Source organism: Camellia sinensis, chromosome 7 (genome assembly GCF_055761805.1).
Source record: "Camellia sinensis isolate YWXY chromosome 7, ASM5576180v1, whole genome shotgun sequence".
Classification (NCBI taxonomy): Eukaryota; Viridiplantae; Streptophyta; class Magnoliopsida; order Ericales; family Theaceae; genus Camellia; species Camellia sinensis.
In genome coordinates, this window is record NC_138967.1 from 102,257,462 (window position 1) to 102,329,550 (window position 72,089).

The window sequence follows — 72,089 nt, forward strand, 5'->3', positions numbered from 1 at the left end:
CTATTACAAATAGCGACTTTGATTAAGAAGTCGTTGTTACGAATAGCGCTTATAGCGTTAGTTTTTTTCCCAATAAAAACGCTGTTCTAAACAGCACTTTTTACACAAAATTTTGTTGCCAAAAAAACGCTATTGCTAATAGTGATTTTAACAAAAAAAAAATTCCAGAAAAAACGCTATTTCTAATAGCGATTTCAGTTCAAATTTTGTTGCCAAAAAAACGCTATTGCTAATAGCGATTTTAACAGAAATTTCGTTTTTAACATAAACTTTGTTGGAATAAAACGCTATTTTCAAGATAAAACAAAAGAAAAAAACATAAAACATATTTTAAAAAATATATTTACACTGTATATTTTAGTACTTGGCTTTACTAAAGCAATTATCATGTTAAAATATGTTTTTTTTTTCTTTTGTTTTTGTTTTTGTTTTTGTTTAGAATGTGTAATTCATAAATTTTACATAATATGAAAAAAAACCTCTTTTCATATATTAATTTTACATACTATTTTTCATATATATAATTTCAAAATCATATTCATGTAGATATTACTAAGCCAATCATGTTCATTTATTTGGCTTTACTGAAGCCGTTGTCATGTTACATTTTTCATTTTTTCTTTTGTCTTTGTTTTGATTTAGAAAATGTAATTAAAAAATTTTTTTCGTCTTCACTAAAGTTGTTTTCATGTAAATATTTTTTTTGCTTATTGTTTTGTGTAATTAATTATTTTTTTTTTCGCTTTACTAAAGTCGTTTTCATGTAATTTTTTTTTTTCTTTTGTCTTTGTTTTGGGTTGGAAGGTGTTATTTAGAAAATTATTTTGGCTTTACGAAAGCCTTTTTCATTTAAACATAAATATATATTTATTCTTTTGTTTTGGGTTAGAAGGTGAGAATGTAATTCAGAAAATCAGTTTAGTAAACCAGTTTAGTAAAACCGTTTTGTACCCGTTTTCATTTATAAAATTTATTTTTTTGTATCGTCTTTGTTATGGGTTAGAATGTGATATGCATGCTATACAGTTCGAAGCACACCCACACACTGTGCAACTCGACGAGCAACGACGAAGGGTGAGACGCGAAGACCACCGCGGAGTAGGCCAAGAAGACAAAGGCCACAGCGAGAGCTCCTAAAATAAATTTTCTCAACATTTTTGTAATAATAATTAATACATAATATACGAAGTCAGTACTTTACAAAATACTCATACGGGTATGAAAACAACATAACTGAAGTTGCAAATGTAATAGTTTTCAGTTACGTAGGTAGTACAGACATAATTCTCCCACAAAAATACATTATGGACACCATGAACTGAACACACATTACATACATCCTGGACACTCTTAACTGAACACACAATACATAAACATAACAGTTAGATAGACAAACACCTAATTCATGACCTAATATTGCATATTAATAGCCGTAACATTTGACAGACACAATACATAAACATAAACTTAAACATAAACATAACATAACATAACAGTTATACTTACTCTAAAACAGACATTACATATTAATGCAAGTTGTTATATTGCCGAAGTGTAGACATTAACACCTAATTCGCGCTTAAATCGGCAGGTGGCTCAGAGTCTGAACAATCCGAAAGCTCAGCGTCAGAGACAAGTTCAGGATCCTCCATGATAGCCTTGATAGCCGCAACATTTGGTTCTGTTTTGTTCTTCTGGGCATCCTTCTTAAGTATGAGTAGCTGCATATCGCGGGCCAATCTACGACCCATTTGAGAAATCTCACGTTCTAGTGTTTGACATAGTCGATCAACATTATCAGGATCTTCCTTTTGGATCTCAACAGAACGTGCTTTTGGCACCTTCAGCCCTCTTTCCCGACATAATCTTGCGTTTTGCACTCGCTCTATAAATAGTGCGGGCCACTTAAGAAGTCTAGCCTTTGCATAACCATATCCTGTTTGATTTTCTGATGGATCCTCCACCAAACTACATGGATCTCGATAGTACTTGGGCATGACAAAATGTCGCTTCCCAAACCTATCATGATAAGCACAAGAGGCATCCAAGAAAGGAAATGGTGTTTCATCTTCAGCATCGCCACTTCCCCTTCCCCCTCCTCGTCGTGAACTTTCACCCCTTTGCAAGTTCCTACCACCTCTGCGACCCCCACTCCCTCCTATGAACCATGTAGCCATGCTAATTTTTTAAAACAAATGAATAATAATTTCGTAGGGCGAAATGAGTTGTAAGGTTGTGTCTTCACCTTTACTCGTTTATATAGTTGATTATGAACGGATAAATGAGAATCCCACATATATGCATGCTGACTGTAAGGTAAATGCATGCTGACTGTAAGGTAAATCAGTAGATTCACTGTTGCCATGTGACTTTCTGAATTGAGAATCCCACATATATCAATACGAGATGAGTTGTCACTGTAACAAAAAAGTCGAGCAAAAAATGGAGAAAACCAAAGCATGTGCACCAAGTCACATGACTTCACAATCCATCTGCATATACGAACAAAATAAGGGCATGCTGACTGTAAGGTAATTCAGTGAATTCACTGTTGCCATGTGACTTTCTAAGTTGAGAATCCCACATATATCAATAACAGATGAGTTGTCACTGTAATAAAAAAAATCGAGCAACAAATCGAGGAAACCAAAGCCTGTGCACCAATTCACATGACTTGACCATCCATCTGCATATAAGGACAAAATAAAGGCATGCTGTTTGTAAGGTAAATCAGTGAATTCACTGTTGCCATGTGACTTTCTGAGTTGAGAATCCCACATATATCAATAACAGATGAGTCGTCATTGTAATACAAAAAATCGAGCAAAAAATCGAGAAAACCAAAGCATGTGCACCAAGTCACATGACTTGACAATCCATCTGCATATAAGGACAAAATAAAGGCATGCTGACTGTAAGGTAAATCAGTGAATTCACTGTTGCCATGTGACTTTCTAAGTTGAGAATCCCACATATATCAATAACAGATGAGTTGTCACTGTAATAAAAAAAAATCGAGAAAACCAAAGCCTCTGCACCAAGTCACATGATTTCACAATCCATCTGCATATACAGACAAAATAAAGGCATGCTGACAGTAAGGTAAATCAGTGAATTCACTGTTGCCATGTGACTTTCTGAGTTGAGAATCCCACATATGTAAATAAGAGATGAGTTGTCACTGTAATAAACAAATCAATAAAACCGAAGACTGTGCACCAGGTCACATGACTTCACAATCTATCTGCATATACTGACAAGTCTCTCCACGATTTGACTACTCAATGTGTGAAAAAATGAAGCTTATGAAGCTTACGACCCGCTATTTGTATTTCATTGAAAAGTATGACTATTTGAATTGTTCTTGTCATTTGGGAAGCTATTCACCGACCTACCTGTTATGTTTTATGTGTTGTTGAAGGCAGTAGTTCGATTCACCGAGTTTAGTTTTTTGTCAACCCCTCATTCATTACCGGAGTCATAATTTTTACTGGACTTTCAAGAATTGGAAGGTGACTCTTTCTTCTTTCCTGATGGAGATTGAAATTCGTTGTAATTTCATCCCTATTTCAGCAGCCCCAATTAAGGGAACCTTTTCTCCGAGTTGCCTGATCTATTTTATGTGTTTTAAGTATTCACATAATTGAACATACATTAATCCATTCATTAATCCAGAACATTCATTAACAAATTGCAATTCAATAAAGAAAGTCATGAACTCATAAATGTGTACTTATAAATGTAGTTATTTCATAAACTTCAGGTTCATAACAAAAATACTTGAAATACATCCGTACGTTACACCAACAACAACATTGTCTTACACGCCAAGAACGAACATATGAAAGATAACGGTGTTTGATTTCTTATTCGTCATCTGACATGTAGTAGTCAGAGAGATATTTTTCATTGTTGAAGACATTATTTCGCTTAACCATTGTCAAATCTCTGTTGCTTGCTTCTGCCATTTCAGTGGCTAGCTGAAGCATGAAATGTCGACATCTCCGCATCAATATCCTGTTGTTCTCCTTCTTAATTCTGCTAACTGCTTTTTCATAGTCACTCACATTTCGTCTAGCCATGGTCAATGAACGACGATGAGGTACCGGTGCCCCAAAGTTACGTAGATCATTATACAATCCTTCTTGCTCCGTTACCCTGAACGCCCATTCTGCTCGGATACCAGCATAATAATCCTTCGGACTTGAGTACTTTTCGCTCTTGTAGTCATACATAAATGGAGGTAGCAGCCACACTTTCGGATTTCTTTGCCGGCGTGAACTTCCTGCACCTCTTGAAGACATTGTTAATAAAATTAAAAAAAAATAATAATAATAGTAATTGTATATCTATTACTATTGTTATGACTTCAACAAACATCATACTGGGGTATTTATAGACATCATAGTGGTGCTAGGGCACTATGGATATGGAATAAGTGATACACGTGATATTATTTGATGTTATTCATTTCATGTAATTTTGATTACCCGTGACTTTGTGTACCTGTGATGTAGTCACGGACGTGGTTGTAAGATAAAATAATAATTGTAGGCCATAGAATCACAATGCAATCCCTTCATATTCGAGCAGTGCGCTGTCAAATAAAACAAAATGCAGTGAGTTGTCACATCGGCACATGAAACTATTTTGTCATGCTTACTTTTGTAATACAATAAGTACTCACTTGGAATTGACGATTTCAGTACGTATAAGTGTTTTCGAGAAATTATAAATGAAATCGAAAAATGAAATTTTCTTTGTATTAAAGTAATATTGTTCATAAACTATCATTGTTTTTCTCACCAACATAATAAAATGGTCACCTGCTAGGTAAACACGATTGGAACTTTGGTGCCTATATTTTATCTTATTTTCAGTTAATGAACTTCACAGTCATCCAATTTTTATTGTCATTACACAACCGTCCATCATATTTTTTTACCAACATAATAGCATTTTCTGCTTCTTTTCACAGTCGTAATAATGTGACTTAGATGAATTCTGAAATGTGCGGAAAAAACAAAGCATGTTAGTTGCACTGCAGAAGTCACATGCATCACGTAATGTCAAGAAAAAAGTCACAACGTATACAAGCAGGGCAAAGTAAGAAAGTCACATGCATTACTGCATCACTGCATAAAGTGACATGCAGCATTGCATCACTGCACAAAGTCACATGCAGTGATGCAGTGATGCACAAAGTCACACGCATCACTGTATCACTGCACAAAGTCAGATGCATCCCTGCATCGCTGCACAAAGTCACATACCTCCTACGTACTGTGCCCATTGCAATTATGCACAAAGTCACAGGCACCATTGCATCTGTGGCACAATAGCCGATGCTACAGGCCGTTGATTCGTTCATGACTGCACAAAGTCGAGTCCTGACAGCCGTATGCACTGGATAAAGTCAGTGGCATGCATGTGATCGAACAGGAAATTGCATACATACAGCTACCATGTGTATATATGGTATAAATATCGTAGCATACCACAACAAAAGTTTTACAGCTATTTCTACCGATATCATCATGACATATACGGTGGTTGATCTATATTCAGCAATGGGTCGCTATTGGGTTGCAGATGGAGATGAATTTCAATACCCATTAAATCCAAATTTGCGTTACTCACGTGCCACCGTCAATACCATGAGAGCTGAGTGGGAATTTCGCAAAACTCGAGCAAACGTTCTCGTTGAGCTATGCCGTGAAGTTAATCTTAAATTTCCTCGCCGGTTAGCCATGCGTATGCCAACTGACACTCCACAGTTGTTGCAAAGGGCATTGCATCGTATCCGCGACGAGGTTAATCGCATGACCCAACGTTTGCAGAGGTCCGGACTAATGAAGACCGCAAATGAGCGTGCCGAAGATGGGTTAATGGATGATGCACACCAGTACTACGCATGGAGCATCGATGTTATGTATGAATCTGATATTGAGATGTCAGATGATGATGATAATGAATGAAATTGTTTGGATGAACGCCCAGGGCATTTCTGTAATGCATGCAATTTGTAATGCTTATCCATGACTTATCAATGAAGCGAGATATTTAAATTATTTTTAGCCTTGAACAAACATATTTTTTATAGCTTCTTTACACGTTTTGTTCAAACCAAACGCGTTTGTAATTTATGTTCTCCTAAATTACGGATAATGAGAGAGGGGTAGAGATGTGAAACAGATTTGTGTGATTCATCAATATAAATAAGAATAAAAATTTGTGAAATTATAATTGCGAATAAATAAGTATGACACTTACATCAGCTGTACAAGTTTGACACATACAAACAAAAAAAAGAAAAAAAAAACCTATATAGTCCATATCGTAACCGCTAATGCCCTAACCTGCCCCCAGTCCCACAACCCCGACCGTGGATCTCCCTCCTCGGTCTCCTACGGTAGACTCTCTGAATATCTGGCACTCTCTCCCCTGCATGCGGCCCTCCACTGACTGCCTGTGGAGCCTATGAGTGTGAGTGTGAGTGTGACCCCCCCTCTCCTGCATCTGATGCCCCTGATCCTGCCTGTGCCTGTAGATCAGATACTGCTGTGAGCAGTGAAACTCCCACTCCCTCGTCTGGTGCAACTGTATCACGATCTGTAGCTGGACCCCGACCTCTGCCTCTGCCCGCACCCCGACCTCGGCCGCGACATCCCCCACGACCATAACCTCTCCCTCGCGCTCTGGGGGGGGCTCAATATGGCCCTCATCATCAATGTGTGAGATGTCAGTGAGAACTGCATCATGTGTACTCCTGGGTGCGGTCGAAGTAGTCCCCATAAAAGTAGATGGTAACTGGGCGGGTGAGGTAGCAACATCATGCATGAACCGGGGCGCGGTCAAAGTACTCCCCAGAAAAGTAGGATGTAACTGCGTGGGTGGGGTAATAACATCATGCATGAAGCGGGGCGGTGACCAATCAGGGTCAGGGTCAGCATGCTGGGTAAGATGTACGTGTGGGGAATATGGAGAAATGTATGGGGTATCATGTGGTGGGGTGATTGAAGTCGAAGGACCTGCTGTGGCTGGCGCTGAACTGGAAGGCACTGACGTGGACGGGACTGATGTGTCTGGAGCAGCTACTGCAGTGTGTACACCGTAGTCCCCAAAATGCAGACGATCTACCCGATGGGCATGCTGGATCCCCTCGTACAATAACTCTCTGATCTCTACAAGGGCCTGCAGACCAAGCTGGCCATCACGTCTGAAAATGGCATCCTCAGCCAAGTGATATGACCTCCCAGCTCGAACCACCTATAAAAAAAATCAGATATATTAGGCTATAGTTGACTGAAAATAATCAATTATGATATTAACAATTATCGGAGATATAGTACGCTACTCACCAATGACTCGAGAGAAGGCCCAACTCCCTGATATCCGGCCTCGGACAGGTGGCTCGGATTACCGACAAGTAGGTGTGTATGTCGCCGATACCACAACATGTAAGGGTCGGGAGAGGGGAGGACCCCATCGCTTCAGTCAGCCTGTACAATAGTGTCGCGACGGGCATCCCACAACTGTATGTATCGCATATGATGCTGACTCCAGTCAGTGCTGGCTTGGCCACGTCTATCCGTCGCATGCAACCGCCACTCGGTGTCACACCGATCCGGCACGGCCTGGACCCGACCAAACTGTTGGAGGACACGATCAGGGAGATGCCACTCAACCACGTCAAAACAAATGAGTGGTACTCTCGCCATCCATATATCCTCACCTAGGCGGCAGTAGTCTGGGAGCGTGTGGAGGACATCAGCATAAGGTTGCCAGATAAACTACAATAACGACAAGTCTATTAAAAATCGCTCATAAACATATACAGTCCATATGACAATTAAAATTTAGGTATTTAAATTTGATACCTCGCCGTCTATCATCCGGTCAAGCTGGTCTCTATACACGACCACTACGTGGGTCGATACGACCTCGTGGCTCATGTCAACCCTCCACCGGCTACCTCGAGGTCCGGCCGGCATCTGCATGTCTCCCTGCTCGATGGGAACCTCACCAGGAGCAACTAGTTGCCGCCTAGACGGGGCAATGCGAATCAATCTCTCCCACGCCCAAATCTGCAATAGTTTGAACGCAATTACAATACTGATATATGCCATACAATATGAATTGACATGTAATAAAATTCTTACTAACCTGTAGCAAGACAAGGGGTCCTCCGATCTGAGTCACACCCACCTGAGTGGCTCGACATAACATCCTATACAAGCATGCGAAAGCCGCGGCGCCCCAGCTGTACTGGCCGATGACGTCAATGTCTCTCAACAGTGGCAAATACATCAGCTTGAGCAGGTTCTGTGACTTATCAGGGAGAAGTACCCCCCCAATAAGCCATAGAATATATGCTCGCGCATGCTGCTGTACTAACTCATCTGCAGCATCATCTGGAAAATCGCCCTAAAAATGCTCCGACAGCCACCTCACCCTCACTCTACCTGCCTGTAAGTCTGCAGGTGTAGGTGCTACTCCCAATAGCTCAGCACATAGCGCTATCCACTGCTCCGTCGTCAATGATGGGTCAAGTCCAGTAACTGCTCGCCCATCAATCCGTAGACCGTATAGGACAGATACGTCCTGCAATGTGACGGTGGCCTCACCGGTCGGGAAATGAAATGTATGAGTCTCTGTGCGCCATCTCTCGACGAGAGCAGTAATGAGTGGGTGGTCCAGTCTGATATGGCCTATACGATATACACCATAGAATCCCGCGCGTAGTAGACACTGCAAGACTCTATGGTCCAATGGACGATCCCACAGGCCGGAATCTCCCCGTCGGCATGCCACCACGATGCGTGACTGGTCCTGCATAACAGAATGAGTATTTTAAATTATAGCATTATCAAGGAAATGAAAAACAAAATGCAGTGTATTTTCATTGTACGCGTAAAGTCCAACAAACGTTATTACATACCGAGTCCTCCCATATACTGTCAGCCCGATGTGGATGACTCAAAAGGGGGACCTCATTAGGTAGATGTGCCATGAAGCCTGTACAGTTGAAAAACAAATACATTTTGAAAAACTGTATTGGTGAGCATGTAATTTGACTATATCAATTAAGCTCAAATTATTATGTACATGACGACTTGGAAAATAAATGTGGTCGATTATTTTAAAAGTATAAATTTGTGTACCATTAACATGGAAGCAATTAACTAAAATCAAAATTTTGCATATTATGTGCCATTAAATATGATAAGCAATTCAACATAACCTATCGTTATCTATGCTTCGGACTAATATAAAAATCTTTTACAAAGTCATTTTACGATCTCAGTTACATAAGCTTAATAATGACCAATAACATGTGGATAGTTTTTGTATGTCAATATTTACAAACAAAATGGAATGATCATTTTTTTTTCAAAACTTCATTATTGATTTTGGCATATTTGACATAACCTCATTATTGATTTTGACATATTTGACAAAATTCGTTACATTTATGGCATATTCGACAACTTCATTATTGATTTTGTAATTTTTGTTTTGCAATAAAGTAAAAAATTTGTAAATTACGTACATGTAATTCATAAATTCTAAATGTACAAAATGCTTGAATCAGTCGAAATATTAAAATCTTAAAATGAAAGAAGAACTATGTGATTTTAAATAAAATTCTGTAATAAACATTTTGAATGAAGTAGAGAATAAAAACTATGATAGTTGTAAATTTTGTCAAGCAAATAAAACAATTACAATATATAAAGAATTAAACAACAGAAATGATCTATTACAAATAAAAAATGTTCTATTAAATGTATGACCCCGTTTACAAATAATGAATTACAAAAGAAAAGAAAATGATCTATTACAAATAAAGAATTACAAAAAGATCTATTACAATATGTAAGTATTACATAGTCTTCATCGACCAAGTCGCGCCGGACATGTTCGCCTGTCATGACCTGTCTGCTGGCACTCACTGCAACGAGCGGTCAAACGCCTATCTGATATGTCCATCTCATTCGGAATACGAGACATAGATGCACGACCCCGTTTCACTTGTCGCAGACGCAGTACATTAGGCATTAAAGTCCACTGCGGATCAGCCCAATAATCTTGATGCGGTATTGGATTGAATTTAGTTTCCCAAACCCTCATGTATACAGGAAGCCTATATACTAGATCAACGTACTCGAATGGATTGTCACCGCATTCAGACATTACAGCGAGCATATGAGAACATGGATAGTGTCGTATCTCATATTTCCCACAACTGCACGTGGGTTGATTCATCCGCACAATTTGTGTATTGCGACCTCGTCCATGGCGAAAAGATGTTTGCACCTCAAACACGCGGCGTGGCCTATAAAAAAATTGTAATAGAAACTAATGAAGTTCATGTTTTTAGGTGTAGTTAAATTGACAACATAATAACAATAATTTAATTTATATTACAAACTAACCTGTCATATGATATCAACTTGAAAGTATTTGCCCTTGCGATGCCATCCTCAATAGTTTTTTGCATCTGTCTAGGGTATTGGAACTCATTTCGTACATCTAGTTCAGCTTGGGCTCCCATCTCGTCAAAATATTTTACAAGCCGCCGAAATGTAAATTCAACCATAGCTGAGATAGGTAAGTTCCTTGCACCTTTCAAGACGCTATTGAAGCACTCTGCATCATTGCTAGTCAATACCCCCCAGCGATGTCCACCGTCATACGAAAGGGCCCACTCCTCATGATTCATCTTGTAAACCCAAGTGATGGCTTCTTGGTCAATAGCCTGTATTTGTTGTAAGTAACCATTACACTTTCGTTGTTGATGAGCACTTCCTGCTTTCCATAGAAGTTGTTTCAGCTCCTTATTTCTGAACGTAGTGTTAAAGTTACTACAAACATGTCGAAGGCAGTGCCGATGATATCTAACAAATTGGAGCGAGGGATTCAACCAATGCCGCCTCACAGCAGCTAAAATACTCTCAGCTCGATCGGATATCAAAGTCACTCCCTGTCGGTCCATGACAATATGTTCCTTGATATTTGAAATGAAGAACGACCAAGACTCCAAACTCTCCTTGTCGACAACAGCAAATGCAAGCGGTAGTACTTTGCCATTGGCGGTGACAATCGTTGCTACAAGCAACACACCAGTGTATTTCCCGTATAAGAATGTACCATCTATGGTTATAACAGGCCTACAATGTCTGAATCCATCGATGACGGGTTTGAAAGACCAAAAAACAAAGTGGAAGACGGGCATAATGGTTGTATTTCCGGTATATCTATGCTTCCATTGCACGATGGTGCCAGGATTAGATGTTTGTAATGCATACATGAATTTAGGCAACATCATATATGATTCATCCCAATCTCCGAATACCATTCTAATTGCCTTTGCCCTTGCATGCCATGCCTTCTTGTAATGTATAGTATAGTTCATGGACTTTTTTATGTCTTCGATGACATTCTTAATGGGCATATCAGGTTCGTTCTGCATACAACAATACCTATGAGTCAGATTATTTTGGTGTGAACACTTTAAAGACACAATTTTGGTGTGAACACTTTAAATAAACAATGTGTATATAAATGTAAACATTTATTTTGTATACTCACCGCAACTTGTCCCAAAAGATGAGAAGCAATGTAACTGGAGCTAATATTTGTGTGGTCCCTGTTCGTTCGTGGGTATAAACAATGGTGAGGACCCCTATACTGCTTTATTTCAAAAAGCCCATGTCTCTTACTAAGAGATGCATGCAACCACCATCTACAGTCGTGTTTGCAAGCACACACCCAAACGTCTCGCTTGGAGGTTACGACTTTGTACTCTCGATTATTTGTTGCATGGTACAATTTCACAGCATGTACGAGTTGCTTCTTATCAACGAAAACCATCCCTTTGTCCAACTCTGGATTTTCAGCATTCCAGATTCGGTTACGGGGAACGACATCGCGGTTACTAATGTCAAAATCACCACCCATGTGAATGTTTTCAAAGAAAGGGATTTCAGGTCTAGGTGGAATGGGGGCATTCTGAATATCAACGGGAGCGTCGACATCATCTTCTTCATCATCATCATCATCATCTGATCCGCCCAATAAATTTTCTTCATCACACATTTCATTCTCATCATTGTCTAGGGCGACATCAGGACCGTACATGTCACTGTCAGCAAACTGCACAAAATTAACCGTTTCAGCCATATTACCAGCAACTTCAACTGGAGTCGTATGATGGCTATAGGTGGGCACATCTTGGGTGTTATTGTGAAATTCAGTCTCGTATCCACCATGTGAACTTGATTCTCCACCATGGCCATGAAATGTCTGTTGTGTGTAGCCAGCTGCATAACATTCATTTGATTCATACATAGGAGACTGAAATGCTGTCGTGTCAACCCCATGTGTCAGCAATGTAGTGAACGGATGCGAATCCATCTGTGTTATATTCGGAAGATTCTGTACAACCTCTTTCTGAATGTACACTTCCAAACAATTTGGTGGTTCGAAATTTCCACCGATACTTAAAACGGTGTTCAACGCCTCATCGTCATTTATCGGTAATATTTTGTATTTGCTGGTTGCTTGCCACTGGCGATAAGGATATCTACATTTGAAGATCAATCGGACTGTTTCCCTGTAACTTGCGACCTTGGACATAAACATCTCCTCCAAATTGCCAAGTGTGGTGCCAAGTTGCACCATATATATCCCTTTCGGCTCAGCATCATATGACACACCTTCATCGGGATCCCGAATTATGTTTCCCCCCCAGTAAAAGATAATTGGAACAGTTGCCATATACTTGCTTCAATGAAACAATAAATATTAAAATATCAACAATATACATATATCGAATTGTACTTGTAAAATAAACATTAAAATTTGCAGAAGCCACAAATAAAAGCAATCCTCTAATTTTTTATCAATTTATATTTTCCAGGGTTGAAGGAACTGTAGAGGTGAAACATTAATTCAATTTGTATTTTGTCAACTATATATTTGTGTCTCAACTTGATTATTACTGTTTATTTTCTCATTTTTTTCACTTATTTTTATTCGTATAACAGAACAGCTGAGATTTCATCTATACGTGGAGTTATAGATTGTGTCTCATTTACTTCCTATGTGAAGACTCTTATCTTTTCAACGTGAATGTTCTTTGTCGTCATTGCTCTATTGTCTTAATCTAAAAAACACATAACAAGAAGTATACTTGTTGTCTTAATTCTTTCGAATTAGTGGCGAAAAATAAAATAGGTTGAGAGATATTTAGTAGAGGGTGACGCGATTGATTTGGACAATATAAAATACAGGGTGCAAACATTGAGAGAGATTTTTTTAACCTGGTGATGTAATTGTTCAGATTTATGGAAAATATAAGTTAATTTGATTTGCTCCAACTTGTGCCATTACGGACCTTAATGACAAAGTTATTCCTATGTGAACTAGTAACCCTCGTCCATTTTGTAGAGGGCATAGAGGCTTTCTTATAAAATTAAAACAACAAACTGATTTTGGATCATTTTGGATTGTTCTGAAAAGTAAGAAAAAAATTAAATTTATTTACTCCTTTTTTTTCTTACACATACAAAAACAAAAAAATAATTACAGAGATAATTTATAATGGCCAAAAATTAGAGATAATTAAATTGAAGTTGGTGGTTAAATGTATGGACTACATTTTGGATAGTTATCCATGTGAATCTATCGGGCCATCCGTACCAATTATTTGGTATTACAAAACACATGCTTACCCATCAAAGTGCCAATTTTTTTTTTCCCTTCTTACGTACGAAATTGCTATGGACTATTAATTAAAATAATTTATTACTCTTTTCATGCATATATGTCTGCACACCTCTATGGACAGAATAATTATGATATTTGCTTTCACCAACCCCTAATTTTGTAAATCTATTTAAGTGGCCTTCGGTAATCTTTGGATTACTGGCCGGTCATACCTATAGTAGCAGGTTTGGGTCGTGATAGAGTGGTATCAGAGCACGAGTTATACCGTACACATGAGTCCATATAAGCTACAAGATGTCCTAGAAAGAATTAGGGGCATTACATCAGCATGTGTTAGTGTATGTGAAATTATACGACATGTCTGAAACAATTAGACATGAAATGAAATTGAGCATTGTCAAAACTATAAACGAGCTATTTGCCTATGTTTATTAATGCTCTATTTACCTATAGCAAATGGAGAGAACAAGAAGTGATGATGTGATTGAATCCTTTGATGCTAGAAACTGAAAAATTATTTGAAGTGTTTCCATGTTGGATCATTTTGGATCGTTCTGAAAAGTAAGAAAACCTGATTTTGGATCATTTTGGATCGTTCTGAAAAGTAAGAAAAAAATTAAATTTATTTACTCCTTTTTTTTCTTACACATACAAAAACAAAAAAATAATTACAGTGATAATTTATAATGGCAAAAAATTAGAGATAATTAAATTGAAGTTGGTGGTTAAATGTATGGACTACATTTTGGATAGTTATCCATGTGAATCTATCGGGCCATCCGTACCAATTATTTGGTATTACAAAACACATGCTTACCCATCAAAGTGCCAATTTTTTTTTTCCCCTTCTTACGTACGAAATTGCTATGGACTATTAATTAAAATAATTTATTACTCTTTTCATGCATATATTGTAACTACTCTAAATTTATTACTCTTTTCATGCATATATTATACAAACATGAATAAACATTATTAAAACATAATGTTTAGATTTTCCTTTTCAATGGTAGTGGACAATCACAAAACGAAAAAGGCGATAAGTCAGTTCGTTCAATACCCATTTCAAAAACTTTTTCAAATTTTCTTCAGTTTTCTCAGAAAATTTTAATTTGTACTAGAATACTATTATATGTATTACAAATTCAGCTCATTAAATATTTTAATCATATTTTGGCTGCCTGACCCCAAATATAGTGAAATAAACCAAACGAAATTAAACCAATTTTTTTTTTTAAAAATCAAATAGAGTCAAATTTAAATATTTTGAGAAACCAATAAAAATATTTCTTTTCAATAAAATAGAGTCAAAATTAAATATTTTGATAAACCAATAAAAATATTTCTTTTTAATAAAATAGAGTCAAAATTAAATATTTTGAGAAACCAATAAAAATATTTCTTTTTAATCAAATAGAGTCAAAATTAAATATTTCAGAGAACATGATCTTTTATTTGAGAGAACATGATCTTTTCATGGAGAGAAAATTAAATATTTTTTTAATACATGATACATTCAAAATTAAATATTTTTTTGTTTAATAATTATATTTTGTAGAAATTAGACATTAACAATTTCTGAACCATAATTTGATTCAACAAATGTAGACATTTTGATTCACAAGCATAATTTCAAAATTCCAATTTCTGATTTCAAATTTCAAAATATAGACATTTCATAATTCCAATTCAACAATTCTCAATTACATGAATTTCGTAATATGACATTAACAATTACGAATTATATGAATTACAATTTTTACTATTTTTATTCTTAATTAAACAAAATTACTTTTAAAACCATAATTTGAAACCTTAATTTCCTTTTAATTCCTGTTAACAAGCAAAAAAAAAAAAAAACTCACAAGCATCATTTCAAAATTCCATTTTCTGATTTCAAATTTCAAATTTCAAAATATACACATTTCATAATTTCAAATCAACAATTCTCAAATACATGAATTTCATAATATGACATTAACAATTATCAATTATATGAATTTCGGATTTTTTAATCGCAATTCTTAATTAAAAAAAATTACTTTTAAAACCCTAATTTCCTTTTAATTCATCTTCACAAGCAAAAAAAAAACAATTTCCAATTCAACAAATGTACGTTGGTTTATTCAATATTCAAAATATAGACATTTTGATTCACAAGCATAATTTCAAAATTCTAATTCCTGATTTCAAATTTAAAAATATAAACATTTCGTCATTTCAATTCTCAATTATATGAATTTCATAATATGACATTAACAATTATCAATTATATGAATTGATGATTTACGAATTTCATCATTCCAAATTTCAATTCTCAATTCTCAATTATATGAATTTCATAATATGACATTAACAATTATCAATTATATGAATTGATGATTTACGAATTTCATCATTCCAAATTTCAATTCTCAATTCTCATATTTATGATTTATTTAAAAAATTCAAAAAATTAAAAAAATTCCAAACCCGATTTATGATTCAAAAGCATAAAAATTCAAAAGCATTACAACCCTTAATAATGTGAACCCTAAAATGACATCCTAATTTGAACAATCCTAATAATGTGAACAATCTGATATCAAACCCTAATTTCATCACCACAACCACACTGACAAAGCATAAACATTCATAACCATATTCAATTTCATAACCACAATGATAAAAACCCTAACATTGACAGAAAAATACATTTAATAATTCCAAAAAATTCAAAAACTAACCCTGATTCCAAAAAATTCAAATACATTTAAAAACCCTAACATTGACAGAAAAACCCTAACCCTGATTTCAAAAAATTCCAAACCCTAATTTCATAACCACAATGATAAAAACCCTAACACATTTAATAATTCACATGTAAAACCCTAACATTGACAGAAAAATACAACACATTTACAAACACAAAAACTAAATACATAAAATTAGGGTTAATGTCATACCACGGAGAGAAAAAGAGAGCAGAGACAGAGAGTGAGAGCAGAGAGCGAGAGCGAGCTGAGATGGAGGAGGGTGAGAGATGGAGAGGCTGATAGATGGAGAGGCTGAGAGATGGAGAGTGAGCTGAGAACGAGATGCCGAAAAACCTAAGTCTGAAAAACGTATTCTGAAAAACGTATGCAAATGAGGGGGGGCTTCGTATATATGAGGACTGAAATCGCTATTAGAAATAGCGTTTTCATTTAACTGAAATCGCTATTAGAAATAGCGTTTTTTCTGGAAAATTTTTTTTGTTAAAATCGCTATTAGCAATACCGTTTTTTTGGCAACAAAATTTTGTGTAAAAAGCGCTGTTTAGAACAGCGTTTTTATTGGCAAAAAAACTAACGCTATAAGCGCTATTCGTAACAGCGACTTCTTAATCAAAGTCGCTATTTGTAATAGCGATTTTCCTGTTCATCTACTTTTGCGCTCCTAACAGTAAAAACGCGAATAGTAATGGCGATTTAGCTTAGTTTTGGAATTCCGTCAGAAGTTGGCCTAGTTTTGAAAATACAATGTAAAAAAGGCTTATATTGGGAAAAGCCTCCCAAACAACCCCTAAATAAGGTAAGAAAAAGTTAGGACATTTTTTTTTAAGCAAAAATTTGACAGCTTAGGCCTCAAAGCTTGACACTTTCTCTCACTACAATTCGAAAAAAGCATTTCCCCGCCTTGTTCGAAGCCCCCAAAAATATTTCTTCCCCTTCTCATCAGTTACACATGCATGTCTAGAGAGAGAGAGAGAGAGAGAGAGAGAGAGGACATGACTGTAATTTTCAGACATCCAGAAGACAACACTTCCTCCGTCAACGACCCTCTCTTGCCATGGCTCCGGTACCCAACCCTCTCTCTCTCTCTCTCTCTCTCTCTCTCTCTCGCTCTCTCATTCAAGATCAATTGTCTTTTTTCGTGTTAATCCAGGTCAATTAAGAAATCAATCGATGGTCTGAGTTCAGCAGATTGTAATGGCACAGATCTCGATGAGCTCATCTCCAACTGCATCAAGATCTTCAAGAACGACGCTCGGTACCAGAACGACGTCAGATTTCTCAAGATATGGTTTCTATACGTAATGCCTTTTTTCCTCTCTACATCGAGTGATTCGCGGGGTCGTTATACTAAATTTGAATTTTTGATGAGTTTTGTTGCTTTTATAGATGGATTCAAGTCCAGATTTTGAGAGCATTTTCAGAGTTATGGAGCAGAACAAGATATGTAGGTCTAATTCTTTGCTCTACGAGTCGTATGCGTTGTTTTTGGAAGCAAAGGGGAAGTTTGCTGATGCATTTATGGCTTATCAATTGGGCATTTCAAGGTTCTTCATCTCTCTCTCTCTCTCTCTCTCCCTAAATTTATGTATACATCTTTTCTGATATTATTTTGGTGCTAGGAATGCTGAGCCATTGGAGAGATTGAAGAAGGCACAGGCTTTATTTCGTGATCGAATGTCTGAAATAGTGAATGCTGGTTCTCATGAGAAGGTATTCTTGATTAGTTTTCACACATAATAGCTTCAGAATAGTAATCCGTTCATTATTCTGCTTCAGTTTGTTTGGCTAACATATTTGGAATTTCTATTAATTGAATTCTTAATCGGTAGGTGAAATAGTTGTTTGTGTCATCATGTAATACTGTTCATATGTTATCATTTTTGCTAGAAATTAGTTGTTAGAATCTTATGAGTAACAATTTCAATTCAATTTCACCCATATTTGATTCGAATCTATTGGTTGTGTAACACCCCAAAATTATAGATACCCAACTACATACTATATCCCTCATCAGACATGCAGAACCTTAAATCTCAATCATTATGATACAAGAAACATCTCCAAAACTATATTTCATTCAAAAACGTCATTTGAGTCATACAAAATAGCATCACATGCAATTATGTATTCATTGATTCTAGAACATGAATCTACAGCATGTGATCTCTAAGAAACAATATTTAAACAAATACATGTTTATACTTTAAGGGCTACAAGTTCCCAAGACATTGCTTGGTTACAACAAAAGGGGTCAAAAGCCCAATACAACAAAGCCCGATGCTGTACAACAGAAAAGAAAACCAAAACGAGCCTTAAGCTCCATGCTCCTCCCAAACTATCCACTTGGTAGAGGCACGCTGTCAATACCTGAAAATTGTTTGCACGTAGGATGAACATAAAGCCCAAGAGAGATAACTCCATGAAATGTATGATAATTAACATCATATGGTGAGATGCATATGAAATGCTATGCTAAAAAACTGGCCTTGTTTGGTTTGTGTTTCTCAAAAAATTTTGGAAAAAATTTTCTACAAATAAGTTTTCAAAAGTAATTAAACCAAACAAATTTTCCCAAATTTTTTTTCCAAAACTTGTTTGGTTTACAAATTTTTCAAACAAATCTCTCTCTCATACACATCAAATCAATCACTTTTTCCAAAACTCTCTCTCAAAATAATTTTTCAAAACATCTTTTGAAAAAAAACCAAACCAAACAAATTTTCGTACTTTTTTATCTCAAAACATGTTTCTCAAATACAAACCAAACAAGGCCGGTATGTTTGGTTTGAGTTTGGGAGATGAGTTTTAGAGATAAAAAGTACGAAAAGTTGTTTGGTTTGGTTTTTTCAAAAGATGTTTTGGAAAATTATTTTGAGAGAGTTTTGGAAAAAGTGATTGATTTGATGTGTATGAGAGAGAGATTTGTTTGGAAAACTTGTAAACCAAATAAGTTTTGGGAAATTTTTTTGAGAAAATTTGTTTGGTTTGATTACTTTTGAAAACTTATTTATAGAGAATTTTTCCCAAAATTTTTTGGGAAATACAAACCAAGCAAGGCCATGAGTTTTCCTTTTTGAAACAATGCCATGCAAGAATTCCAAAACCACATTTCGAACACTTCTCTAGAATAGAAAACAGGATAGTAAACACAATGTTGTAAATCCACAGGGCTAGTGTTTGCAAGTAGGCTCTCAAAGCACTACCAAATACTACTTTACCGCCTCCTAATCGGAAGGAATTGGTGCCTGACCGCATAGGTAAACCACACCCCCTGCACGGATTCACAATTTTATTTACCCTTTCCTCAAAAGAAATCATTTCTATGATACAATAAAAGAAGTTCACAAATCCATGATATGAGCAATGAGATGCATGATTTGTAAATAGATCCATTGCCTAAATCACATGCAATTTCTGTCACACAACAATTCTATCCTTCACCGATAGCCAAAACAATTATCTCTAATTCCAAAATTAAAGCATAACAACGATGATATAATCCAATAAGATGTCAAAATCCGAAATCTCCATGATTTCCAAAATCTCAATAGTCAATATTCGACACTCCTCAAGAGTCTCATGAATCTCAATATTTCAAAAAGAGTAATCAATAATCATCATTTCCAAAGGTTTCATAAATATTTCCAATCCAAACCTCTTTTCAAAAACCTCAAGATCAAACTAGGTTTTTATAGAAAAATTGGGATTTCTCTCTCAAAGTTCCATTTTCTTCCAAAAATCAAGTCACAAGTTAACCAAAGGAACATTTATTTATCAACAAGCAAAACCCGAGAGAAGCCCCTTTTTATGCACTTATATATATATATATATCTCAAGCAAACCTTAGATTTCTCCAATCTTTGTTTATCAAAATAACTTATAACAAAGCTAAAGAGCATACCCCTACACCTCAAAGCAAGAAGGATGAAGCAAGAAAACCCCAAAAGTCGATGGTGGTGAAACGATGATTTACTAACGAAGTCCTTGACAAGCTGTACACTTAATCTCAAAGGAGAAAGGTGAGAAGATGCCTCTAAGTGAATAGATCTGATTTGGAGAAAGAAAAGTGGGTTTCAAAGAAGAATAAAAGAATGAATTGGTTTAATCTCAATTGAGGTCAGCCCATGAATATATATATATGTACAATATTAGGAAACTGTACAAGATAGGAAATAACATTGAAAATGAATTAAAATCAAGGCCTAAACAATGACTATAACAAAAAAGGGTCCTATTCTAGAATATTCTGTGTATTATATTTCAACACTCCCCCTCAAACTGGCTTGAAGATATTTGATAAACGTAGCATGGCAATGGATGATTGAAGCAAAGATGGTCCCACGGACTTGGTAAACATGATTGCTAATTGCTGTGAAGAAGAGACAAAGGAAGGACTCACAAGACCAGTCCAAACCTTTTCTCTAATAAAATGTATGTCAACCTCAATATGTTTGGTATGCTCATGAGGCACAGAATCAGAGGATAACATAGTGGGTGTTTGGGAAGTTGTTATTTTAGTAGGTTTTTTTAGTTTTTGATTATTTTAGGAGGTTAAAATTTTTGTTTGGGAAGATAGTTGGATTTTTTTGTAGTTGGATGTGATGTTTGTGAGAGAAAAAGTGAAATGATTATGGATTTGATGCGACATTTTGTCTGGATTTGTTTTTTTTTTTTGGTTTTTTAACTAATTTTGTCTTTTAGTGTTTTTTTAGCAAAAAAAAAAAAAAAAAAAAAAAACTTCCCAAGCACCTCCATAATGGCAGACTTGTTATTACAAAATAAAGAGGAAGGAGCAGTCTTAGTAAAACCTAACTCTATTAAAATAGAGTGAAGCCAAAGAAGCGCACATGTTCCTTGGGCCATAACTCGATACTCAGCTTCTGCAGACGACCTAGACACAACTGCTTGCTTCTTACTTTTCCATGATATAAGATGATCACCATAGAAAGTACAGAAGCCAGATGTGGAACGTTGATCAGTTCTAGATCCCTGCATTGAAATAAGAGAGTCCAGATTGAGACCAGCTGTGAAAAATAGTCCCAAGCCATGAGAAGTCTTCAAATACTTCAAAATATGACGAACTGTGTCAAGATGCTCTGTACGAGGTGCATGCTTAAATTGACTCATAGCACTAACCGCAAATGTCAAGTCAAGTCTAGTGTTGGTCAAATAAATGAGACGACTTATAAGACGTTGACACATGCCAGGGTCATCCAACAACTCACCAGACTTTGATGTGAGCTTGACATTAGGATCCATAGGAGTAGAAACATATTTACACCCTAACATACCAGTATCCTTAAGCAAGTCAAGAGTAAACTTTCTTTGAGACAAAGAAATTCCTTGTTTTGAGTGTGCAACCTCAATCCCCAAAAAATACTTGAGACTTCCTAGGTCCTTGATATCAAAAGTCTGACCCAAGTTCTTTACTTGACCAATGTCGGCAAAGTCATCACCTATGAGAATAATGTCATCTATATAAACCAACAAGATGATACACTGTCTGGCAGAATTACGCTTGATGAAACAAGTATGATCTAAATGGCACTGAACAAAACCCATGGAGATGATAACAGAATTGAAGCAACCAAACCATGCTCGTGGAGACTCTTTCAAACCATATAGTAATTTGCGTAATCGACACACTTTTCTCGAATACTCCCCTTCAGCCCAAAAACTGGGTGGAGGATCCATATAAATCGTCTCAAGTAGATCCCCATGAAGGAACGCATTCTTGACGTCAAGCTGATAAAGAGGCCAAAAATGTGATGCTGCAAGAGAGATGAGGAGACGCACAAAAGTCAGCTTGGCAACAGGGCAAAGGTGGTGGCAAAACCCTTGCCAAGAATCTATGTGAAACCTTTGGCCACCAAGCGGGCCTTGTAACGGTCAACTGAGCCATCTGCAAGATACTTGATAGTGAATACCCACTTGCAACCAACAGTGCTTTTCACAGGAGGAAAAGTATAAGATCCCAAGTATGGTTCTGTTCTAAAGTTGCCATCTCAGTCTGCATAACCACTATCTATTTGGAATTTTGAAGGGCCTCTGACACAGAACGAGGAATAGACTCCAAGTCAAGTTTGCCAAGGAAAGATAAGAGCTCTGTTATCAGAATCTTACAATTCGCGATTCGATTCGCGATTCGATTCGCAATTTTTGAAAATCGATACGAATCTAAGAGTGAATCTATTTTGGAAGTAAATCTCTAGTGAATTGCACGATTCACAATCGATTCACGATTCGATTCACTTTTTACGATCCATGCAATTTTTAAAATAATTGTGTCCGACATATTTTTGACTCTATTTTTCCTCCATCTTTTTAGTAAAAATGACATAATACAACTTCTAATAGCGTTTAATACTAAAATAATCAACATATATACATGATTTGTTGTTATTTTAGTAATCATGAAGTTTTTAATAAGATCCAATTAGATTTACTCAGACCCAACATATTTTTAACTTTTCTTCTCATTTTTTTTCCCTTTAAAAAATCGTAATACATCTTCTAAAGATGTTTAAGATTAAAATTACACTATGAATTATCTATTGCTATTTTATTAAATTAAATATTACATGTATAACGTCAGTTATATTTTTTAAAATATTTGAGGTTTTAAAAAAAAAGATTCTAAATGATTATTTCTTATTATTTGTTCACTGTTACTTAGAAAAGTATGTATGCTTATTGTCCAAATATCAATATCGTTGTTAATTATTGTTACTTTAGAAATTGATAGTTTGTCTATTTGGTTATGATTTTTATTAAGAATGGTTGATAAGAAATATCTAAAAAAAAAAAAAAAGATAAGATGGTGATCTTCCATAAGAACGTTTGTTAACTTCTTACTTATTAAATTACGTAATTATCATTCAAAATAATATTTTTATTTATTTAAGTCTAAATATTTTATATTCATAAGATATATTTAACATCTAAATGTGTAAATATATGTTTTTAAATAATTTAGAAGAAGTGACTGAATCTTTATGATTCACGATTCGATTCGATTCACGATTCAGTACAAGACCATTTCGATTTACGATACGAATCTCGATTTGACAACTATGAATAAGAGTCGAAAACTCTGTCATAGGAAAGATACTGGGAAATGGGATGATTAACACTACTCAAACGAGCCGGAGGGTGTCGAGCCCGAGGTAGGTTATGACAAGGAGGTGGAGGAGGTAGAGACGAGTTATCTAACCCAGAGATTGAAGAGGCGGTAGGGGATAGCTGAGAGCGTGGGCGACGAGAGTCTACCTACAGTGGGGGAGGGGAAGGTTGAGGAGAAAGAAGGGAAACAACCTCAGCCTCAATCTTAACCTCTTCCAAAATTAGCACCGGACAAACACTAGAAGAAACGGGTATAGGAGCGTGCAAAGGAGGGTTAGTACCAAAGTATGGAACATCTTCACAAAATGTAACATTCAAAGTATGATGAAAATGATGAGACATGGGATCATAGCATCTATATCCCTTGGACATGGAAGAGTACCCTAAGAAAATACACCGAATGGACGTATCATCTAATTTAGTGCGAGTGGGACTCCGATTTTGAACAAAACAGGTATACCCAAAGGCACGAGGTAATGTAGGAAACATAATTGTAGTAGGCATAAGAATATAGAACGGAGTAAGACCATGCAATACATGATTGGGTGTCCTATTAATGAGGTAAACAACAATGAGGATAGCCTTATGCCAATAAGATTTGGGAACATGCATTCCTTGAAGGAAACAATGGACAATAGACATAATGTGATGGTTTTTGTGTTCAGCAACACCATTTTGTTTAGGGGTCCGAGGACAAGTAAGTTGTTGAAGAATACCAGTTTGATTAAGATGGGAACGAAATTCATTAGAAATATATTCCCAACCATTATTAGAACGGATATTCCTAACAATTGTCTGAAATTGAGTTTAATCATTTGTAAAAGTTGAACAAAAATTGTGAATACTTCGGCCTTACGACGAAGAAGATAGACCCAAGTGCACCGAGTGTAATCATCAATAAAGGTTACATAATATCTATAACCAGAAAATGCAGTAACCGGGGAAGGACCCCACACATCAGAATGTATAAAGTCAAAGGCAGTAGGAGCACGAGTCATGTGAGGGATGTGGCTAGTACGAGCATATTTAGACAACTCTCAAACCACACAATGAAATTTAAAATCCTTGCAAGCTTTATTAGAAGGGGGAAAAAGCTGACATAAATACTGAAAATTAACATGACCTATACAAACATGCCAAAGTTCTAAAGTTTGAATATTAAAAACACAAGACCAAGAAGCAGGCAAAACAGAGACCTGGAAACTAGCTAAAGAAGAAGTAGAAGGCTCGTCCGGTGGGTCCCCAAACTAGTAAAGCCCATCACGCTCATAGCCCTTGCTAAAAATCCTCTACGAACTCAGGTCCTATAAAAGACAAGAGGAGAGTAAGAAGATGACAACACAATTAAACTGTTTGGCAAGACACTAACATATAAGAGATTATATGCAAAATTGAGGACAGGTAAAACATATGATAAAATAAGGGTAGGAGATAAAGACACAACACCCTTATGATGAACATAAGCTGAAGAACCATTAGCGAAGCAAACATATTGGGCTATGGTAGTAGGGACAGGAGAAGAAAGAAAGGAAAACTCACTTGTCACATGATCATTAGCCCTAGAATCCAGAACCCATGAGGGACTAGCACACCGAACATGGAAAGCAGTAGATGTATCTGTAGGAAGGGTGGCAGCAATGGAAGGTGATGGGCCATGAGAACTAGCAAGGGATCCAAGCTGAGCCTGAAGCTGACCAATTTGAGTCTATAACTCCTACAAGTTAGAGATAGCAGAAGGTGCAGGGGCAGAAGCAGCTTCCACTAAAGCAGTTGTGCAAGGGGTATCAGGACCACGAGGACGACTAGAACGTTGTGTCAACTTAGGATGAAGTTTGAAGGGACGAGCCTTGACATGCCTAGAAGCACTACAATGATGGCAAGTAGTGGAACCCGAAGAACCTTGAGAACCAGATTTGGCAGCAAGGGCCATCTGATTAGATAAAACTAGAGAGACTGAAGGAGAGCTTGGTTGAACCAAATGCCGGCAACGCTCATCATTATCAATGGTAGCGAATGCCTCATAAAGGGACGGCATAGGAGAGGTGTTTAAAATCTGAGTTTGAAGAGATTCAAACTCAGAGTTTAAACCTATCAAAAATTGTTAAGTGTGATGGTGAGCAAGACGTTTGGACACAAGAGAAGCAGTAGCGACGGGTAAATCAATAAAGGGTTCATATTGAGCCAATTCTTCCCAACGAGCCTGAAGGTATCCAAAGAACTCGGACACAGAAAGGCCCAAGGTAGACTGGGAGGCACGAGCAATATCCTGATAAAGCTCAAAGATGCGAGCATCATTATAAGCATGGACATACATTTGGGACAAGGCATGTCAGATGCTAGGGACTGTGTCGCAATAAAAATATGTGATAGATGCGATCCTCCATAGAATTAAACATCCAACCCAAAATAGTGCAATTATCAATATCCCACTAGGTCCGTTTAGGGTCGGTCTCATCGGTTGGGTAGAAGAAGGCAAGAGCCAATGAGCTTTGTCCTTGCCCCCTAAATAGAGTTTAAGGGAATAGTTCCAAGTAGCAAAATTTTTCCCATTTAGCACCACACTCGTAATGTGATGAACAGGAGTGGTGAGAAAGAGAAAAATCAGAACTCATGGGAATCAGTTTAGTGGTCTTTGCAGTAGGAGCAGCAAGAGGTGTCTCATCAGTCATGATGATAGGTTTGAAAGACACACAAAGTCACAGCAACACAGTCCAAAAAACGAAAGCAAGACGTCGGAAAAAACTCAACGGCCTATCCAATTAAATGCGACCAAATAAAGCCAGTAGCCCACTCCACAAACAAGAGAAAAAAAAATGCTCAACACATTCACTTGGAGCACCCAAACAAGGAAAAAGGGTATGAAAAACGCTAGGGACATAATCAAACCAGTCTTATTCACATAAGAGACTGGTTGGCACTCATATAGCCCTCGGCAGGGGTTTCTAGGGACTGCCAAGGGTCAAGGGTTAAGGAAGAGGGGTTGTTGGCTGGTGGGTAGGGGCTGGGAAGGAGTTTCGGCTGGTGGACAGGGGTTGGGAAGGATTTTTGACTGGCTAGGAGAGGAGGAGAAAGGCTATTGGCTGGTGGATGGTGGCTGGAAAGGGGTTTCGGTGGTGGTTGGTTAAGAGAGAGAGGAAAAGAGGGTGGCTACGGTTTTTTAGGCTTTGATACCAAGAAGAATAAAATAATGAATTGGCTTAATCTCAATTGAGGTCTGCCCATGAATATATAGATCAATACGTACAATATTAGGAAACTATACAAGATAGGAAATAACATAGAAAAGGAAATAAAATCAAGGCCTAAACAATGGCCATAACAAAAAAGGGTCCTATTCTAGAATATTCTGTGTATTTTATTTCAACATAGAGAGAGAGAGAGAGAGAGAGAGAGAGAGAGAAGAGAAGAAAAGTGAGGAAAGAGAGCGTGGGTTAGGGCCTATTCATGGTCTAGGTAAAAAATAGAACATTAACTTAGAGCTAACCAAAAAGAATGAGTCAAAAGTCCCAAAAGTAGGGCCCTAACCCCCTGCTGAATTTTTGAAAAAAAAATACTATCAAGCGTCGACACCAAGCGAAAAGGTGTCGACACTGAGAAACAGTGTTGAAACAATAACACAACCAGTAGACAGGGTGTCGACACCCAGAAGCCCTGGTGTAGACACCAAAAACCAGTGGCAAAGCAAAAAAGAAGCAGCAAGACTGGCAATGTCGACACCAGAAGCCCTGGTGTTGACACTAAGAAGCAGTACCAAAGCAAAAGAAAAGAAGAAGAGCAGGTGTTGACCCTCACTAGGGCAGTGTAGAAAAGAAAGTTAGGGCTCCCAAGGTACTTTCTAACAAAACCAAGCGCGAAAGAATTATCTAAACAAGTCTAACTTGAATTTTACTCTGTCAAACAATGATACAACAACCCAAAGATCCAAATGACAAAAGAAAAGGAAATTAAATACACTTTCCAATGGCTTAAAAACACAGGCGTTATAGGTTGAATCTCACTAATGAATTTTCATGATTCTATTAGAATCATGGGTGACGCCACACTTATCTTAGAGGGTTGAACTGAATCCACTGATTTCTGAATAGTTTTAGAATATATGACATATTTAGGTGACATAAATGATTTATTGCTTAAGAATTCTCTGATTTTGTGTGCATCTTGCCAACCTTTTATTTTTTATTTTTGAAAATGGTATTGCTTACGACTCAATATGATTATGATCAATGACTTAGAAAATGCCAGGCTTCATGAAAAATGCTTTATGACAATTGTCATGAAAGAATCTCCATCCATGTATTACACATTGTAACTTATTGCATATGTAATCTAAGGGTAAAAAATCTTTCATGATCATCTTCGTGAAATATTTTTCATGATACCTAGCATTGCTCATGACTCATTCAATTTTTTAGATCCAATTATTCAAAGTGAGGCTTCATATGGTGTACACATTTTTGTGTGTGTGCAAATGCTAAAATTTATTATCCAAATCTAATAATTGTATTATTATTGTTGAAAATGATATTCACTCTCGATTTTTAGCATCTCACTCTTCATTTTTTTTGGTCTTTTAGTCTCTCATAATGGAGTGTGAGAAGTTCAAAGTGGAGCATGAGTATATTTTATCTTATTTCTTAATATAATTTCTAGAAACACAATAACAAAATCAATTGTTTTTTTGAATGACATCAATAACCAAATTTCTAGAGCTGTCACTGATTAGAATCATACTTGCATCTTACGATTCACAATGCGGAGATTATTTATGTGATTTGTTAGTCTTTTACATTCAACATCCATTATTATTATTATTATTATTATTAATTAATTAATTAATTTTTTTTGAGTTTTTCCTTCCGACGACTTTTAATGTCTTTAAGCTAAAGTACATTAGTACTTGCATATTTGACTTTTCTACACAATAGGAGATCTATAATACTCTCATTCAAGAGACTAGAAACTCAATTTTACTTTATCCACATAGCCCCCAAAAATTGCCTTTTTCACAAATCCCAATATGCAAAGAGATTTTTTTGATATCATTTGTTTTAAAAGTCTTTTCTTCGGCCTATCTATTTGCATTGATGCAAGCTTATACTATACATGGTCCATAAAAAAGGATATGTTCACTTCCGTTGAAGACGTGTAGGTAAAACTCTATAAGTTTGTTTCACTAAGTTGTTTGTACAATTTCCAATTATATTATTTTCTTTTAACCATGAACCACCACCTTTTGTTGCACTTAGACATGCCGTAGGTTTGCCTAATGCATATCATTATGATCTAAGTTTGGCTACAAAATAATTTTCTTTCTCCCATTTCCCCCATTTCCCCCATTTCCCCTATCTAGTGCCGTACCTTTGTCAAATCATAGGTCCTCAAATCTCAATACTTCAATTGATATACTTTTGGTTTACCTTCATGTTACTTTCAATTTGAACCATATTACTTCTTGGTTGTTCATTTCTTGGTATTTGTTTAATCTCATAACTTGTAATTATGTATATACTTCTCGTTCTGTTTGCTCCTGTCTTGCAGCAAGAAACATCATAACTTTAGCTACCAATACTGTATAGAAATGTTGTTCCGTGATTGCTTGTCATTTTGTTATCAGAAAGCATTCATTGATATGAAATGATGCTATTCGTTTTAAGGTAACATGGAAATGATGGGCCAATATGTTTCCTTGGTACCCTTGTATAGTTGTATTTATTTCAATTTTCAATTAGTATTGGTTTGTACTCTCTTGGGAGAGAGTCATTTTATTTTTATTTTTTCTCTGCACCTCATGCATTTGTTTGGTTATTGATTATTATTATTTTTTGTATCTATAATAGTAAGATGATTGATCCTTGTGCAATTGTTTACCATAGATGGGTGATGATGATTCTTTTCAGCATAGTGAAAGTTGTATCAATCCATGGTCGATCTCCGTTGTTAAAGATCTATTACAGAAGATGCATTCTCAAATTTTGAAATACCATGTGAGAGGACATTTTATTATTGTTGTTAGGGATTTAGGTTTAATATTGGCAACATGATTTTATGTTAATCATTGAATAGTTTATTATTATTTATTTATTTATTCTTACAAGAATTTGCAACACTTGTTTTAGGGATACCATCAAAGTACTAAAGCTTATCCTGGAAAAGTGGCCTTATCTTCTTTGCAAAAATCTGCCAGAAATAAGGTTATTGAGATAGGTATTTTTATTATGTTGATACTATGGTTTACTTTTCATTTTAAAGTTCCACCATTTGTTTGGATTTGATTATATTGTTGATTTCTATGTTTGCTATAATAAGCAATTAAATGAATGAATATAGTTAAACGTGTTCGAAGTTTGTATATGTTATGGAAATCAGATGATATGCCATGAATTCAGTACACTTGCTAATTCTTCATCTTTCTTTGCATCCATGCATTCTTTATGCTTTTTTATCTTTTGCTTTGCTTGGTTGGCAAAAACGTAAAAAAGAACGAGTAATACAATTTTACTAGTTGGTAAAAATGTGTAAAGAAAAAGTACTACAAATTTGAAATCTTGGAATTTCATTATTTGAGATCTCAAAGCCAAAACGTCCATTTAATGTAATTGACAAATTGTAATATGTCTTCTTGGCTAAGTTAATAATTTTACACAACTAACAAAAGTACTTCCTGGGAGGGGTAGATCTAGTGCAGACCTAACCTTCGGCATAATATGCACAAATTGGTTGTCTTTATGTTCAAACCCACAACCTCAAGGTTAATGTTACACTACTATGATTTAAAAAAAAAAAAAAATGGAAAGAAAAGAATTTTGTGAACTAATGCAATATTCGGATGTTTTTTCCATTCTAAACATTATTTTGATTCTAATTTTGATTTAATGGAGGATTGTATCGCTTAATGTCTCATGGAAATGATGGTGAATTTGTATAGTATTCATTATCAAGCTGTACATAACTTTACATATTTCAATTTATTTTATTTTTTAAATTTGTTTATTGTAGCAGCTTGTAGGAAAAATAAAAAGTTGTAAATGACTGGCAAGCGTCGACATAGGCTGCTAGCTTTGAATAAATAAGATGAAGTACAGGCCAATGGTGGCTACATTTTTTGGGACCATAAACTCCGTATAGATAGGTATGTCCGTGGATAGAGATAAAGATAGGGATCCATCTAGTCACGTCTTTCAGTATTGGGACTGAAGTCGAGTACTTTCGAGTTATTTTCCAAAGCCCCCCTTCGTACTTAAACATCTATTCTAATATATAAAGGGAAAGCTGCTGGTGGTGTTGACACTTTTTGTCTCATAGTTTGGATTTTCCAAAAATACCCTTATATTTGGAGCTTTTGTAAAAATTATGCAAAAAGGAGGACAAGCCTCGAATCAATGACCTTAGGTTTAATAATGAATGCTCTTACCACTTGATCAATACACAATATATGTACATTTTCCTTTGTCATTATTTTTATAATATTATTTGTTTTTGAGTTACACACGCATAGCATGTGCGGATTGCTAGTAACTATTATGAATAGCTTTAGCATCTCTTGGTAAAGGGAAGGTAGTATTATGCAAGATACTTAAATGAAATTTTGTACCACGATTAGAAATAGAGTTTGGAATCATTGTATTATTCTGAGAAGCACGGACACTTCTAAGAAGGTAATGTATTGTGTTCGACGCAACACTCATCGTACACTTCCCAATATATAGCACATTACAAGTTTATATAAAATAACTTGAAATCAAATGATATACATATATATGTATAAATTTATACCTATTCTCTTTAAAAATTATTATATTTGGCTTAAATATTTCTATATATGACATACAATAAATTTATAAAATTATATTTTTGCCTGTGTCCCTCACGTGTTGTGTCCTACGTATTTTGAAATTTTTTGTGTCAGCGTGTCGGTGTCATGTCATGTCACATGTCTGTGCTTCTTAGGTATTATTTATTATTTCCTACTATTGCTTTGTTGATTGCAATGAAATCTTGCATAATTGGATTTCGAATTAGTATCCTCTATTTTAATTTTCTTTCTTTCTTCTTCTCCTTTTGGATTAAAGTGGTGGTACTCCTCTAGCCGTTTCTTTGATCCACCCACTGCTTCTTCTTTAGTCTTTTGTTGATGAAGAACTCTTTGTTAGGCTCCTTCGTGTTCTTCTTTAAGGGGGAATACCAAGTTCATTATGGTCTGCCCTAAGTTACCGGAAAGGGGAGCGGAAGAGGGAGTGAGAGCTCAAAAGCATCCTTTGTTAAAATACCTCAGGGGTAGGAGTGCCTTTAGAGCGTTGGTATACATAAATTTTAATATACATATATTATTTTCGTGTAAAAGCCTTTCAGATTTTTATGTACAAATCCTGAAAAAAAGAAACTAGTTTTTTTAAAACAATGTATAAGCATGAAATAAATAAAAAAATTACCCTTGAACTTCTCTCCTCTCAGTCCTTCCTTTCTTACCTCTCCCTAGGGTTGTAAATGAACCGAGCTGTTTATAAACAGCTTGAACTCGACTTGTTAAAAACACGTTCAAACTTGTTCATTTATGTTAACAAATGAGCTCGAGCCTAGCTTTTCAACTTGTTTAGTAAACAAGCAGAGCCTGAACATAAACGAGCTCAGCTCATTTAAATAATTATTATATTATAAATGATTTAGTTCTGAATTATAAAAGGCGTGAACAATAAAATATTTTAATGCTTAGATAACATAGTGGTATGCCGTATGTCTTATTGTTTGGATGATGAGGGGCAACTGACCCATGCATTGTTTGAAACCACTTGCATAAACTTTTATAATGTATGCGATGGCTCATGGAGCCATAACCTGCCAATGTGGGAAACAAACTTGTTCATCAAAACAAAACTAGATTGAAAGCTGGTCACACCCCGAAGCACTGAATATACAATCTGATCATCTAAGCTGCCAACTAACAGTGTAGTGCTTGATGGGGATTGATCACTGAACACTACTGTTTAGATTTGTTCACAGCATTTGAAAGGTGATTAGCGAATGAAGTTAAAAGAAACTTCATGGAACAAGACTAGAAAATTGTCACTAAACCAAACCAAGCCTTAAGTCCCATCAGATGGGGTTGGCTACATGAATCCTTCTTCTCCATTCGACTCTATCAAAGACCATTTGATTAGTCAAATTAAGGAGATTCATATCTCTATTAAAATTGTCAAAATTAATTAATTAATTAATTTATTTAAATGTTTTATTTCTATGGTGTTCATGTCACACCCCGGATCCACAAGATCCGAACCCTTGATTGGGAAATAGAATAGACCCAGATAGTCAAGGAAATAGCTGAATTATAAGAAAATAGAGAGGGACATTTGATTATAAAGGGAGAAATAGTATATAGGAATAAGATGGAATCCACAATAGTCGCTCTCTGTTCCATTTCATACAATTTATGAACCTAAATCTACCACATGCATTCTATATTCAATTTCTACATCAGTCCTGAATATACAATATGTGATAAAAATAATTACAATTCAATGTAAGTAATATGCCCTATGGGCTTACATCAACAAAATATGGTTCAACCCTTACATATAATGGCACTCGGCTACCAAAGCAAACCAAACCAAGTCTTAAGTCCCATCAGATGGGGTCGGTTACATGAATTCTTCTTGTCCATTCGACTCTATCAACGGCCATTTAGTTAGTCAAAGCAAGGAGATTCATATTTGTATTTACTACACTCACCCACATCAATTTAGGTCTACTCCTTCCCCTAACACTTTCATTTATCGTCACTGTATCACATCTCTTTACTACTGCCTTTGTTGGCCTTTGTTGTATATGACCAAACTATCTCAATCTATTATCTCTCAACTTATCTTCTATCGGTACTACTCCTACTCATTCACGAATATACTTATGGTTGTGGTTCGTCATCAACACCTGAAAAAGATTAAACAAAGAGGGATGAACAAAAGTCCAATAGAGAATGCTTCTATTTTAACAAATATTAATCCACAATGCATATGATCATGATGTACATTATACATAACTAGATTTGAAACCGAGTTTCATTTCCAACAATCATTTTCTTTTTCACGAAGTTCATCCGAAAGACAAGTTTCCGATTTATAAAACACTTTCGATTGATTAAGATGAATTCCCAAGTTATGTATATATGTCAATTGCCTATCACAAGATCCACCTAATCTCCCACTTTACCAGTTACTAGCTAGAAGGAAATTTGTTGCCTACTCCGTGTGGGGTTTCTGGTCTTTCACTGTGGAGTCTCTGCACTACTTAACAATCTCATCATTTTTATGCACTACACTGAATTCATCGTTACCTATAAAATCCATTTTTGTTTCTTAAATCCGAATTTCTTTCCAACATTTAATCTGTTGTTCTCAAAACCATCTCATTTCCAATGTACAATCCCAATCCCAATTCTCATTTTCAAACCAACCAATTTCAAGGTTTTCAACATTTTGAAACAATTCCCACAATACCATAACTTGAGCTAAGTTTCCATGTCCATGCAAATTTCATGAGATTTTGACAAGAGCATATGCAACATAATCCATGGGGTACAAAACATGGAATGAGAATAAGAAATCTCCACAATTTTACAACATGATAGTGTTGTGATACAATTTCATCGATAGCTCAATTTATAACTAGAGTTCTGAAACATTTGAGGTTTTTCCAACAAAACCATGGCACATGTGACATTTTACCAAAATAGAGGCATTAGAGGAGAGTAAGGCAAAATTACAAACATAAATCTTGAATATCTAGTTATAAACATGATGTAAGAGTTGACATATACAAATTTGTATAAAGAATTACCACACATACACCATAAAACCCATATTAAAAGAGAGAGGAAAACCCTATCTCAAATGAAAGAAGAATTCACAAACCCTAGCTTGGGGATGAGTAAGAATCCAATTTCTAAACTGATGAGAAGAGAGATCTTGAGGAGTAGAGCAACTTTAACCCTTGGACTCTTGGCAAAATCTCACTCCAAAGGTCCCAAATGAATGGGGAGTAATGAGAGAGAGAAGAGAGAGATGAGAGCTCCAAGAGAGAGAGAGGCTCACATGTGATAAATGAAGGAAATAGAGGACTTGTACAAATATGAGTGATACTCAACTCAAAGTGATCTGTTTCATTAAGGAAAATTGCAACCAAAACACCACCGGGCATTTGCCTGATTGACCGACTGGTCATCTAGCCCCATGCCAAAAACTTCAACAATTCACAGACAGAAGGTTGCATCCATGGTTGATCCCTTACAAACTGGTTGACCGGACCTGCCCAGAAATGGTCAATGTGTTGCTCTTGCATTAGAATTTCCAACTCAGATCTATCCAAACAAGTCCCAATGCAATAACCACAACAATAACGGTCAGAAATGATAAAGTACAATGCGTACCAAATAATGTAATCAAGTTGGGTTTGAGATCTATGTTGCTACAACGCATTCCTAAAATTGACACACCATAAGAAATTTTGTGCCACTTTGTGGTGTTACGTCACTTTGTGATAAAAGGTATGAATGAGTGAATCTATGGCATGCACCCCTAAAGTGACAGTTACAAAACATTGTGGTTATGTTATGAACATTGTTGTTATGTTGTGAATGATGTGTAAATGTTTCGAACCATTTGTGGTGTGAAATAGTCTGAACCATTTTGGCAAGAAAAGTTACAACAGGTTATGGTGCTTGTTACTAAACGTTATGATTATGTTACGTACATTCTGGTAGTGTATATGGTATACGTTTTTAAGGGTTCATATCGTATTATCTCCCATTATTTGTTATTGTTCAAACTGACCATCAATCTTCAATTGAAATGTGCCTTTTACCAAGAATCAATCATCTCTTAGGATATATTACAATTCAATTTTGCGACCTAGCTGAACATGCACATATAAACCAATATTCTCATGTGGTATTCTTATAATATACACATGGGGCCTGATGGCGAAGGAGTAATGTAGTTGCTGCAATCCTTTCGTGTGCTTCAATGACAGGAATTTGTTTGAGCCAATTCAAGCTGAGTTTGAGCTTTGTGGAAATTTAACAAATCGAGCCAAAGTTTCACTATTTTAGCTCGAAAATAATGAAAAATGGACGAGTTGAGTTGAACATTGTAATACTCAACTCAGGTTGGGTTGGGTTGTTTGCAGCACTACCTCTCCCCCTACAAACCCTAAGCCTGCCGACACCCTTTCTTGGTAGTTGCGACAACTACCCATTCTCTACCCTCTTTGATGTCACCAGTCCCTCTACCACCACCCTCCGACCACCTCAGCCCCCTCCCCTACCCTCTCTCGACCACCCAGCGCATTCTCCACACCTTTGCTACCCCTTCTCTCCCACCTCGACTGTTCTCTCTGCATCGTGCCTCCCCTGCAGCTCCCATCTCCTTTAGCATCTACAAACCCTAGCTACCTATACATGAGTGTGATGTAGGACAACGTTGTAAGAACTTTAAAGCTGAATTTCTGTGGGTTTTTATGGTGGTTTAAAGCTAAAATCCAGTGGATAGGGTTGCAATTAATGAATGGAATGAACTAGGTTTAGGTTTGATAAAATGGGAGGAAAGAGATTGAAATCGGGTTGTGAAAATGCTAAAATTTAAGAAAGAAAGAAAGAAAGGAGAAGAAGATAGCTCTAGGAATCACTCCTAGAATCCTTCAGACATTACACCTAGGGTTGGATTGCATCACATAATCTATAAGAAAGCTTCAAAACACTTGAAATTCTCTAAAATATCAACTCTACTGAATTAGAAGCATTATATGAGTTTATATAGACTTTAGAAATTTCTTTAACCAACTAGGATTTCAAAATAGGAATCTACTAAAATTTTGATTTACAAAACCTATCTAAGACCAAATAAGAAACATAGACAAAAAATAATTAAATAACTTGACTCATAAGACGACTCATGGGCGACCCCTACAGGCTACAACTCATGACAACAAATATGAACATTACCAAAATTCTCGACCTAAAAACTCTAAAAACACAAAATAAGAGTCTAAGCAGCTTGGAACCATGGGAATTTTCAAATATTGCCACATTAACTTTGCTTTTTCTTGCTCTCTTGTGGATTGCATGTGTATGTGAAAAGAAGATGACGGAGAGGGGGTTATCGTAGAATTATGCCTATTCAAATATGGTGCATCTTGATGTATTCAATGACTTGTTGTATAGCTTTTTTTGTTGTTTAATTGGTTCCAGGTCCCTATATTGTATGACTTTCAAATTAAAAAGAAAATGTTGAAAATTTTCTTGTAGTGGTTGATATCCCAATAGTGCTATCTCCTAATTTTTGGTGTATTTTGGTCAGTTTTGTTTGTTGATCTATATTGGAAGATGAAAATATGTTAATAAAGCAGGCCACCATTGTCATTTTTGACTTAGTGCCTAAAACTGGTGCTCCATTGAGCTATGAAAGGGTTGATGGAAGAATGTGTAGAGGCTAATTGCTATCAAGTTGTTCCTTGTGGCCTTTGCTATCAAATTATTAGGTTTCTGGACTGTGTCATGTGTTTTACGTTTCAACTTGAAAATGGCGACTTTTTTAGTGGTTTTGAAAATTGACGAGATTGTAGGTTTAGAGAAGAGAAAGAATTAGGGAATGAGTTAGACTTCATCCCTTTTTATGTTGATAATACTGAGTAATTACAGGAGATCCATAAGGCATAATTTAAGGGTCAGTCCATTACACCAATCAAGGGAAGAGAATAAGAATAAAATACAATCAATATTATTTCCTATTCTAACACTCCCCCTCAAGATGGTACAAAGATATCTCTTATGCCAAGCTTGTTGAGAATGCCATGAAATGGTTTGCTTCCTAGTCCCTTGGTGAGAATATCGGCTAGTTGGTCTTCAGTCTTCACAAATGGAATACATATGGTGCCACTAGTGAGTTTTTCCTTGATGAAGTGCCTATCAATTTCCACATGCTTAGTTCTATCACGTTGAACTGGATTATGAGCTATGTTGATTGCGGCTTTGTTGTCACAGTATAGTTCTTAGTTGCACGATGCGGGAGCGGGAGCGGGAGCGGGGGCGGGGCGGGGCGGGGCGGGAGCAGGAGCGGGGAATCGTGAGCCGATAGAAGTTTCTTAGGTTGGGAGCATCTCGGGGAGCCGTAATATATATATATATATATATATATATATATATATTTTAATGCACATTAGAAGTTTTTTTATAAATATTTTTATTTTAATAGACATTAATTATTTTATTTATTTATTATATTTTTTAAATAATGTATTATTGTTAATTTATTTTTTTATTTTTAATTGATATATATTATAAATAAAAAATTATAATAAATAAGGAATAATAAATTATGTTAAAATAAATAAAAAGAAAAATTATATATTTTATTTTATAATTTTTGTTATTATATATGGTTTAATTAGATTTCTTTTAAATAATTGGATGATTTATTTTATTTATTATATGTTAAAAAGTTAAGAAATAATAATTTACAAAAATTATTATTATATATGATATTTTAAGAACTAATAATTAAATATTTTATTATATATGGTAAAAATTATAATTTATAAATTTTATTACATATATAATATATGATAAATTATATTTATTATATATATTATATATGATATATATATATTATATTTAATTGTTGATCAATTCTTTTGTAATTAATTTCTTCTAAGATATCTTAAATGACGAGTTAATCGATTAATTGTTTGAGAAATAGAACAATCTTTTAATTGATTTAATTCTAATATTTCAGGAGGAGATAAGAATTTAAAAGTAACAGGTTGAGCAAGGTGATTTACTTGGACTAATTATTCGATTTTTTTTATAGTTCATTGATTTCTTTTTTACACATTTCAAGTAATTCATGATTCATTTGAATAGGTCTAGATTTAGTAGGAATTTGATTTTCATGAAAATTCTTAATATATATATCATATATATATATATTATATGATATATAATATGTATAATTTATCATATAAAATTATATATATTATATATGATCAATTACATAGAGACGAAGAGAGAGAGACGAAGACGATCGAGAGAGTGACGAAGGCAATCAAAGCCCTAATCTCAACACTGGTCCACTGTAAGTTCTCTCAACGCTTCTTTCTCCTCTCATGTCGACGTCGAAGGCTGGGGTTTCTCTCTCTCTCTCTCTCTCTCTCCCCTTTCCGACCCCATCTTGGACTGAATCGCGTTTCTCTCTCCACAGAAACGTGATTCTTACACGTTTCTTTCTAGGAATCGTGGAATCGCGGAATCGCGATTCTTACTCAGAATCGGCACCTAGTTGCACGATTCCTGCAACTAAGGTATAGTCTCATGGAGTCGGTCTGATGGATTCCCAAGTCTCCCAACAATAGGTTAATCCATAGCAACTTACATACACCCTAAGCCATAGTCCTGAATTCTGCCTCAGCACTAGATCTAGTAACCACATTCTGTTTCTTACTTCGCCATGTGACTAGGTTGCCACCAACGAATATGCAATATTCGGAAGTTGATCGTCTATCAGTGACTGATCCAGGCTAATCTGCATCAGTAAATGCCTCCACACTGAGATGCTCATGCTTTGAGAAATATAGGCCCTTCCTAGGAGAAGACTTCTAGGTATCTCAAGATTCTCATAACTGCTTCTAAGTGGGAAGTTCTAGGAGCATGCATAAACTGGCTAACCATGCTCACGTCAATGGCAATGTCTGGATGTAAGTGAGATAAGTATATGAGCTTGCCCACTAGTCTTTGGTATCTCCCCCTGTCCATTGGCTCTCCCTCTTGATCCTCACTTAGTTTTTGGCCTGATTCTAGAGGTGTATCACATAGTCTACCGCCAAGCATTCCAGTTTCCTTTAGCAAGTTAAGTACATACTTTCTCTGACATATGAAGATGCCATCCTTGCTCCTAGCTACTTCAATAGGCAGAATTCAGGGCTATGGCTCATGGTGTATGTGAGTTGCTATGGATTAAACTATAGTCGGGAGACTTGGGAATCCATCAGACCAACTCCATGAGACTACTGTGGCAACAAGGCCGCAGTCAACATATGCAGATTGATTGGCACTTCATCAAGGAAAAACTCACTAGTGGAATCTGCGACGAAGATTCTACTAAGTAACCCTCGAACCCATGGCCAATCACATACCCGGAAGATCATAGTGGAAGGAAAGGCACAACTCCTCCTATGAAAGCATAAAGAAGAAAAGAAAACTTTTTTTTTTTTTCTTATTGCATTTTTTTTTTTTGGTGTTAAATAGAGACGACAAGAAAGAAACAAGGGAAAATCAGCAACGCAACTAGGAAGAACCAACCAAAGGCATTCGTGTGGCTAACCAGAGGCTAGACGACCAACCAGAGGCTAGATGACCAGCCAGGTAGGATCGAATGCCCTAGTTGACCACCTGGGAGGCCACGAATGCCCTCGTCGACCACCTAGAAGGCTAAACTAGAGGCTAGACGACCAGTCAGGGAGGATCGAATGCCCTAGTCAACCACCTGGGAGGCCACAAATGCCCTAGTCGCACACCCAGGAGCTATTTCCACAGAGAGAGAGAAACGACGGCACTGTTAGGGCTGCCGACTATCCCAGGCAAGGGTTTGGGTGGCCTGGGTAGTCTTGCGGTGGAGGAAAGGAGGCTGTGATTGGTGTAAGATTCCCTCTATTGAGGCTCTGATACCATGTAGGTTTAGAGAAGAGAAAGAGTTAGGGAATGAGTTAGACTTCATTCCCTTTTATATTGATAATACTGAGTAATTACAGGAGAGCTATAAGGCATAATTTATGGGTCAGCCCATTACACCAATCAAGGGAGGAGAATAAGAATAAAATACAATCAATATTATTTCCTATTCTAACAGAGATTGCAAAGTTGATATATATATTTATATATATATATATATATATATATTAGTAAATATATTGCGGAGTGGATAAAAAAGGATATATGATGATGGAGAAAAAGAAGAAATTGTGAAGTGGATAAAAAGCGTTGTCTCTATTCTAAAACTGAACTACAACTAGAACTAGAAGAACATATATGGTCATGGAGAAAAACTGTACCTGACATGTCTTTGTGAGTTACGTTTTAAAAAGATGAGAAGCATTTGGTTTTCCCATATGATGAAGACATACCAGGGTGAAGAAAGTGTACTTGGAGGCATAATTAATATGAACTCCCTCAATTTTTTTATCATTTATGCAGAATAGTTGCCTCGAACCTCTTTGAAAAGGCTTGATTTCATTTTGAGTGTGCTGATGTCAGAAGCATGTTATAGTTTGTGCATGACATCTATTTTGACATTACATCAAGTTTCAAGAGAATTTGTCCTTATGAAGTTTCGTTGTGTGAATAAACTTCTAGTGAACTTTCTATTGATTGTTATTGTACCCATTGTGAACTTTTGTCCTTAAAGGTGGAAAGAAGTACCAGATCAAAGGTTGTGCAGGCCAGGGTGGATTTGCTCAAGTATTCAAAGCATATGTCGACCGTAATCCTGATGAAGTTGTTGCGTTAAAGGTGACTGGCAGCTCAATACTTTCCGGTCACTTAATTCAGGTTCAGCAAATCAAATCTCACTAGATCATATTAAAATCTTTGATAATTTCTTTCAGATACAAAAGCCTCCTTTTTCTTGGGAGTTCTACATGTATCGTCAACTTGATGTGAGGATCCCTGAAAAGAAAGTATGCCATTTCCTGGAAATATTATCGTTCATTGGAATTTTCTGGTCATGAAACTGTTGCTGATTCTCAATAACTAATTTTACCAGAGGTCAAGTTTTGGTTTTGCTCATAGACTGCATCTGTATTCTGACTACAGCATAATTGTTTGTGACTATTTAGGACATGGGACACTTCAGGTATGTGATCATATTTCATATTTCTTGTTTGGTTCAGTTCCAGTTAAAACTTTTCTCCTTGTATTTGTGTTCATTCAAGCACATGTTGCAGGATGCAATAAATTCTAACGTGGTAATTGGTGGGTCCATGGAAGAGGTTTTATGTATTTATTACACAACAGAGATGCTATCCATGCTGGAAACTCTGCATTCTGCTGGCATTATTCATGGTGATTTCAAGCCTGATAATCTGCTTATTCGCTATGCTAGGTAATAGAACTCTTACCATCATGAATACTATGTGCAAATATTTATACTCGGAGATGAAACTTGTAGATGTGGATATCTTGGCTATTTTTTGTGCAAATATTTTAGGCTCCATTTGAAGCATATTTAATCAAAGGGTAAATTACACTGACCTCTTATGAGGTTTGGAAAAATATAGTGGGCCCCACTAGTTTAACATAATTACACTGTGCTCCGCTGAAGTTTATAATTGTATAACAATTACCCCTTTCCGTTAGTCAACTGTTAGTCTTTGCAATGGTTAGACCAAAATATGCAATGAAGTTCCTATTCACCCTTTTTTAATTGAAATAAAATATGAATATACATACAATAACAAGTACTTGTACTAAAACGCCGTCACCAAGAGTCTCTCCCTCTCCTCCATATGTGACAAACCCTAATCCCACCCACACCATATTCTCCCTCTCGATCTCTCTCTCCCCTCCACCCCGTACCACACTTCCACCACCTCTCTTCTGAGAACAGAAAGTCTAGCTACCCAGAAAAATTTCCCAGATAATTGTTCAGAATTTAACATCTAAGGTGGAGATTTGATCTACTTGTTGTGGGTCCACCTTATGAATAATAATGGCCTTAGATTTCAAAATCTGGGTTATTTTCATGGTTTGTAGACTTGCTAGAGGTGATTTTCCTGAGAAAATTTCTGGACAGGAATAAATTCCTCATAATTATATAGTTTGTGGTTGACCTGCAGTAGGATGATGTCACCATAGGGTTCAATGGTTTCTGTTAGGAGTTACAATGTATCATAGGCATGGTATGGGTAAAATTTAACTTATCAGCACTCTTGACTCGACAACACAATCTCATGTAAGAAAATTGAACAAACAACATAAAAAATTTGTTAACATGGAATTTAACCAAAATTGACTAAAATTTTGAATTTTTTACACTAAATTTGGTTCCAAAGTCAAAATGAAATTCTTGACTAGCTTGGGCTAAAGCACTTGTCAAATACATGTGTGCCAAACTAAAGCTTCCATACACATAATAAACTACCCAAACATAATTTACTACATGAATTTCACAGTGATATTGAACAGTCTGACTTTTAAATGCGTTTTTTTTGTAATTTTTTTTTATATTTTTATTTTTTTTGAATCATATATCTGATTAGGAAAGATCGGAATAAAGAAGTTGTACTTCACAGATGGTGCATTGTGCATGTTAGTTTGTGTTTCATGATTTTATATTTGTCAATATTTTTTGAGCTGAGCTTCCATATGAAATATTGAGGGAGAAATCATTAGACTGATTCAAAAAATGAACTCAAGCAAACATGCACAAATACAAAGATAAATATAGTCTTGGGGCTGCTAGAAATGTGAGGATTCTTGGCCATTTAGACATTTACTTGAAAGAGCCTGTATAAAAAAGGTAAGAACTTCATAAATATATAAAACAAACATCTGGGAATAATCATGCTGTATTTTTGTGAAAATATGACGCCCCTTCAAACTTGGAATTAGGCCTTCTAGTCAATGATCCCTCATCTTGCTTTTTTCTGTGTTCTGATCCCCTTGACTGGAGAACATGTGACCTACCCTGTATTTTACTGTTTGGTTTCCTTAAATCATATAAAATATGACGGACACTATAGGAAAAAAAACCTGTTATGTTTTCAATTATATTCATTGCTCGATATGATTTGTAAACCTTAGTGTAAAAAAAATTCAGTGCACACCAAGGGATAGGTACAAACTATGAAGCACAGGTACTCCAAAAATGGTGTTGTACGTGTACCGGGTACATACTGGGTGTGGGTACGCATGCCGGTATGGTGGTACACATGCCGGGTATGCCGAATACATGCTAGGCACGGCAAATACGTTTGGGTACGGAATGGGTACAGTGAGGTGAATTTTTTTTATTTATTTATTTTTTTGTGTGCAGTTGCTAGAATTTATTGTAGCCTTTATTATTATTATTCTTTCAACTTCAAAAATCATCAAGTAATTTATTTCCAACATCCTTTACCCATGAGTCATGGTTTTGCTCTCTTTTGTATCCTATTTTAGACAATCAAAAAAGAAAAAGAAAGAATTATATAATTTTTTAGATAAACTATTCTCTTTTTAGTTTTGATATTGAAACTTTGATTTCTATATTGGATGTTTAGCTATAAATTTAAAAAAAAAAATTGACATACCCTAGCTGTACCCTGTATGTACCATACTTTTTTAAGAATTTGTCGTATTGTACCCGTACCCGCACCCGCACCCGCACCTGTGCTTCATAGGGTACAAATATACCATGGTGCCTATGACTGATTGATGTTTCATGTTGTCAATCTCATGAAGGTCACCATTTAAAAAATACATTCTTCTTGTGTATTTGAAAATTTCCATGGACAAACTGAGCCATGTATTGGAACAATGGTTTTTATTTTTGACTTCTGGAATGATTTCAATTATTAACTTCAAGCTTATCAGTTTTGCAAGCAAGAGCACCATTCCTGAAGATGAACCAGTTCTTTCTCAGTGCTTACTCTGTATACTTACATCAAAAAAGATGTACATAGTACCAAGCAATTACCTGTATTTCCTTAAAATAGCTAGCTACCTCCTTAGCAACAAAATTATGGATCAGATAATTATGTCCCGGTGAGTATATTAAGAAGAGTATGGGTAACATAAAAATATATTGAATAAAATTTTAATATAGATATGGCTTAAGGGAAGACAATGCATTTTACAAAAAGGAGCATATTGTATCCTGTTTTACAATGGGTATTTTTTTTAATTTAGTGGCCTTAATAGTTGGCATCTAGTAATGTAAATGTAGTCAATCCAGGTAAATTTATATGACAGTAATTGTGTGACTTCTAATTTATTTATGCTTAGTCTTTCTTCACTGCCATTCCCCACCCAAAGAAAGAAAAAATGGAAAATAAAAAGGACCAAAAAATTGTCCCAATAATAGCTGTTGCTGTAATTTGAAAAGGTTAGGTTCCAAGTGCAATGTCAGATGTCAGCATGAAGAGTGGACATGATTAATAGGTGGATGATGCTTCATGACAATGGGACCATCCTTGGCAATTAGTCTTAGAATTTGACACATAATAAGCTTGCCTACATATTATTAGAATGATAAAGTCTGAAGTTTCTAACAGCTTATTATGCATTAAAGATAAAGGAAACTCACTCAAATGGTTTAAAAAGTCTTCTATATTTCTTCATGAATGAAGTCTTAAAAGGCTACGATGCAGCATCACAAATTGCTACAATTTTTTCATCATCAAACAAATCTATTAGTTGGAGAGAGCTTGGACAAGCACTTAAAGTCACATGTCATAATTTTCAGATGGGCCCAAAATAATGGCTTGAGATAGTACCTTTACAAGTTTAATTTTTAACTTCGGTTGTTTTAAGAAGTGTGCACATATCTCTCCTGAAATTGAACTCATACCTGCATCTGTGTTTGTTTTTATTTTCAGCATCTTTGAATGGCTAATAAATAGAATGGGTATCCAATTTTATTTGGTCCATGGATCATAATCTCCTTGTGGTATTTTGTACAAATTCTTAAAGTTTTATGTAGAAAAACATGCAAAAGATAGCCTAGTCTATTCTATTAGTGAATTGGGGTCATCATGGGTCCAGGTTTATTGTGATAATCCTTTTGGTATTAAAATAGTTCACTTGATCTTCATTGCTTTTCATTTTATGAATTGAAATCTGATGTGATCATAAACCATGTGAAATTTTAGAATCCAGTGACTTTACCTGACTTCTTGGCAGGGATGATCTTACAGAAGATGGTTTTTATGACCGTACTGGCCCTTGGCTTGATCAGGTTATTTCCAGTCAAATTCAAAATTGTTATATGATCTAATGATATATGATTTCTCACATATTTATCATTCAGGGACTTTGCCTGGTTGATTGGGGGAGAGGGATAGATCTGAGCCTCTTTCCTGATGAGATAAAGTTTTATGGAGACTGTCGGACTTCTGGTTTCCGTTGTGTTGAAATGCAAGAGAAAAAACCATGGTCTTTTCAGGTCAGTGTCCATTAAACAATTTAAATCTTTTTGGAAGTCAGATGATTGTTTTATGATTGACTATATGTTAATGGTACCATTTGACTGACTACCACAGGTAGACATTTATGGCCTATGTGTTATTGTTCATATGATGCTGCACAACTCATATATGGAAGTTGAAAAGAAAGCATCTCCTGATGGTGGTTATATTTACAAGCCTAAATCCTATTTCAAGCGGTATTTATTCTCTCATCTCTGCATACATGATACATGTAATAATTTTTGATCACGTCCTTAATATGAGAGAAGTTTCTGCTTTTAAGTTGGCTTTTCTAGATTAATCAGTACTGGAGATTTCCAATGACTTACCCAAAATGGAACAGCTGAATTCAATTTTGTTTTCCTGCATCTACTATTTTCAGCTATTGGCAAGTTCAACTGTGGAACAATCTTTTCACAAAGCTGCTTAACATTAATCCTAATGACGATTATAAGACATTATTGAAGGGTTTGAGGGAGTCATTCCAGGATTACATGAGCTCAAATCCTCAATTGATTAAAAAACTAAAGCAGTCACTGGCGAAGCAAAGGACTTCATTGTGTTCTGCCTAGTTCTTCCATCAATCATTTCTCCAGATCTTCATCTACTCATGCAACAGTGGATTTTATTTGTGCTGTTGCCTGAACTTAATCCCGGTAGCAGTAAGCTCCGTTCAGATGTCTGTGTGCGCGCGTGATTGTGTAAAGCAATATATTTGATCCCTTGCTTGTGTCAAAATTGAGAACCTGCCACATTGCCTTTTCTTACCCATGTAATGGCAGCCAAGTGAGGCTACCCCATAACTGGTGGATAGTATACTGATAATATGTTGAGTTTGGGTGAGTGAAAGGTTTGTATCACTGTTACATGTTCATTTCCTGAAGGTTATTCAGTAAAACAGGAGTTTGAAGAGTTCGCCTGCAAGTTATCATGTGGAATTCACTATCTTCTACGAATTATATCTCTGCATATGCCAACACTATGCATGTGGCATGTGTGTTGGGGGGAATTTAAATGCTGCTTTGTCTGCTGGCGGATTATGCATTATGTATAATTAACTTTTGTAAATTCAATTCAGTAGCTCTTTTCATCATCCCCTCTCTTTTGTATAATTTTTTGTATTTGCTGCTGTGATGCTGTGTAGTTTTTGCAAATATTTTGATTCAGATATTTTTATAACTTCAATCTCTCCTGATTATGCTGCCTTGCAGGGAAGATACAGTGCTTAGATGCAAACAGTTGGTTAGCCTGATTTGGATAAAACATATAAGCCAGAGAGTCCTATGATGGAACATATGAAATTAGTTGATATGTTCTTTCTAATAATTCAATTGTTTTTTTCTTTTCTGCCATACATTCATGTTTAACTGCCACTTGGTCACTACAATTTTCATGGTTCCAATTGGTAACAGATGCTAGGGTGTTGATGGGTCGGTTTGGTTTGGTTTGGTTTAGCATTAAATTTAGAGCCAATCCAATCATAAACCAACCTAATCCAATGTAGCTCAGGTTGGTTTGGGTTGGAACCACGGTTTCACTATATATAAATATAAGTGAATCACTTAATAATAAATAATTAAAAAAAACAAGTTTCTAACATTTAAACATAGGGAGATTCTATTTAGACACCACTAATTGCCTTACCACACAATATTTACTTTGTTCACATCTCACACAATATGAATATTTTTATTCTGTCTCAACACACTACTAATTTTCACATAATACCAAATTACCCCTATCTTTCCTACTAGATCCTAACCCTAACTACCTCCAATGCAACTGTCAGCCACCCTCTTACCTAGCCCTTCTCTCCTTCAATCACCCACCATCTACGGTTGCCACCTCTCCTATCATTACCTCTTCTCAGCCTCCTTCGGTGTAGAACAAGTATAACGTAATGGGTAAACAATTTCAGATCATACCTTAGGTGATAGAACCTAAAGCGAAGAATCTTGTGGGTAAATCATGTGTTTCAAAAATGTGAACAACGAACACCCAGTAGTAGAGTGATACCACAATATGAGTATCACTCACACAAGTCACAGTGCAAAAAGCTTGATCGTTATTTTAATGAGAGAGAGTTAGTATGGGAAAAATCATTCGTTATTTGACTCATCCCATATCCCATTTAACATATCAGATATATAGGCTAAGTATATCATCTATCCATATCAGTTGATATGATAGATATAGATATCATGAGTAGGTTTTTAAATAGGTTATGAATTCAAATTCAAACTTACATGGATAAGGTTCAAAAGGGTCATGGGTCATGCCATATGAGCGCCCAATTTCTAACATCTCCTACTCGCACATGAGTTGGCATGATACTGTCACATCTCTATCTCAATCTCCCTAAAATGAAGAATCTCATACTAGCTAACGCAGCGTGCGACTGCTGAGAACACCTGCATGTGGGAGCTCTATACTAGAAACTCAATATGAGTTAGCATAGAGACATCAACCCAAAATGAACAGGAATAGTGTCTCATGTACCCAGGCCCATCTAGCTACATCGGTCCCAAAACATTTCTAATCCCTCAAAGAGCATGTTTGACCCTCCTAGGTCCCGCATTATATTCACACCCAATCAGCATCCATAGAGAGCGATGTGAGTTGTCGACAGTGAATATAGAGCGGAGATTTAGAACCAGATGATCTTCTTTTTACCTTTATATCATTTAATTTGAAATTGATCGCTTTTCCAGTAATGTCCCTTGAAGTCGAATCATACATGATCGCAGACAACATACTAAAGTAGATGAACATCAACTCCTTATCTTATGACATAGTCAAAGGTCATAAAAAAGGCACAAAGTGAAGTCATTTAGGAAAAAATGACTTGTAGGACTCACACGGTGAAGATGTAGGGATCCATTCTTTCACCTCGCTAACGGGTCGATAAGCGCATGCAGTGCGAATGCATGTTATAGTGGAGTAACTCTTCCAAAGAGTGATGTTAAACTCACACACCATACAGATCTTAGTCTAGTCGCTCTTAAGCGCACAAATTGCTTCTTAGCGTCTAACTCGAATTCTCTATTTGCTTGCCTCTCAGGCATCAAATAAGATCTCGCATTTGGCTATCCATAGCAGGCACATCATGAAAAAGTGGGTACTCTCATATCCATGGTCGGTCTCTAACAAGACCTCATCTTGGCTCCAACCAAGGCGACATAGCTAGTGGATAATTTTAGCTTCTCTATTTGCTCCAAATACAATAAGCCACTAGCCTCATCCTTGCTTGCTACCTAGCGCTAAGGGCGATTGTTCGTGTGAGTGAGCCAATCTTGCCTGCTAACATCAATTTATTTATTCTGTGTATGCTAATTCACAAACCATTGCAAAAGATAGTAAACATAAATGTGTAATAGAAACAAATATGAATACTAATGGCATAAATATCCCCAAAACATATGAGTTCAACTGAATACACACACACACACACACACACACATATATATATATATATATATATATGTAGTCCTAAAGCCCTAACATGAGTAAGATAAACATTTCTAGCAATGAGCTTAGTCAAAGGGTCCGCAACCATACGAGTCGTAGGGATGTGCTCCAGGATCATTTCTTTCTGCGCCACAATTTCTCTAATAAAGTTGAATCTCACATCAATGTGTTTGGTTCTCCCGTGGTATTTAGGATCCTTAACGTAAGCGAGTGCAGCCATGCTGTCACAATGGATAGTCACAGGGTCTGAAGTGTGTGTGACAGTATCCAAATGCTAAAGGAATCTCCTCAACCAAAGAACTTCCTGAACGGGAGATGAACAAGCCACAAACTTAGCCTCCATAGTCGGTAAGGCAATACAGGATTGCTTCTTACTGCTCCAAGAAATAGCACCATTGCTAAGCATGAAAGCATATCCTGAAGTAGCCTTATGCTCATCTAAGTCTCCTCCCCAGTCAGTATCACAATAGCCAACTAGACGTAGATCTGAACTTTGGTAGCAAAGTGTGTAATTTGCAGTCCCTCTAAGATATCTTAATATCCTCTTAACTACTTTCCAATGAGCTTGTCTTGGGTTGGATTCGTAACGACTCATCAATCCGACTGCATAACAAATGTCAGGGTGTGTACACATCATAGCATACATCAAGCTTCCAACAACATTTGCATAGGGAACACGGGTTGTCTTTTCATTCTCTTCTGGAGTCTTAGGACCCATATCAAGGCTTAGGCTCTCACCTTTCGCAACAGGAGTGTCAATGGGTTTGCAGCTCTGCATCTGGAATCGCTCTAGGATAGTCTTAATGTAAGTCTCTTGAGACAAACCAAGAAGTCTCCTAGAGCGATCCCTAAGGATCTTAACACTGAGCACATAGCTCGCTTCACCCATGTCTTTTATCTCAAATGTAGAGAACAACCACCTTTTAGTGGCGACAATTATCTCCTTGTCATTTCCAGCCAATAATATGTCATCTACATATAATGACAATATCAAAAAGATGTCCTTGGGCCGCTTAACGTACACACAGTGATCTTCATCGATCATCGTAAACCCATTAGAAAAATGGCTCGATGAAATCTCAGATTCCACTGTTTGGATGATTGCTTTAAGCCATAAATAGATCGTTGAAGCTTGCAAACTTTGCGCTCCTGACCTACTACTACAAAGCCTTTTGGTTGATCCATATAGATCTCTTCATCCAATTCTCCATTGAGAAATGCAGTCTTAACGTCCATCTGATATAGCTCTAAGTCCAACTGAGCTATTATGGCCAGAATTAGGCGAATGGAGGCAAACCTCACAACTGGTGAAAAAGTTTCCTCATAGTCCATACTCTTTCGTTGGGTGTAACCTTTCGCCACTAGGCGAGCCTTATACCTTTCTATGGAACCATCCGCCTTGTGCTTGATTTTTAGAACCCATTTGTTCCCAATAGTCTTGCGCCTTGGCGGCAAATCAACCAAGTCCTAGACATGATTTTTCTTCATACTCTATTTCTTCATCCATTGCAGCACTTCATTCTTTACTAGCAGGGGATGAGAGAGCCTTACAACTAATTATTACAATACTTTAATTAATTAACAAATTAACTAATCATGGTAACTAACTAAGCATGTGAGGTATGTGAACTAGGCTGCCACAGCTCTGCCTTGAACAATGAAGGATGCATGCTCTCGATTGCCTTGCTCGGAAATCCATTGCTATGCCCAGAATTGCCTGTGTTGCATTTGATTTGATCTCAGAACACTGCATAAACTTCCAGATTGCTTTTGTTCCAACATGGGGACCTCCTGGTGGGCTGCCGACCAGAAAAAGGGGGCTGTAGACCACCTGTAGGCCAGAAAAACTGGTTGTAGACCAAAAAAAGTGGTCGGTCGACCACCTTTACTGGTCTGCCAACCAGAAAATCTGCCAAACTCCAGTTTTGCTACAATAGAGAACAACAAGGGGCATAGTAGTGTGTTTGCAAGATATGTGTGCACAACCACCCTCCCTATCATTTCTTAAGCTCAAGGGAGTGCGGTACTCGACTCTCGGGCCACTAACCGAGCATCGCAATGCACGATGGCCGAGAAGCCAAGTTTGCACAAGTTAATATCAATGAATGCACAAATAATCACATAAGGGCCTCTACCTCTATCATGCTTGATCAAGAGGGTCGGCGACCGAGAAATGAGGCGCGTTTCATCACTTCAAGTATGAAACGTACGACATTCCTTGTGTTTGGATTGACGTCCAATCCAAACACAATGCAACACACACAATATGCCTATCTAACAATGTTAATGTGGCACTCATGAGGTTCTAACATATGAACAATGCATGTATGGCATGTTCGGAGGCTAAAGCATCAAAGCAAGTAAAGAGCATCATACAAGAGGCATGCAATACAATGCTCAAACAACTAAACCAGCTCTGGACAGAGCTCCACCATGCCAAAACAAAGGCCAAAACATGCTGAAAAGGGAGTCCAAAAGCTTATACAAGCATGCATACACATTGGCTCACAAACAAGGCATGAAGACACAACTCTCAAACACATTGAAGGAGTGGAAATGTGAGAGTGTAGCAATGAAATATGCTCTAAAATCATGTAAGAAATGATGCCAAATCATCTAAACAACACAAGCATAGCATCCTAAAGACCTTGAATCATTAGGCTAGTCAAAGCTATTGCACTACAACCATGCATAACTAATCCCATATGACCCAAACTACTCAAAATAGAGTTGAGGCATGCTAAATCAAAGCCAAAAGGCATGTTAAAACACAGGCTCAAAAGGGAAGGAAAGCATGCTCATTCATTGGGTCACAAACAAGGCACAATGCATAACCCTCAAGAGCAATGAAAGAGTGATAAACACGGGAGTATGGCAAAGACATAAGCTTTGAAATTACATTCCAAATGATGCCAAATCATGCACATATTACAAAAGAGGCATGCTAGGAGGCTCAAAGCTTAAGGCTAGCAAAGGCACTTGCACCATAGCCATATCAAGCAAGCCCCAAAGGGCCAACATGATCCAAAACAGTCCTAAAACATGCCAAAACAAGGCTAAAAGCATGCATGAACATAGCCAACATATGCTAGAATAAAAGGCCAAAACACCAAGTAAGCTAGGCCAATGAGCATGATTACACTACAAGTGTAAGAAGCAAATGAGGGATGCTCTAACCAACCAAAAATAGAGTTGTATCATGGCAAAATAAGACCAAAAACACACTGAGATGGTAGCCTAAAAAGCTTAGGCAAGCATGCATGCCAATTGGCTCATGATTAAGGCATAAAGCATAACCCTCCAAAAGCATTGAAAGAGTGAAGCACACAAGGGTATGGCAGTGAAACATGCTTTGAAATCATATGTCAAATGATGCTAAATCATGCAAATAGCCCAAGCAAAGCATGCTAGAGACTATGAAACTCAAAGCTAGTGAGAAAGATTGCACTATGGCTATACAAAGTAAGGCATGCATGACCAAAAACACTTAAAACAGAGCTTAAGTATGAAAAAAAATGAGTAAAACCTTGTTGGAGTAGAGCCAAAAACATGCTAAAAATGATGGTCCAAAGCATGATGCATGTTAAGGCTATAGGGAGGATTGCACTACAAGGGTATGAAGCATGCATGAGGCAATCAAACTGACCTAAAACAGAGCTAAGGCATGCTAAAATAACACCAAAAACATGTTGAGATAGGACCAAAATAGGCTAGCATGATGGATCAAAGCATTGAGTACACAAGGCTATATGGCAAGATTACACTACAAGTGTAGAAAGCATACATGGGGTGACTTAACCAAGCCAAAACAGAGTTATGCCATGCTGAAATAGGGCCAAAAATAGGCTGAGAACAAGCCAACATATGCTAGAAACACATGCTCAATAATGAGGCCAACAAGGCAAGCAAACAAGAGAAGAGAAGGGGGGACAACCCCCACCCATTTGGGGCCTCAAAACACACTTTCCACCATTGAAATTCCTTTAGAATTCAGTGGTTAAAAGGCCAAGAGAAGGTGATCTCAAAGGCCTAAAGAGATGGCACAAAACAAAGAAAAATAAGCCCCTAAAGGGGGTAGACCACCCCTAACTCAAACAAAGCCTCAAACAACCATTTTTAATACTTAAAAATGAAGCTTTTTGCAGTTGAAAGTTAGGCCTAAAACATCATGCAAATAGGGCCAAATAAGCAATGAAAACAAAGCTTTAAAGAGGGTAAAGACTCACCCTTGAAGAACAACTTCAGAATAGCAACTTCAGAGGCAAAACCAAGCTAAAACCACTCAAATGCAACCTCCAAGAACCTCAGCTCAAGACTGAAGGTGTTTCACTAGGTGTTTGTGTGTAAAAGTGTGAAGAAACAACACTTTTAAGCACAAAATGGAACAAATATAGAGAGAGAGAGAGGGAGAAATCAAGATAGAGATAGATATGTTCAACCCTAAGAAAATTTTCTACACCTGGAAAGGGAGAGAGAGCCTCCCTCTTATAGAATTCCAAGCCTCAAGCTTGGTGCATTCCCTCCATACACGTGTATGGAGGATGCCTTCTGTACCCAACAGCTGGCATAATTGTCAAGGAAAATATCTGCAGAAAATACAGGAAAGCTGCCGACCAGTTGAAGTGGTCGACCGACCACTCCCACTAGTCGATCGACCACAAAAAGTGGTCTATAGGGAATGAAACTGGTCGGCTAGGGAGGAAGAGGGTCTGCAGGGAGAGTAGAAGGTGGTGGCAGGCTGCCGACCACCTTAGGTGGTCCACAAACCACCCACTCTAGCTGGCCGACCACTCACCCTAGCTGACCGACCACCAAAAGTGGTCTACAGGGGAGAAAAGTGGTCTACACCCTTGTTCCACCTCCAGGCAAAGGGTAACAAGGTTTGGTTCAAAAACAAACCAAAAAGGAAGAAAGACAAGAGTCCGCAGGACAAGGCTCTCAGCTAGAAACCCCGAAAACTAGTCTACGAGCCACTACAAGTGGCCTACAAGAGGGAAAAGTAGCCTACAGCTACAAAAAGTGGCCTACAGGCCTCTCTCTCCCTCCAGGCAAGGGCACAAAGGCATGGCCCCAAAACAAGGCCAAAACACAAAGAGTTTAGAGGCTCAAAGACAAGGCGCTCGGCTGAGATCTTCGGGCACTCAAAACGAGCACAAACATGCATAATCATCGCGCGCACAAACGATGATGTCTAAGTCTTAAGTTCGGTCAAAAATGGGGTGTCTACATCACCATTCCTTCATTGTCCATCAATTAATACAAAATGCTCATCTTCTCCAACCACAAACCTTGGCCACCGCCATTGCCGCAACCATTGTCCTCGTTAGCTATTACCGTTCTTCTCTCTCTCTCTCTCTCTCTCTCATAATCGGAATCTGCGATCTTTGTCTCTCTTAATTGCAACTTTGTCGTCGGCGGCATTGTGAAAGGGTGAGGGTGGGTTGTCGTTGTTGGGTTGCGGTGGTGCTGCCTTGCGATTTCTCTCTTACTCGTCCTGCGGTGGGTTTAGAGAACGATAAGGGTGGCTGGAGGAGGCGACGGGGAGGACTTGTGGACTGGTAGATGGTGTCGCCGACGTCGGCTAGGGTTTGGAGTGATAGAAAATGACCCTCAACATTAGAGGGGTTGACTAGTGTATTCAAGTCCTCTTTGGTAATTTTGTTGAGGGACAAAATGGCAATTAATAAAATTTGAAAAATGGTGTTTATTGAGACAAGAAATGGTGTGTAAATTAAATCCATTGATGTAAGCAATACAAATTAAATGAATTACGAAATCTCACTCAAGCTTTTAGTATTCCATTCGTTTACCTAATAATTTTGTACGTGGAGTGCAATCAAGTCTGTTCTAATAGTCTAATTATAAGAAGACATGTCAATATAAATAAATTTAAATATATATATATATAAGTTCGGTTCTCAGATTGGTTCGGTTTAGGCAAGGCCTAGACCAAGAATTAACACAATCATATTGGTTGGATGATTTAAAAACTTAGAACTAAACCAATGTATTAAAAAACCAAGCCAACCCAAAGAGGTCAGTTTCGTTTGGTTCTTCGATTCACTACATAATTTGAACACCCCTAACAGATACACATATCGAGTGATAGAAGCATGTCCTATTTGAAAGAGGAGAAGTCTATTTAGTCCCACAACCTTTTGGATACTTTCAAAAGTCCACTACGCATTTTTTTTCTTCGTTCTTCTCTGTGCCTTCCTTCTTCTCTGTTTCTTTTTCTTCCTGATTTTTGGCATCCGGCAACGGACGACCACCTTGATTGGGGTTCATTGGCAACCACCAATCACCAATTCCTTACTTCACTTTCACCAATGGCACAAAAACGAGTTTCCAGTGAAGAAAATGAGTAAATCTACTCAAATCTGATGTAGATCTACTCAGATCTGCATCAGATCTGATTAGATCTAAATCAAAAATAGTTGTCTGAGTACTCTATACTTGTTTCTCTCCTTCAATCTCTCAATTTTTCTGATTTTTCTCTACTCCACACTTATATTTCCTGTTTTAATGAAGAAAAATTTTAAGTTATGAACAAGTTGTTTTCAAGTTTTAGTTACAAGCAGTGAAAACTGTAAAATTTTACATTTTCAATTTTTTTGGTGTTGAAATAAATCATACTTTAAAAGTACAAAATTTTGTAGATTCATAACATTCTTTAGAACTGTAAAATTTTACATTTTCATAACATGTTTTGCATTTTGATTAATAAAGATAAGTTCTTAATAGAATCATGCTTTGAAATTGTAACTTTTTACAGTTTCAAAGTTTGCTTTTCAGTTTGATTAATATTGGAGATTATTTGCTTAAGCACTACAAAAATTAAAAAATAATACATTTTTTTTTCTTAGTACATTTTATTTTGTTTTTTCACTCTAATTTTTCCATTTATTTATTTTTTCAACAATATTTTGGACATTCCAATGAGTCTCTAATGATATTCTTAACGTCTAACGAACGTTCTGGACATTCCAGCGACTTCCAGTGACATTCAGAACACTCACACGATATATTGGCGAACTTTTGCCGATACTCCGGTGACTTCCCAGTGATGTTGAACATTCCGACAAGTCTCCGGTGATAAATTGAAAGAAAAAAATGATTTTTTGGTAACAATTAAAAATATGTAGGACTAATTGGTGCAAGTGTTTTATCTGAGGACCAGGTAAGTTTTGAATTTTGTGTAAGAGACTTACTCGTAAGTGCCCCAAATAAATCTGTATTAACAGACTAACACCAATTTCTTAAATAAATATGAAGCCCTCAATACTAAATTTTTTATGATAAGAAAAATAAGCCAATATAACTATAATTAAATTTTCTGTCTCACCCCAAAAAGTTTGATGTTCAATTTTACGTTGTTCAGATTCAATAAAACAATAAATAACAAATAGGATTTTTTGGAAATCAAAAAAATCAAGATACAGTCTATAAAAAAAAATCTGTAATGACTGATTAATGGGAAATAGAATCAGACTAACACAGATTCGAGTAAAGAAGTACACAACAGATTAACTAAATTACTAGATCAAAGAAAGTACAGAATAAAAATTCTATATAAAAATATAACCAAAAAATAGGCGAAATGATCGAAACAGTTAGACTATGTGCAAAGTTTCTGACTTTTTCGTAAGTTCCAACAGTCAATTCTAACGACCATAACCTTCATGAAAAGTTGTATCTAACCAAAGTCAAGTTACTTACAATATTTACTGTTTGTAAAGATTTGTAATAAGAAACCAATTGTAATATAATTGTGTTCCTCAAGAATTGATATAAATATAAAATAAGAATATAGATGCAACAAAACACAAAGTATCTAATTGCAAACACAAAATTTATGGTTCAAACACCACAGTTTTAGTTGTATTATAATAAAAAATCGGGCTGGGCTTCGCTCCAGTCCGGACTGGAGGGTACTGTTGGACCTGTGGAGGCTTACCACGGGTTCCGTTTCGATAATCCAAACCGTTGAATGTGTAGAACTTGTCAAGTACTCTATGTTTGTAAAACATCACTTTGATCGGATATCGATAGCTACGTGATCAAATCAATTTTGTACAAAAGAAATGAATGGTGAAAAAATAAACGGTTGATAAAAAATGGATTTGATCACATAGCTATCGATATCTGATCAACGTGATTTTTTATAGACATATAGTATTCGATGAGTTCTACACATTGAACGGTTTGGATTATCGAAACGAGACCTGTGATGGGCCTCCACGGGCCCAACAACACCATCTAGTCCAATCATGGACTGGAGGAAAGCCATTGCCTAAAAAATTTGTAAAATACAACTGTACACATTAAATACTCGAACACAGAAAAATTAGTATTAAATAATTAAGGGTAATTTTTTTGATAAATTTCCTTTTCAAGTGTTTTATTCCATTTAACCCATTTTCTTTTTGAGTATTCTATTAAGTGCTACCCATCTAACTTTTAGAGCATGTTTCCATTTTGAAACTAATACACAATAAAAAAAAAACAATAGTGTATCATTCCACGGAGAAAATCACCCTTATGAACATGAGTAAGAAGAAAATCTCTCCCTCATGAACATGAATAAGGAAAAAAAAATCTCTCATTCATTTCATGAAAAAAAAAAAAATCTCTCCCTTATTCTATAGAGAATTTTTTTCACATTCTCAAAATCCTAAACTGACACCTTTTGAAAATCTTTCACTATATGTTGATGTGAATTTTCACATTACAAATGCATGCTGGTCAATAATATCCCCTCATGGAACCATACACACTCAATGTTACATGGGTGTGAATATTAACATTAGGTTCGACTACTTATTTGTATTACAAAATTAATATAAACAATCAAATCTCTATGTACACACTATGTTTGTGACCAAAATAATACATTATTATTTATGCTAATATGACTATTTTCGAATATGAATATTAACACATTGTTATTTGCTTGTATAATTATTCTTGAATGTGAACATTAACATTGATTAATAATGTGCTGATCACAATATTAATTGCAACATATTACAATGTGATAATCCATGACAATGAATGATTCCATACAATATGAACATTCACACCATGTAATAATCATACAAATTCATACAATGATCAGTGATATGTGAACATTTACATTATGCAACAATTATGCAATCACTAATCTACATTGCACATCATACAACTATCACATAATGTTAAAGTTCACACCAACAAATGCAAAATATTAAAATTTGATAATTCACAGCAACAGTGACTCCAATTGATGTGAATTACATTCACTGAAATACCCAACCAATAAGCATACACACACACAAACACTAATACATAACACCATATCAATCCATCTCGAAACTAAAAGTTGAATCAAACTTTAATCAATTATTGAACAATTCTGAACATATATCCCTACTAAACATTACTAAACATGAATCCCTACCAAACGCATACCTGTATGCAGTTGCAAAACAAAAATTATACTAACCTTCATCCATCAATTTTGAACTTGTAATGGATATAATCTCTAACTGGAAGAAAACAGAGCTTCAAAACCGCAACAATGGAAGAAAATAGAGCTTCAAACTGCAACAACATAGAGTTTTGCACCATAACAATAGAAGAACATATAGTTTCGAACTGCAACAATGGAAGAACACAATATTCTCTCACCATCGTGTAAAATAGAGTTTCGAAACCCTACCAAAATGTATAAGAAACGTATCCTACTAATTTTTTTAGAACTAGTGATCACCAAAACTGCCAAAATAGAAAAGGAAACGTGAAGATTTCAATTATGTGTAATGCGAACTATAAAAAATAGACAAAGGGTATAATAGTCCAATAAATTCTACTTACATCACAATTTTGGGTGATTCTACTTACACCACTCTTTTACCCCCTTACACCCTCCATATGAGATTGTTTTTTCTTCCAAATTTATCCATGTGTGAAATTACTTAAAAGGACAAAATACTAAAATTAAATATATTTGATTATCTCCTTACACCCCTTGATCTTGAATCCCTACTTATGTTTTTGCTTTCCCAATTTTCTTTTCTCTTACACATCTCTTTTGAAAAAATGATAATCATAGTGTTTTGATCATCAAAAAAAGAAATAGATGAAGAAACGGTGGTGAAAAACCATCAAAAAAGTGAAATTGTGAGTTTTTTTATTAGTTTGGTAGGTTTTTGTTTTGATTTTCTAGGTTGGTTTGCAACTTTTGTTCGGTGTTTCGAAGTCGAACAAAATAACATAGTCCGTCATCACGGTGCTGAACCAAAAAAATTAAGTCTAGTATTGAATTGCTAAATAAAAGATACATTTCCGGTAATATAAAGCCGGATTTTTTAAATTTGTTCGGCTACTCATTGCCATGTATTTTTAGTATCATTTTTTTTTGGCTTGGAAGGATTATACTTATACTCATTGCAACAACGCAAGTATTGCATAATTAGTGGACTCCAGTCATGAATTCATTACAGACGAGGTTTGTTAAGTTTTTTTATGAATACAATTTTTTCTTATTTTTAATTTGTGTTGAGTTTTATTAATAATTTGACGTACAAATGTATTTATTATGTTTAGATTTTTAGTAGTCGTCAAGCATTAATTAAATGGGCTTCTGACATTGGGAGGAAGACTGGATTTGTCATGTTATAAAGACATCAGATACGGGAGGTAATGACAAAAAACCAAGGCTTACCCTTGCTTGTGAAAGAAGTGGTTATTATAGAGACAACAGGAAGATCAAGGGGGAACGATTAAGGTTGACAGGTTTTAAAAGGTGTGGATGTCCATTTCTATTAAGGAGGGAAAAATTACCTACAAATGATGAGTAAATGTAGCATGTCTTATGCGGACTGCACAATCATCCGTCTGCTGAACATCTTGAAGGGCACTTATTTGCTGGCAAATTATCTAAGGAGGAAACATCCTTATTAGTTGACATGTCGAAGAGTATGGTGTGACCAAAAGAGATATTGGTTACATTGAACAAAGGGATGCCTTTAATGCGACAACAATGAAGACAATCTAAAACGTACGTCATCGACATCGAGTAGTATAGAGGGCTGGAAGATCATAGATGCAACAACTATTTGGGCAATTGTCGATTGAAAATTATGTTGACTGGCATTGATGTGATGATAGAGAGATGGTGAGTGACTTGTTCTGGGCGCACCCAGTTAGTTTGGAGTTGTTACGTGCTTTGGTATTGGTCAGAACATAAACAGAATTCGATGAACAATTTTCCAATCTCAAGATTGAATTTAGTATGTATCCTGAAGCTATTAAGTATGTTACTACCAATTGGTTAGATCCATACAAGGAAAAATTTGTTGCGGCTTGGACAGACAGTAGTATGCATTTCGAAAATACTACTACAAACAGGTAAATTATGGTCATTGCATTTATGAATTGCTATAATTCTTTGATTTTTATATTAAATACCAAAATATACAAACTTGTAGGGCGGAGATTCCCATGCCAAATTGAAGAGGCAACTTGGATCAAGTCAATGAAGTTTTGAGACATCTTGGACCAAAATACACAATTTGTTAGAGTTGTAGCATGCAGACATTAAAGCCTCATTTCAGTAGAGTTTGATTGTAGTCCAACACAACTACACACCTACTGAGTTCACTGAGTTATGTGGTTTTATTTCAATTTGTAGTTTGGACAAAATATTGGTAGAGTCAAAAAGATCGAATAGTGTGGGAATAGATATTGCTGCATGTGGCTGCATTTTGCGACGTACACATGGGTTGCCATGTGCACATGAAATAGTTGAGTATTTTCAACAAGGTCAACCGATTCCCCTCTCATACGTAAATCCTCATTGGAGGAAGTTAGATATGCTTCCAGTTTTAGAAAGTGCTTTTGTGGAGTTGTATTGCAAAACAGAGACTGATTTTTTTATTGAGAAATTCAAAACGATTGACCAGACGCAACAAATGATCCTTCTGAAGAAGTTGAGGGAGTTAACTAGTCCAGACATTACATTTTTTATGGAACCTGAACTCAAGACTGACACGCTATAGCGACCCCGGTCTTTTTCCATTTGATTATTGTATCCGGACTTAGGTTCCGTAGATTCTGTCATTGTATAATGGTTGTTGTTGTTGTTCCTTATTTTCTCCTTTGGAGTTATAGGATGTGTTAGGCAGGTCTGTTCAGGTTGGTTGGGTTTAGAAACCAAGTGTTGCTGTCCAGGTTTTTGGTTCTTCGCTCGAGCGAGGAGTTGTTCGCTCGAGCGAGAGGTAGTGTTTGATTTGGACCTATAGCTGTGCATTCTTGGCTCGAGCGAGCTTTTCTTCGCTCGAGCGAGTTAGTTCATCCTTCGCTCGAGCTATAGTTCCTTCGCTCGAGCGTGTGCCTGGGTTCTGACCTGAGGGTTTGAGTTCTTCGCTCGATCGAGCTTTCTTTCGCTCGAGCGAGCTTTTGGGTTGTTGGCTCGAGCAAGGCTTCCTTGGCTCGAGCGTAGTTTCTCTGTGTCTGGTCGCTCGAGCGACCAAGTCTTCGCTCGAGCGAGCATGTCCAGTTTATATACACAGCAGCGGGATTTGATCAGTCTTTTTCATTTTCTTTTGATTCCAAACCCTAGGTCCGACTTCTCTCTCTCCCTACTCACCTTCTTTCTTAGATTTGATCCACTTAGGGTGTGTGTCTACCCTAGATCCTTCATTAAAAAGATAGAGTGAGGCAAGGGCTACCATTTAATCTGAGCATTTGGCGATTTGGAGCACTTTGGTATTTGGGCACTCATCTCTTTCTTCACCTTTTGGGTTGTTTTCTTTGAGGTAGGGATTTCCTACTCCATTTTATAGGTTTTGTTCTAAGTTTTGGTATTTTAACATGTTGGGGATACTTTGGTAAATTTTGGGAAAAACCCTAGTTGTATTATTTTGTATAAGTAATTCATGGAATTGGGAAAAGAGGGTTAAATTCATGGAATTCATTGATTAAATGGCGTAATTGGATAATTGGTATCATTTGTCTATTGAATTGTTGACATAGTTATTTTCAGTTTAGAAATAACTGTTTTGGGCTATCGGCGGAGGATAGTCGTGATTGTTGTAGACATTGCATGTGGATTAGGAATAACTGAAACTAATCACATTGGTTAAGTCATTAAGTTTGACTATGGCATTGATACAGAAAATACGTGTAATGATTGAGCATTGCATTTGCATACATTGTTTTGTGTGTGGGAGGAGATAGGGGATGTACTCCACGGTTTAGGGGAAGATAGGGGATGGACCTCTAAACCGGATTTTGTTTGGGAGGAGATAGGGGATGGACTCCATTAGCATCACTTTTATGTGTGCTTATTTATATAGAAGTGTTTTATTGATACAGCACTAAAATGTGTATCAATCTGGAAGTATGAAGTGTTTGATTTGAGCTTGAGTCTCATTTGTTGTTAATATTGGAAGGATGTGAATATGATATATGTGATTTCACTGTTATAAGTTTGGCCAGGTTCTGAGCCATGTTGATAAAACTGGAAAGTAAAACGTATCTTTGGCAATAATGTCATGAGTCTGTAAAATGTAGTAATTGATTATTTTGGTTAACCATCTGTTGAATGCTATTGCTTTATTCATTGCTTATATGTGGTTTAGTATATTTCTACTGGGCTGTGGCTCACCCTTTATGGGAACATCATTTTCAGGTTCAGGTGATAAACTACCTCCAAGGACTTAGCTTGGGAGGGTTTGGCTTTTGGATTGGAGAAGACTACCTATAGTTAATTGTCTTTAATTATTATTACATGTAAACATTCAAGCCTAGGGCTTTCCTTGTATTGAGTTAGAACTCATATTTTTGTATCCAAGTGTTGGCTTGGAAAGATGTAAGCCTGTAGGGCGTTTTATTCGATATTACATGTAATGCTTATTTAGTATTACTCTGATGAATGAATTCATAAATTGTCTTCTTTAAATAATGCATGTCAATGTTATATAATGGGTTAATTTTGAGGGCGTGACACGCGAGGGAGGGGTTGAGGTCGCGGTCGTGGTCAATTCAAAATCGATATGTCTACTAAACGCAAGCCATCTGTGTTTGAGTTTGTACTATCTAGGGAAGATAGTTATTCACAGGGTGTTACCATCTCAGTTGCACCAGTTTGTAAGTAAGTGCAACGGAAGAAGGCAAAAAAAGATAATGTATGTAATTACATAAAACTTGTAACTATGTACAAAATATATTTTAATAGTTTTTCAGCCTCATTTTAATTATTTCATATACCAATTGCTGTATATTTATGATGTAGGTTTGTATGACGCAGTCAAGAGAACGTATCTCTTACTTCGAACAATTTCCGAAGAAGTTAAGACCATATATCCGTCACATAAAAGATGTACAAGCAGATGACAAATGTGGTTTCAGGGCAATAGCTGGATTGATTGGTTTAGGTGAAGATAATTGGCAACAAGTTAGGCGCAACTTGTTGACTGAGTTGTATTCGAATGTAGTGCACTACATGCAACTATTTTGTAACGCCCTCAAAATAATAACATTAAACCCATCAATATAGACATGCATTGATATATAAAAACTCCACATTCTTCTATTCATCAGAATTCCATTACAAAAAAAATATTACATGTTAACGACAAAAGCAAATGCCCTAAAGGCTTACAGTTTTCCAAGTTAACACTTGGTTACAAAGAAAAGAGTACCAACTCGATTACATATTAAGCCCTTGGCTTGAATTTACACGTAATACATCAAAAGAAATAAGACAACAAAAGTGTGTCCGCCTCTAGCCTCCCAAGCTATGTCCTTGGAGGTGGTATGCTACCTGTACCTGAAAATGATATTCCCATATAGGGTAAGCCACAGCCCAGTAGAAATACACTAAACCAAATATGGACAATGACTAAAAGATTAGCAATTGATAGATGGTCAACACTGATACTTTTCCTTATCACACTTTACAGTTTCATGACATACAAGTCCATGTTACAATCCATTTTCCAATTCCTTTCAATTCTCAATTTATAACCATGGCTCAGAACCTGGCCAAACAACTTATATGAGACAATAACTCATATTAAGCACTTTCCCATTTCACAATAGATAAGCATACTAGCTATATCACACATCAACAGATAAGCATACAAGCTATATCATCACTTCCACAGATATGCATAAAAGCATTATCACACTTCCAATGACAAGCATATGAGCTCTGTCAACACATTATTAGATAAGCATATGAGCTCTATCTATGGAGTCCATCCCCTATCTCCTCCCAACAACATCCGGTTTAGAGGTCCATCTCCTATCTTCCCCTAAACCGTGGAGTACATCCCCTATCTCCTCCAACACACACAATGCATATAAACAATAATTATACACATCACCACACAATACATAAATTTAATGTATTCTTTCAACCATCATACTCAATGACATATTCCAGTGATTAGTTTCAGTTTGCCTAATCATCATGCATTGTCTACAACAATCAAGACTATCCTCCACCGATAGCCCAAAGCAGTTATTTCTATATAGAAAATAAATGCAACAATGGATATATAATCAACATTTCAACTAGGTGAGCGATAAGTAATCCAACTGCACCCTTTAATCCCATATCTTTCCAAACCAATTTCTCATTTCCCATAATTAATTATGCAAATTAATTAACCAATGTAATTAGGGCATTTTCCATAATTAACATTACAACCCTTAGGTTCCATTTTCATTAATGTTTCAACGTTAATTCCACTTTCCCATGCCAAAAATGCATTTTGGTTTTATATAAATAAAAACCCCAACTTTTGTAAAATTACGCAAAAGGCCCCAAACTTTCGCAAGATTACCAAACCAACCCCAACATCTCAAAATACTAAAATTTAAAGACAAAACTCATAGTAAGGAGTAGGTTATCCCTACCTCGAAGTTAGAGCTCAGATGGAGAAGAGACCAAAACCAAAAAGCTCCAAAGACCAAGATTCTCGGATCAAAATGACGCCCTCGACGATCCACACAACTTTTACAAAGGCCGAAGAGAAGGAGGACACTCTAACTAGATCAAACCCTAGAGAGAAGGGAGTTTCTAGAGAGAGAGGCTCTCAAAATTTTTTTTGGAAAAAGTAGGAGAGAGAAAGAAAAGCAAAAAGTGATTTAAAATCATCCAGCGGATAACTCATATACGTATGACCCGCTCGAGCGGAGAATACAACGCTCGAGCGCCAAGAACAAAAATCTGGACACGCTCGAGCGCAATAAGGCCCGCTCGAGCGCCAAGACACAAGAATAAAGCACTTCCGCTCGAGCGCGAAAACCAGTCTGCTCGAGCGTAGATTTCCACCTCCCAGAATTTATACCCAGAAAGTACTACCCGCTCGAGCGCCACCAAACCCGCTCGAGCTCCACCGCTCGAGCGTAAACAAACCCGCTCGAGCGTAAAAATCACATCTGCAGAAGTTTTGCAGGAACACGAAAAGCTGGAGGTATGCAATCCCCGCTCGAGCGCAAGAAGACCCGCTCGAGCGCAAGAAGACCCGCTCGAGCAGATCGCCTAAAAACTGAACAACAAGGAATTGAAACCAAGGCCTAACCAACCTGTAACAAACCTGCCCAAAACATCCTAAAACTCAATCAAGTGAAATTAAAGGACGACAACAAGATAGATACCACTACCAACTTCACGGAATCGAGTCCGGAACACAACAGAACAGTAAAGGGACAACCGGGATCGCTATAACCTCCCCCCCTTAAAGAATTTCGTCCCCGAAATTAAACACAGGTTTTTCAAAAACAGGTTTTTTCCATTTTCAACAATATTGCAACATAATATTAAACAACCCGACCCATTACTGGTCGATCCTATCTCTTTTCAAGAGGCATTTCACAATTTATATTACAAGTGCATTATCAATCATGCAATTTCCTTCCATTTCCAACCATTTCCAATACGCATGGTTCACAGTTCATATCATAATTAACATACATGATACAACTCCAATTCTACAATATAGCCAATATATGCAATATCATAATCAACTCCCATATCAAGGCAAGTTCTACAACATACTTCCATTAAACCAAAACATTACCAATGTTTTACAACTTAAGACATATAAAAAGCTCTTAAGTCCAACAACATTACAAAATTTAAATACAAGATTACTCATCAATAAACAAGTCCGGATATTTCTCGCGGACCTCCAACTCACATTCCCAAGTGGCTTCCTCCACTCCGTGATGTTTCCACAAAACCTTTACCAAAGGGATGGTCTTGCCACGCAGGACTTGATCCCGCCTATCCAAGACCTGAACTGGTCTCTCCTCATACGAGGCATCCTCATCTACCTCTAAGTCGGTCCAATCTAACACATGCGATGGATCCGGCTCATACTTCTGAAGCATACTCACATGAAACACGTCATGAACTCCGGACAACTGCGACAGCAAAGCCAAACGATAAGCAACCTCACCAATCCTCTCAAGGATCTCAAAAGGCCCAATAAACCGAGGGGATAACTTCCCACTCCTGCCAAATCTCATCAAACCCCGCCTAGGTGATATCTTCAGAAAGACATGATTACCTACTTCAAACGCCAAAGGCCTCCTCCTACGGTCAGCATAAGATTTCTGACGACTCTGGGCTGTAACAATCCTCCTACGGATAAGCTCAACTTTCTCCGTCGTCTCCCTAACCAACTCCGGACCCAACAAAGGTGCGTCACCCACCTCGGCCCAACAAACCAGAGACCTACACGGTCGGCCATACAAGGCCTCAAACGGTGCCATACCGATGCTAGACTGAAAACTGTTGTTGTAGGCAAACTCCACCAATGGTAAGTGCCTCTCCCACGTCCCACCAAAGTCAAGGACACAACCCCGAAGCATATCCTCAAGGATCTGAATAGTACGCTCGGATTGCCCGTCAGTTTGAGGATGATAAGCCGTACTAAAGGTCAACTTAGTACCCAAGGCACTCTGCAAACTCTGCCACAACCTAGCAGTAAAACGAGGATTTCTATCTGAGACGATCGTCACTGGGACCCCGTGCAATCTCACTATGTCCTGAATATACAAGCCGGCAAGATGATCTACCGAATCTCTCACGCGCATAGGAATAAAGTGCGCCGACTTAGTCAACCGGTCTACAACCACCCAAATAGCATCACTACCCCGCTGAGTCCTCGGAAGGCCTACAACGAAGTCCATAGTGACATGCTCCCACTTCCACTCGGCAATAGGCAAGGGTTGCAACAAACCCGCTGGCCTCTGATGCTTGGCCTTCACTTGCTGGCAAGTAAGGCACTTAGAAATGAAAACTGCCACATCTCTCTTCATAACCCGCCACCAAAACTGGCGACCCAAATCTCGATACATCTTTGTGCCTCCCGGATGCACCGCAAGGTGCGAATGATGGAACTCTCGGAGTACTTCCTCTCGGCAAGACTCCGTCACAAACAAACGGTCTCGGTATCTCACACTCTGATCGGGATACACCGTCAAACCCTTCTCCACCTTCCCACTTGAGATTTTCTCTCGGAAGGATTCTACCTCAAGGTCACCTCTCTGTGCCTCTAACACTCTAGTCACAAGTGTAGGCTGCGCAACAACAGAAAACAAGGCCACAGCCTCAACAGATTCGCCCAGATGCAAATCAAACTCGCCAAGTGTACTCAACATCTCCCATTCCCGGATGGCTATACAAGCTACATCACTAATGGATTTTCTACTAAGGGCATCGGGCACAACATTGGCCTTTCCCGGATGATAGTGCAACTCAAAATCGTAGTCCTCAATGAACTCCATCCATCTCCTCTGCCTCAAATTCAAGTCCCTCTGGGTAAATAGGTACTTCAAACTCTTGTGGTCCGAGAACACCTCAAACCTCTCACCATACAGGTAGTGCCTCCAAATTTTCAAGGCAAAGATCACGGCTACTAACTCTAGGTCGTGTGTAGGGTAATTCTTCTCGTGAATTTTCAACTGACGCGAGCCATAAGCTACCACTTTCCCCTCTTGCATTAACACACACCCCAAACCCTCTCGTGAGGCATCACAATAAACCGCATAACCCAACCCTCTCTCCGGAATAATCAAAACCGGAGCGGTGGTCAATCTAACCTTCACCTCCTGGAATGAATTTTCGCAAGTCTCACTCCACGCAAACTTAACCCCTTTCTGCGTCAATCTAGTTAACGGCGAAGCTAGCCTAGAGAAATCTTTCACAAACCGACGGTAATACCCAGCTAATCCCAGAAAACTGCGGATCTCAAACACACTCTTAGGCTGTGCCCAATCTTGCACTGCCTCAACCTTGGATGCATCAACGGACACCCCTTTCCCGGATACCACGTGGCCTAAGAATTTGACTTCCCTCAGCCAGAACTCACACTTCCCAAACTTGGCATACAGCCTATGGGCTCTAAGCAACTCAAGCACCACTCTCAAATGTTCCTCGTGCTCCTCTTCTGAAGGTGAATAGATAAGAATGTTGTCCACGAAAACGACTACAAATCGATCCAAGAATTCCCGGAAGATCCGGTTCATCAAGTCCATAAAGACTGCCGGTGCATTGGTGAGCCCAAACGGCATCACCAGAAATTCATAATGGCCATACCGCGTACGGAATGCCGTTTTAGGAATATCCTCCTCCCTGACCCTCAACTGGTGGTAACCTGATCTCAAGTCTATCTTAGAGAAACAACGGGAACCCTTCAACTGGTCAAACAGATCATGTATACGGGGCATAGGGTACTTATTCTTGACCGTAGCCCGATTCAACTTCCGGTAGTCTATACACAATCTCAAGGCACCATCTTTCTTTTTAGCAAAGAGGGCCGATGCTCCCCACGGCGAAACACTAGGGCGAACAAAACCCTTATCTAGTAATTCCTGGCGCTGAACTTTCAACTCAACCAACTCGGCTGGGGCAAAACGATAGGGTGCCATAGAAATCTGCACGGTGCCGGGCACTAAATCAATAGAGAACTCTATCTCTCGATGAGGTGGCAAACTAACAAGGTCCTCGGGAAAGACATCCGAATACTCACAAACCACCCTCGGCAACACAACATGGGTCTCATCACACTCACCACTCAAAAAGCTAGCAAGTAGACCACTAAGCTCACTCCACCCTCGCGAATCATACCCCGGTGGCAAAACACTACCAACCTGGTGTCCCAAGAAATGGAACCACTCCCCGCTCAAGGTACATAACGTGACCCTCTGGCGGTAGCAATCGATAACAGCCCGGTATGACGATAGCCAGTCCATACCCAAAATAACATCAAAGCCCTTCATGGGCATGACCACAAATGGAAAAGGAAGCCTATGGTTGGCGACCTCTATATCACAACCCCTAACACCCTGTTTCAAGATCAACTCACCACCAATAGGTGATACTACACAAATAGGAGATGCTAACTGTGCCAACTCCAATTCCAAAACAGATGCAAATGCAGCAGATACAAAAGAATGAGATGCTCCCGTGTCAATCAACACACTAGCAACCGAGTTACAAAATAGAAAAGTACCTCTCACTACTGATGGAGCCGGTACTAGGTCCTGCGCGGTAACAGCATACACGCGCCCTGTAGGCCCCTGATCTACCTGCTCACCTCTAGGAGCAAACGACTGCTGCACAGACTGGGATGACGAAGCTCCCGGATTGGCCCTCGTGGCCCGCACAGACTGAGCTGGCTGATAACTCTGCGTCTGCCTAGAACCAGACGCTCCCGAAGTAGCACTCAACTGTGGGCAATACCTCTTCAGGTGCCTAGGCTGACCACCCTGATAGCAAGACAAGGGCTGGCCCCTGCCCTGACTCTGGCCCTAAGGTCTAGCTGAAGAAGAAGCAGCCCGCTGACCCCCTCCCTTCTGCGGGCAAACCGAAGACTTGTGACCCAACTGGCCACACGTAAAACAAGTCAAGCCTCCCTGATTACCTCTCCCCGAGCCTACACTCGGCACTGGAAAGGTCGATCTAGCCACACCACCCAGAGACTGCTGAGGGTTGGAACCCCTCTGTCTCCTGCCATCACCCTGACCATCTTGACTCCTCTTGGAGTCTCTCTGCCCCTCATCCTCGTCCTGCATCATGAGCTCCATAAGAGCTGCCGCATCCACCAAACGTTTATACTCCCGGATGAAGGATCCACCAACCCTCAACTTGAGGCCTCGCCTCAACTTCCGCTTAAACTCAAAGCAACGGCATTCCTCAGACGCCACCAATTCAGGTGCAAACCTGGACAGACTAGTAAAGGTAGCCTCAAACTCGGCCACAAACAAGCCTTGCTGTCTAAGCTGGCAAAACTGCTCTCTCAGCTTCTCTCTAGCAGCTGAAGACAAGAACTTCTCCTGGAAAGCATTCACAAATGCCTCCCATGCACCACCAACACTACCCTTCTCATACTTCCACCATTGACCCGCATCTCCCTTCAGCTGGAAGGATGCCAAGGTCACCTTCAAAGCCCCGTCCTCGATGCCAAGCATCTCGAACGTCTTCTCCATTTGTTCCAACCACTCGCCAGCCTTAAGTGGCTCCTTTGGATCCGCAACAAACTCGTCCGGGTTAGATCGGAAGAATTCCCTCTTCAGGAAAGAAGGCCCTGCCTCAGCAACCTGATTCTCAGCTCTGAGAATACCCAAAGCTCCCGTTATCTCTCGGGCCAAGGCGCCCATAGCCTGCTGACCCGCTGGCTCGGCCACATTGGCCTGACCAACTCTCTCCTGCACTGCCGGAACGTCATCCGGTACAGGTACCTCCTGCCTACCATGCCGGCCACGCCTACTACGCCCTCGTCCTGACATCCTAATAAAGGTAACCAAGACTATTAGCACATTCACAAATGTGCCGAAGCTATAACACTCGCGTCCTAATGCATGGACAACTGTAATTCACTCCACGTAAGCACATAAACACATAAGCATTTACGAATTTCATTTCCGGATAATGATAGTCCCGAGGCGTTACTAGAGTTCCGGTTAGAAACAGCATTGATCAAGTGCTTTTCCAACAAGATTCCCAGCAACCCAAGGATCCAATCAACATCCTAGAAACTACATTCCATACCCACATAGTCACATAAGCATGTTATCAATTAAGCACATAGCATATGACACTACATCTAAGTCTCTATCAAGCGAGACAAACCCATTGTGATCCTAATCACTTCCCACGTACCCAAAGTATTCGAACCCGGTACGCTTTGATACCAAGTTGTAACGCCTTCAAAATAATAACATTAAACCCATCAATATAGACATGCATTGATATATAAAAACTCCACATTCTTCTATTCATCAGAATTCCATTACAAAAAAAAATATTACATGTTAACGACAAAAGCAAATGCCCTAAAGGCTTACAGTTTTCCAAGTTAACACTTGGTTACAAAGAAAAGAGTACCAACTCGATTACATATTAAGCCCTTGGCTTGAATTTACACGTAATACATCAAAAGAAATAAGACAACAAAAGTGTGTCCGCCTCTAGCCTCCCAAGCTATGTCCTTGGAGGTGGTATGCTACCTGTACCTGAAAATGATATTCCCATATAGGGTAAGCCACAGCCCAGTAGAAATACACTAAACCAAATATGGACAATGACTAAAAGATTAGCAATTGATAGATGGTCAACACTGATACTTTTCCTTATCACACTTTACAGTTTCATGACATACAAGTCCATGTTACAATCCATTTTCCAATTCCTTTCAATTCTCAATTTATAACCATGGCTCAGAACCTGGCCAAACAACTTATATGAGACAATAACTCATATTAAGCACTTTCCCATTTCACAATAGATAAGCATACTAGCTA

The 72,089-nt window shown here is 37.3% G+C and overlaps 2 protein-coding genes across 5 annotated transcripts; one reads left to right on the plus strand and one right to left on the minus strand.

Annotated features, from left to right (window-relative positions):
• Positions 1–9,756: 9,756 nt before the first annotated feature.
• LOC145794718 (uncharacterized) lies at positions 9,757–11,597 on the minus strand. Its single transcript, XM_082877103.1, has 2 exons — positions 10,440–11,597; positions 9,757–10,339 (listed from the first exon to the last, which is right to left on the minus strand). The coding sequence occupies exons 1-2, from the start codon at positions 11,474–11,476 to the stop codon at positions 9,898–9,900; spliced, it is 1,479 nt and encodes a 492-aa protein (XP_082733229.1). The 5' UTR covers positions 11,477–11,597; the 3' UTR covers positions 9,757–9,897.
• A 5,691-nt stretch (positions 11,598–17,288) lies between these two features.
• On the plus strand, positions 17,289–46,994 carry LOC114268366 (protein kinase and Mad3-BUB1-I domain-containing protein). Of its 4 annotated transcripts, none has more exons than XM_028209532.2 (14): positions 17,289–17,553; positions 17,641–17,788; positions 17,877–18,034; positions 18,110–18,200; positions 29,486–29,596; positions 29,729–29,816; positions 41,057–41,160; positions 41,256–41,327; positions 41,414–41,503; positions 41,595–41,752; positions 45,532–45,586; positions 45,659–45,793; positions 45,891–46,012; positions 46,198–46,994. In XM_028209532.2, the coding sequence occupies exons 1-14, from the start codon at positions 17,444–17,446 to the stop codon at positions 46,385–46,387; spliced, it is 1,632 nt and encodes a 543-aa protein (XP_028065333.2). In that variant the 5' UTR covers positions 17,289–17,443; the 3' UTR covers positions 46,388–46,994. The 4 variants fall into 4 exon arrangements, with proteins under 4 accessions (XP_028065333.2, XP_082735052.1, XP_082735055.1 ...); XM_082878926.1 differs by having other exon boundaries at positions 17,347–17,553; positions 29,510–29,596; XM_082878929.1 differs by lacking the exon at positions 41,256–41,327 and having other exon boundaries at positions 17,353–17,553; positions 29,510–29,596; positions 41,057–41,199.
• The last annotated feature ends 25,095 nt before the right edge of the window (positions 46,995–72,089 follow it).

Bases quoted from the DNA above. Each gene is read 5' to 3' on its own strand.
- LOC114268366 (XM_028209532.2), top strand. From the start codon at position 17,444: ATGTCTAGAGAGAGAGAGAGAGAGAGAGAGAGAGAGGACATGACTGTA. The intron at 17,789-17,876 runs GTAATGCCTTTT...TTGCTTTTATAG, and splicing joins TCAAGATATGGTTTCTATAC to ATGGATTCAAGTCCAGATTT. The intron at 41,753-45,531 runs GTAATAGAACTC...ACTTCTTGGCAG, and splicing joins CTGCTTATTCGCTATGCTAG to GGATGATCTTACAGAAGATG.
- LOC145794718 (XM_082877103.1), bottom strand. From the start codon at position 11,476: ATGCAGAACGAACCTGATATGCCCATTAAGAATGTCATCGAAGACATA. The intron at 10,340-10,439 runs GTTAGTTTGTAA...ATTTTTTTATAG, and splicing joins AAGTTGATATCATATGACAG to GCCACGCCGCGTGTTTGAGG.